Here is a 72,089-nt window from a genome sequence, read left to right on the forward strand (position 1 = left end):
TCTGAAATTATTATCAAACAGGTAAGGAATACAATTCATTGTCTTTCCACTCATCTCAAACATTATCAATCGCTGATACAGGAACTCACCTCCCACTTTTTGGCATTCAATATTTCTTTTATTCTCAGGTCTCAAAATTCGGCAGCTGAATTGCTAGCCATTGTTGCTTCCAAGCTCCTACCTTCCGAAGACTACAACCCAGATAGATTTTCAGTAGAATTACTTTTTAGGCCATCAATTCCTGACAATGTCACTAGTTGGAGAGTATTCAACCATGATGAAGACATTTTATAGTTCTTAACTTCCAAAAAGTCCTATGATGATCAAATCATCGAGGAAAACGAGCATGACCTTCAAATGAGAGGTAAACCCGAGGAAAATTCAATCCCTAAGCCTGTGGTGAAGCTTGAGGATCTTTATGATATTAAAGACAGGTTTAAACCTGTGACTAATGCAAAGCTCCAAAGTTCTACCCTAAGGTTTGAGTTGATAAACCTTGGCACTGAGCAAACTCCTCAAAACATTAATTTAGGATTAGGACTTTCCTTGGAAGAGAAGGAAGCATTCATTAGACTGTTAAGGAAAAATAAACAGGTTTTTGCTTGGAAATATGACGATTTAAAGACATATGATACATCCATCATCCAGCATACCATTCCAATGCTTCCTGAACAGAAGCCAATTCAGCAGAAGTTGAGAAAAATACATCCGAACTTAGAGAGTTAAATAAAATCTGAACTTAATAAACTCTTGAAAGCTAAGATTATTTTTCTCGTTCGGCACTCAAACTGGGTCTCCAATATGGTGCCAGTCAGAAAGAAAAATGGCGACATTAGGATTTGTATCGATTTCAGAAATGTGAACAAGGCGAGCTTAAAAGATAATTCCCATTACCTACCATGGAGCAGATACTCCAATCAGTAGCAGGCTCTGAGTTAATGTCCTTTCTCGATGGTTTCTCAGGATATAACCAAGTTTTGGTCCAACCGGATGACCATCTCAAAACCACATTCAGAACAAAATGGGGAACATATGCGTATCAGAAAATGCCTTTCGGACTTATTAATGCAGGAGCGACGTTCCAAAGAGTGATGGATATAGCTTTTAAAGGGTTGATTAATAGGACAGCAGTCGTCTACCTAGATGATATTACTGTATTTTCTAAGGAGAAGTCCAATCATTTGCATGATTTAAATCAAATCTTTCAACGCTGCAAAAGATATGGTATTTCTCTTAACCCTAAAAAATCTTTCTTCGCTCTTGACCAAGGAAAGCTCTTAGGCTTTATTGTGTCTAAAGATGGCATATATATTGATCCTGACAGGATCAAAGAAATCTCTGAAATCCCTTTCCCTCATAATAAAAAATCCATGCAGTCATTTTTAGGCCAAATCAATTTTGTCAAAATATTTGTTCCAGACTTTTCTCAAATCATTTTGCCACTTCAAACTATGATTAAGAAAAATTCAGTCTTTAAGTGGGGATCAGCAGAAAAGGAAGCGTTTGATTTAATCAAACAATCAATAATCAATGCCCCAACCTTAAATACTCCTAATTTTTCTAATCATTTCACACTGTATACTATCGCATCCAACTTGTCTTATGCAGCAGTACTCACACAACTTAATGATCACAATTTGGAAGCACACATTTCATTCTATAGTTCAAATCTTCAGGGTGCTGAATTGAATTACTCAGAAGTAGAAAAACAAGCCTTTGCTGTATATAAAGCTGTCAAACATTACAGGCCCTTCCTTTTAAAAGCCCACACAAAAGTTATAGTTCCTTTCCCTGTAGTAAGGCAACTATTAATCCAAATGGAAATAGGTGAAAAAAGGGCAAATTGGGTTACAACACTTCAAGAATATGACTTAAAAATTAAACCAGCAAAGATTGTTAGAGGCCAAGGTTTTTGCAGGTTATTGGCAAGAGCATCCAACATTCCAGAATCAGGTGATAGAGATCAAACCGAAGAAATCAATCGGATAAGTATTACTGATTCTGAGTCACAATATGCTAACTTAATCTTTTATTTGAAAAATCGATATGCACCTCCTAACCTGTCTTACAAAAACAAAAGGGCCATTAGATTAAAAGAAAAAAATTTCACAATTATTGATGATGTGATTTTTAGGCAAAATTATGATTCAATCTTATCAAGATGCCGAGAAAAACCTGAAGCACAAAAGGTGTTGCAGGAATTACATGATGGACCAGCAGGAGGACATTTTGGAGCTGACACAACAGCCCACAAAATCATTCATGTTTGATATTATTGGCCCACTCTATTTAGAGATGCTCATGAATATGTAAGGAAATGCCGAAATTGTCAAACTTCTAGTGGAAGGCAAAGAAAACCAGCTTTCGCTTTGCAACCGGTCAACATTGAACAGCCATTTGAGCAATGGGGATTGGATATCATTGGGGAAATTACTCCTCATTCTTCCAAACAGCATAAGTATATCCTTACTGCCACTGATTATTTTACTAAGTGGGTTGAAGCAATTCCTTTGAAGACAACAAATTCTGAGGCAATCATTGAATTCATAGATCAATTCATCATTACCAGGTTTGGTGTCCCAAATTCTCTTGTTTTTGATAATGCATCTTACTTCTCAGGCAATGCTATGTTTGATTTCACTATTAAAAGAGGATTTAAATTGAAATATTCTGCTAATTACTATCCCCAGGGTAATGGTTTAGCAGAATCTACAAATAAAAATCTGATTAAAATTATTAAGCGAACCATCGAACAGGATCATAAAAAATGGCACAAATCCTTAATATTTGCACTATGGGCTGATAGGATAACACAGAAGGCTTCCATAGGTTCCTCTCCGTTCAACCTTGTGTATGGAAAAGAAGCAGTGTTACCAACAAATCTTGTCCTTCCTTCCCTAGCCCTAGTTCAGTTTATTGAGGAAAGCCCTTCTTCTTCTATTCAACTTAGACATGACCAAATTCTAAAATTAGAAGAGGAAAGAGAAAAAGCCAAGGTTATTCATGCAAAACATCAGCAAATCATCAAGTCGTCCTTTGATTCAGTCTCATCTAGTTCAAAACAATTTCAAGTCGGTGATTTAGTTCTGAAATGGGACAAAGCCCATGAGGACAAGGGAAAACACACCAAGTTCCAGAGGATGTGGCTTGGGCCATTTCAGATCTGTGAGAAGATAGGCCATTCGACCTTCATATTACAAAATTTATTAGGTTTGAGAGATTCTCTCCCTATTAATGGCCTTATCTTAAAGAAATTCTTTAATTGAGGAGGTAACCCCTTCTCCTTTTTTAGTTTAATAGAATTTTGTAGTTTGTAGGACCATTAGAAAATAAAGTTGTAAGGTATCTTCCATTGACCTTTGCTGTACTTAAAAGTTGCTCAATAGAAGTAGTGATGATATTTACTTTTAAAATAATAGAAGTCTTAGACAAAAGGGATAATTTCTAGGAAACTAGGTATAATTGCATTCCAAAACCACTTTTCAATTTTTGTGAACCCTTCTCAAAGTTTAGAACTATTGTAAATCATTTTATGTTTTTGAGATTGGTCACAAAAAGGTTATCAACATCAAAACAGAAACTAATCCAACTTCAACATCTTTAACTCTTACCTTGTCATCCATTTACTCTTAAGGAGAAAATTGTCCATCCCATTCACCAAAGTTCATGGTTACTTAGAGTGTAATTCTAAAATATTTGATATAGGAGATAAGAGGTATTCTTTCAAGCCTGCTTACCATGTTCATAGGGAAATAGTTTAACCGACATTACCAATACTGCATACCAAAACAGGGTAATGGCTTAGAATTATAAGACAAGGGGTCTCATTACGAGCCAGCTTGTTCGGTTAGATTACTACCAGTGAATGGCATTGTCAATAGCTGGCCACCAAACCAGGACAATGGCTTTTTATCTTAGCAATAACAGAAAAAAGAAAGGAAATACAAAATATGAAAACATGTTTTAAATTCATTTTGTTAATCAAACTCTTAAATGGATGGGACAATGGAAAATAATATGGTTTAAAGGTATCCCTGCCAAAAATATGAACGTTTGCTGGCAGCAGAGGATCTACCTATGACAAAGGAGTCAATTTTAAAAGCTGATTTGGAAAGGTTTTCTGTTTTATCATTATAAACCAATAAAGGCCAATTTAAAACTTAGAATGTATCTAATTTTAAACAAGAGAGGAAATTAACAAAGATAGATTCATTTTATTTAGAATGCATATATACCTAGTTATATTAGAATTTTCCCATTTAATGAGAACTCTATTTTGAAAAAGTTTAAGTATTTCCATACTTTTCAGAGATAATTGTTTCTTCTAGCGAATCGCCAATTGTTCTGCTCTACAACAACCCCCCATTTCATATCATTTTTATTCACAAAAAACTATCATATGAAATGGGTCCCTTTTAGTTTTGATTGGTATCAACATTGTATTATTCAAAAAAGGTCCGAAAACAAAATGAAAACATTATAAAAAATAAAATAAAAAACCTTTTTGACAAACCAATTTTGGTCTTATAATATAAATAATCAATCTTTTATCATTGCGATAAAGCGATCGCAAGATCGCATATCGCAATGACATAGGAGGCATAATTTAAAGGCCCATTAGTTTTCTCCGACGCGACAACACGCAATAGGCTGTCAGATATCGGCAATAATAAAAGATGGCATAACAAAAGCCCTTTTACTCTCGATGCGATGCGATATCGCTATCGGCGATCGGCGATACACTATGCATGCATTTTAAGTGTCTTTCGATCCGATGCGATGCGATATCGCTATCGGCGATCGGTAATATACCATGCATGCTTTTTAAAGAGCCCATACTCCCAATGCGATGCGATGCGATATCGCTATCGGCGATCGGGGATTTCAAAAGGTGTCAATATAATGATTTAAGTTTTTCCCCGACGCCCGATTGCGATAAAGCCAAAAGCGCAAACTTCAAAAAACCATTAAAGCAGAGGGATATTACGATTTATTCATATTAAAGGCCTTATCTTTCGAACAATGATTTACCTGCGCTTAATCGCCAAAACATCCAAGGCATGCTTAAACAAATCATTCGGCCAATTAATGATATGATGGGCATTTAAAGGATTGGCAGGTTTTAACGGCCATTTAATGAAATAGTAAGTCTTAAAATCTTCTCATGGATTGTATCAGCGGCCACTTTAAAGTTAATCCCTCATCACGCATTGATCAATATATCTCACTCGTATTTGGTTTTCGCTACCAATTCTCTGTGTTACGCTTATTTTCACTCCTGTGCAGAATTCTTCTGAAGTAATAGATTCAAGCATAATGGGGAAGAAGTCTAAGAAAACCACAGTCGCTTCCACTGCACCAGCCACAGGACAAGTCGTCTCTGATCCAGCAAATAAAAAGAAAGGATTAATATCTGGTACTACATGCTTAGGACTCGCCAAGACCACTTGGACAAGTACCTATAATTTGATCGAAGCCGAAGAACCAAAGGTAATGGGAGTACAAGCTACAGCGAGTTCCAGTAGAAAATCTGATGGCACTTTGAAAGACTTGGCCGATTCTTTCCTTCATCGGATAGCGGCTTGGGAGCAAATTCTCCCATATATGGATGTAGTAAAGTGGGCAATTGAGGAAATACCAATTACAGATAGAACTTTCTGCACCAAAGATGGGAGAATCTTCGGTTCATTCAAGGCTGATGATTTAAGGCAAATGTATCATTTGCCTGAGCCAGAAAAGAAATACAGCAAGGCATTTCTGGAGAAATTCTGAAATGAGAACGAAACTGAATCCGAACCCATTCGGGATGGAGGCAAAATCCGGCGAAACACAAGCATGAAACTTCCAGTAAGTACTCTGTGGATTCTCTTTGTTCTCTGTATTGTTATGCTGGGATAATGATGTGTAGATTGTTGGGGTTGCATGATTCTGCTAATTTCACTATAGAAATGGTTCCCTTGATGGAAGCAGCATGTAATAGCGAGATAATGGATTGGGCAACCATACTGTCAGATAAGCTAGCGAAATCAGTTATTAGTTTTAGAACTAAAACTTCCATCTCAGAAAGGATTATTCCCCCATTCTACTACAGGGCCTATATTCTAGATACCCTGTGTTTTAATTCTGAGTTTCCTATACTCGGCTGGAGGTGGACTCCACAAGACCCCATGCCTATTCACATATACCACCAGAAATTTTGGAAGACTTCCTACAAGCACCATTTGTACCAAGTCTGTAACGGCTTCATGTTACCCATTCATTATTCTATTTTTAATAAACCTGCTCCCAAAATTTCTTACCAAGCAGGGATTGATTTAACATCAATAGGAAGATGGTTCAGAGAGGAGAAATTTACTTATGTAAGAATTTTCGGCAGCCAAGTCGAACCTCATGTCCTTCCTTTGTACATACCTGACAAACTGCTGGCAAGGGAAATAGCCTATCAGATCATTGTCGAGGGAGTTACACAGACTCTCAAGAAAAATAAGAAGCAGGTCTGGCCCTCCTTTCCTCTGAGATGTGGTGCCTACACTTTGAATGATTTCAAACATGTAGAAAAAGAAGCTGCAAAAATCAAATCATTAACTCTGGCAACTCTCTCAAGTAGGCGATTTGATCCCAACAAAGTCGCCTATAATGCACTTGAACAGGCCAAATTAACAAAGTTTGATCATGTAGAATACCAGTTTGACGGCCTATTCTCTTCAGCTGAATCGATGTATCAGGTTAGATCGCTGGCCATAATGCAATACAAAGATGAAGGGTTAACTGAATTCAACAGACTTAGAGAACAGAGGTTGCAAACTCTGCCTCTACATCTGTTAGCAACAACCCCAGCAACAAAACCAAGCGAGCCTGAACAGCAACATTCAAAGGAACCTTCGGTTACAACAAAAGAACAAGAGAAAGTGTAGGAGGAAACCCAGACTAAAGAGCAGGAGAAAGTGTGGGAGGAGAGCCAGACTAAAGAGCAGAAACAGAGCAAGAAAGAAGTAAATGTGGATACTCATATTGATCCAAAACTGCTCCAGGAATGGCAGCAATTTGATTCTATTATCAGTAGTCTGGAATGTTCAAAGGACACCGAAACTTTGAAAGCATCAGACACACAGGAAACCACTTCACAACAGGTTCCAAGTGGAACCAGCGACCTACCCAGTACAAAGGAAGTAGAAATCATACCAAAGGAGCCCTCCGATCAAATCATTTTGCAGGTAGAAGAGATTCCTCCTGTTAACACCCAGGTTGTTCCCTATGACTCCCAAGGGAATACGGCCGGGGTAACCACTAACCAATCTTTGGATCACAGTTTCTAGCCAAACTGTAATCAGAGAGGGCTCTCTCTTTATGATTTGTCTATGTTATGATGGTGTTTTAGGCTAGGTATTATTCTCAGATTTTGGTTTATGTTTTGGTTGAAGGATTTCTTTCAGGGCTTAAGATGTAGTGTTTAGAGAGTAATATATCATTGGGCAATGGAGTCTAGAGTTGTGAAATGCTTTGAAATGCAGGATTGGTGGTGTTCAAACTGTAGGGCCAATTGTGTATCTCAGATAAACAAATTTAACTTGAATGGTGAGGCATGTCAGCCAACAGAAAGCAATTAAGAATTCTCTATTAAGCTGGTGAGGTGAAAGTAAAACCCGTTGCACAGGAGCAAACTTGAATTCCTGTGACAAAGGTCACTGTGAAAGATGTATTCTGGAAGTGCAGCAATTAAGAGTTACACTTATCAAGATTACAGCTGAAGAAAACATTCATTAACAACACAGATTGAACTCAGGGTATTCCTTGAATAAATCCTGAAAGTTATTCTTTTTCCTTGTTGCTAAATATTCGAAATTAGAAACATATATGGATTTTAACAAATCAAGAATACATGACAGAGAGAGTTACAGAGACTTATTGTATTGTGTAATACACAGGAATCCAGCAGTTTTCAACAGACACCAGAACGCATTCAACACTTCAGAAATCCGAGAAATTCCATCACTTTCTTTATTAAACTTCTGAAAGGATTACAGCATAAGAACTTCCTCAGGAGAAATCAACAACAACCCTTGCAAACTCATGCGGAGGGGACTTTATAGGAATGCTTATACAAAATATCTCAGGTATTGAGTCATCTGAGAGAGAAAATATCTTCATAACTTCGTGCAGAAAGTAGAAAAGAAGTTATTACAACTTTGAATGCAGTATAAATGCTCTTTAAGTCTGTCAGAGGATAATTTGACCTTTGGAAGTCATTGAGTCGGTTGAACCGCTTTGCTTTAACGCTGGATAATGTGTCTTTACTTTTTGCTGCGCTGTATATTCTTGGCTCTGCCAGTTGTGGTTTCCTATTCTTGCTTTGTTGGCCAAAATCTTTGCTGAGTTGGCTCAGCTTTAATCTTTGATGCATGATGATTTTGTTTAAACTGTGCTTTGCATAACAACTGATATTTTTTTTTTATTTTTTTTTTAAACAAAATTTGGTGAATGGCTCACTGTTTATAAAAATTTTTGTATTGTATTTGTCCACCAGTCTTGTGTAGGGAGTTGATGCCTGAGAATTGCATCCATAGTCTCCTCTGCCTCTGTATACTTGTAAAAATTGGGTGCCACATCAAACAGGTGATTGATCTCATTCATTATAAAAAATAGATTTTCTACCTTGTTGTAGATAGTCTGTCCTGTAGCTGGCCCTATTTCTTCTGAGCTGCTGGGCTTCTCATTGATGTCATTTGTGGAAAATGCATTCACTCTTTTAGCATACTGCTCATGAATGAGCAGCCTCCCTGCGTTGTTCAGTAAGCTAGGGAGTCCCCTGTTTTGCAGCACCAGGAACTTATCCATGAATCTTTTTACCTCAGTCTGCATGTCTTGGGTTCTTCTCTCCAATGTCTGCACCAAATTTCTCAATGTGAGAACCCTTTTGATCAACTGAATGGCCTCAGTTCTATTGGGAATTCCCATGTTTGTCAGCTGAGTACTTGTTCTATTATTCAGCACATTGATCATCCTGGTGGCAACTTCAGGCATGTTGCCTAGAGCAGCCCTTGACTTGTGAATTTCAGCTTGTGCTTTTGGGATGAGCTCTACCTGCTCATGGATTGTCTCTATATACTGCCATTGGTCAGTAATAGACTGGCCAATGTTGGCCCATAGCATTGCCTTAAGCCCAGCTATAACCTTATCTAATTTGAGCTCATTTTCTAGCCCTTTTATCCTGTCTTTGAGGGCTTTCACCTCCCTGCCCTTCTCTGCCACCTCTTGCTTGGATTTGTCGTACCTATCATTCACCTTGGCCAATTTATCCCTGGTCTCATTTAACTCGGTCATTTGAGCTTCCAGGATTTGAATTTCATTCTTCAGCTTTTGCATATCCAGGCTTTGGGCCTGCTCTGTGGTTGTTGGTGCTGCTGAAGTAGATGTTGCTATCTGTTCAGTCTGTTGAGGAGGAGGAGTAGTGATAGGAGTAGTTTCCTCAAGATTGATGACCAGAGGAGGCTGAGAGGTCTGACCCTCTTCTCTTTGTTTCAGTGCTGTTTGCAATGCTGCTTGTGCGGCCTCTGATTCTCCCAACTTTTCTTGTGCTTGAATCAGCTGCTTATAAAGGGAAATCATCAAGGTTGTGGCATCCTGCTCATGTCTTTGCTAAGCTACTTCATTTGTTTGAGGGTGAATGGTAGCTGGGAGTTTGATCTTTTTCCTTAAGGCAGCCATGTCAGCATCCCTCAACTTCAATATCTCTTGTATTCCTTTGATGTCTTTGGGATCATGCCCAATCTCAATGATTATGTCTTCCAAGGACCTTATTCTGTTGTCCTTTGCTTGGGATGATTCCCTCTCCAACTCCAGTTGAGACGCTGTATTATTGAGGCTGTTTTCTAGCTTGTAATTTTCTAATGTTTTGTCTGCCAAGGCGGCATACACCATCTCACCAGTCTGTTTGTGCAGTTCAATTTTATCCATTGGGTGTATGTCCTTGGCCAGGACCTCCAGATTGGTTTTGAGGTAATCTGAGGTAGATTGGGACTGCAGTGCTGTTGGCATAAAATGGCTCATGATCATTTTGCCTTCCTATACATCAAATGCAGACATCAGTCTTTGTTGATTGGTGGGAGCCATTTTCAATAAATGGTTGTACAGCTGTATCTTGATAGGGTCACTCCTCCTTTTGATGTCTATAAACTGCTGCTTGATGCTCCTTTCTCCTTCTCTTTGCTGGTTGGAGGAGCTGACCTCTCCTCCCATAGTTCTGTCCTGTTCCTGCTGGAAGGAACTGGCTGAAGCTTCTCTACTGGGTGGGCCCATGCCCATTGCTTGCCTTATTGCTATGTCATCCTCAAAAAAGTCATTCAACCTTTGCCTTTTCTCTCCCTGGTTTATAGATGATGTCAGGGGAGTTTCTCTATCCCTTTTTCTGTTTATGTCCTCTTTCTGTGGAGTTTGGAGGACCGAGGCATCAAAGGTAGTTTCTGGCCTAGGAGGCACTATGTTTTGAGCCTGTTGCTCAGTGGAAGTTGGAGTATCAACTACTCTTTCTTGCTGTAAGGGATGCTATCCCTCATGTGGCCCTTCTTCTTGATGCAGTTCATGTTGTTGTTGTTGTTGCTCTACCTGCTCTTGAGTCACTAGAGGTGGTTGCTCCTTGCCATGGAGCGATTGTTCTATCTCCATTTCCTTTTCCTTGCCTTTGCCAGATATATTTTCAGTGGCCTTGGTAGTTTGATGTTTTGCAGTTGAGGATGATGCAGCTGCTCCCACTTGTGTGCTCGGAAGTGTGAATACCTGTGAACAAAGTTCAAGGTCAGCCATCTTCCTTAGATTCCTTACTGCCCTCTGATTTAGCTCTTCTTGTGACATGGGCTCTTCTAAGGTCCCTCTCCTCCATTTGTCTTGGTTTGCATATTTTTCAATGTGAGGGATACTATAATGATCATAGGCAGACAACTTATATTTGAGCCTCCTCATAGTTATGAAATGATTAGGGTCATAGGGTGTCCATAGGAAACTGGTTTGAAGGCCAAGGGACTGAAGCATTCTATCTGCTTCCTTCCATCCTTGCTCCCTCTCGTTATAGATAAAATGGCCAAGTTGGCTTTTCACCTTCAACTGTGCTTTTTTGCCTTTTCCTGAAAAGTGAAGCACATCAACCCGGCCAAATTGCCTAAAGTACTCTAGGGAAAATAGCCTCATAGGAACATACTTAGGTAATCTGAACGGAGGCAAATCACACCCATATATCCTGATGACGGTGTGGTTTTGGTAGAAGTACCAATCCCCAATGCTGTAAGCTTTGGATAGCTGAAGAATTCTCTGCATGTCATCAGTGAGTCTTGGAGGAGGTGAGCTCATCAGCATTGTGATAGCTGGATGGACGAACAGGTCTATGAATTCACAATAAGTGTATGGAGAATCAGGTGTAGTGTGGAAGACAGAGGACCAATAGACCACTGATCTGGGATTGTCTCGGGCATCCACTCTTTTGATTGAAAAATGAAATCTCTCATGTTGATGGTACAAGATCAAATGGTAAATGTAGGAGGTGTATCTGAACATCTTTTCTCTGGATAAATTCATTAGCTACTCATGCATTTTGTCGGAGATGTAGGTGGCATAATCATAGCAAACTGGAGGTCTGCCTGGAGTGAACATCAGCATCATTACCAGTACAGTTTGGTCTACCAATTCTATTGAGCTATAACCCAAAATCGGACTAATCATATCTACCAATTCCCTGCCCAACTGGTTAAGGTATACTTGATTCAGAGGAGGATATTGCACAGAATCAGAGTCAATGTATAACTGATTTAGCTTAGTGATTTGGGCATCTGTCAATCTATTCCCTTGTTTTATCAAGTCTACTAGTGACAAGGGGACCAATTTTCTCTGAGTTTTGAAGCAGGGCATGTTCCTGATGGCTTCAGGAGTGATGTAAAAGAGATAATAACCAGAAGGATCCAACACAGCCCTCTGAGTAGGGTCATAATATTCAGCACAAAGATGGATCAAATCAGGGAATTGATTGACTTGAGGCAACTTAAAAATAGGAAGAAAAGAATCCCATATACCCAACACATCTGCTCCAGTTTCATGTTTGGCCTTAAGTTCATTGAGCAGGTGGATATGGATCTTGGTTCTCATCAACATCTCTTCTGAAATCTGATAATCTTGTCTGCCAAGGCTTGCCATTCCAAGTTCTTTTGAGGGGCATTCAGAGGCTGAACATTTAGTACTACAAGTGTCTCCATTGCAAAAGAGGATTCGGAATTAAGTGTAAAGTGGTTTCAATTGAGTAGGACAGTATAGAAGAGTGTCTCTTTACCAGGGAGGTGAATTTATAAGGAACAGAGAGTAGTCCTAATAAACAACAATTGAAATACTGTTTAAAGTTTAAATAAGACCAATGCCTGGCCTCACTCTGTCTTTCTTAGCAGGTAAATTCAGTTTAAATGAGTCTTTCGCGAATGCGCGAACAGAGTATGGTTTTTAGTGAAAATGCGGGCAAACAAGGCTCAGCTGGTGATTTTCGAGTTCACAATTGTAAATGGGGCGAGGCGCAAGTATTTCTACCGGTCAATTATATGTTTTTTCACAAATTTAATCGTCCTTGGCAATTTACAGACAAAACTAGGCGAAGGAAGGATTTTCAAGGATAAATACCTGGTTTTCAGAGAGCAATGGAGAGGAATGCAGGTGAAAAATGGTGCGCTGGCGGCCTCCTGGTCGAGTTCTACAGGTTGGTGCACTGTTGGACGTCGAAAAATCATGCAGGAGCAACAAATGTTTTTGTAGAAAAGTGCCCAAAAAATGCGAATTTGGCTATAATATTGATTTTTCGGACTTTTTGGCGCGCTTTTCTGGTGACGTCAGCATGACGTCATCAGTGGGGTCAGGGCCGGGTGACGTCAGCATGACGTCATCGGTGAGGTGGCAGGCTCTGAGTGGTCCACGGGGATGATGAAGTGGCAAGACACATTGGCAGAAGGTCGGGCGCAGCAGTTGACACGATGGCAGGGTGGCAATGACGTGGGATGACGTGGGAGTGACGTTGGACAAGCGGGATGGCCGAAACCGGAGGCGGTTAGCGGTTTTATATCGCACCGCTTATGATACGGACGAGGTATTTGTCAGGCGTACCTCCGATGCGCTATGGGGAAGACGTGTGGCGACCGAATGACGTAACCCTTCTGACAGATATCGGAAGGTATCCGTCAGCCATCAAAGCCGCTCCGATATCAATGAGGGCCATCGGATCTCATGGGCCCGATCCGACGGTTGACGGGGGGGGTAGGTGCTCGACCGGTACGGGGTAATTGGCGGATGTCGAAGCCGCTCCGACATGGATGAGATCCGTTGGATTAGAGGCCCTCAATCGGACGGCTGTCGGATTAATGAAATGATCAGCCGATACAGAAGGGACGGGGTTATTTTAATATTCATTTCGGGATCTGTGCTCGGCGGAAAACCTTAGGGTATGGGTTTTTGTAAGGTTTTTCGGTGTATTTGGAAAATCACATATATGCGCCCGAACCATTGGATAATCACAAAAATGGGTTTTTGTGTATTATTTGGCAATTTAGAGCGGGTAAGGGTAAAGCAAGGTTTTTTACAAGGTTTATGTTTGCAAATGGGGTGTAATGGGTTAAAAAAGGATTCAGAAAGGGGGAGGAGGGTTAGAGTTAGGTTTATCAAGATGACCAGGTGTCATTTGATCCCTGATATAGAACTTATTGGCTATAATGCCAAGGGGAGGGGATATTTATACAAAATTTGGGGTTTATACACCATGGTGTTTATACTAGTAGGGGAAAGGTGACATAGGGGATTTATATAGTAAAGTTAGAGTTAGTATGGACGAAAGAAGTGGATTAGGGGAGACAAAGCTAAGTTTATTTGAGAAACACTTAGCTTAGGGAGTAGATCAAAATGAAAATATGTTTACACAAGAAATGTGGCTTTTGAAGGAACAAGAACCACCATGAAACCATAATCTTCTTCCATGAATCTCACCTGATGAGGGAGTGTTAGTAATGAAGATGAAAGGGGAAGAAGGGAGGTTAGACATGTTTCCTGCTTGCTGCAACTTGATGAAGAAGAACACCTTCTCAATTGATTGACTTTGCTTTGGTAAACAAAGTTAACACACCTGTAATGGTAAAGATAACCTTTCTACAACCCCAACTACTTACCCAGCTACTTGCCTAGCATTTTTTTATTTCTTCTTGGAGGGTGCACTTGGACTTGCAAACCCTTACCTGCCTTTTCTTTTCTCTGGCTTTTTCTCTTGTTTTTTCTATCTACTTCTACCCTTATTTCTTCCAAGGTCGCAGATTAAGCTGTTGGGAGCCTTTTCTTCTCTACTTGAACTATTTGTCTGCCAAGATTAAACAGTTTGGACAGACTCCTTTCTCTATTCTACAACTGAAAATTTAAACCATGGAATGATCCAGATTAGACTGTTGGAACATCCATCAAAATTTAAGTCCATACCAAGCTATAAGCACAGATTGGATTCTCTTGGAAATATGTGATCTTTGAATCATCAAAGCAGATCATATTTGGACCTTTCATAGCCAATCATTAAATATGAAACCTATTGGTATAGGTAGCTAACATCTCCCTTGGATGTCTTTTATAGTCCAAGGCATAAAGCTGTAGTAAAACGACAGAGGAAGAGAAGAAGGACTGATCAACCTTCCCTTTTCCCAGAACAGACGGTCACAGGCAATGTGGTTTGGAAGGAGGAATTTGACCCCTCTGATGACCTAACAAAACTATCACAATATGCTGGAGCCTATTCGGCAGCAACAATAGACAAAGCATTAGAGGTGAGTCTTTTATAAAAAACAAAAGACCGGGAAATCTTTTTATTGCAGGCACAACTAACAGAAGCACAGCAGAAAGCGGAGCAAGCAGAACAGCAATTGTTAACACAACAGCAAATAAATAATATATTAACTCAACAATTACAGGCAGAGAAACAAAGGATTGATCACAGTGTAATCCAGAAGTAGAAAGAGTTGTCTGAAGCCTTGGCACAACTGAGGGCAGCAAATGAACAAATGCTGAAAACAAAAGATGAGAAGATTGCTCAACTATCAGCACAACTTGAGAAGACAAAGGGCGTTCCACAGATAACTGAATTCAGAGTAGAGGCATTACAAATAAATAAGGCGTTAATAGCACAGATTAAGCTTTTATGTCAACAAATCGCCCAGGCGAAACAACTATGCGAATTGACGGCATCAATAAGTGAAAAAACAGAAAAGGCTAGAACAGAATTAGATCAAGCTGAAGAAACGATAGCTCAATTTCTTGACTAGCAAGTAACTGATTAAGGACAAGCGGTGAATTTACCAATAATTTTAGAGTCGCATAAAGATATATTGTTTACAGAATGGCAGTCCCAGTTAATGAAAGCAGAGAGGGAAATTTCAAGGTGCAAATCAACTACAAGTAATTTGGTTGAATTGGTTAATAATACTCTCTGCTTGTCAAACATGATTTCCCAATGCACTCTAGGTAAATTGACAACGATGAGAACATTGGAGCAGTCATGTTATCCAGATCTAGAGGAAAAGGGGAGATTAATTGCTGGAATTAACAGTCTAACATGGGACACGTATTGGTTTTTCTTGGAAAAACCACACAGTCAAAGAGCCGCCCTCAAATGCCTTACAGATGCAATCGGGTATATTATCCCCGATATTCAGGATGCCACCTATGCCACCCAGCTTAACTCTCGCCTCAACAGACCGCCCGAAGTGGAGCCGATGCTTGGGATAAGTCAGCTCAGGTTTAAAGGCAAACAGCCTACTTGATGATTCATGTCGCCGACTGCTAGGTTGCTGAGAAGAATATGTTCAAAATCAATTGATACCAATTAAGTAGGATTCCAGTTTCATAGATAGTTAGCTTAATTAAGTATTTATAGACCCTTTCGTTGTTTTGGAAGGGGTCGAAAAGTTTTGTACTTGACTTAGAACCTGAAGTTGCACTACTGTACTTCAGGCATATTCTTTTATAAAACTGGACCAATCATTCTAATTTTGGCAAAGAAGCTTTTATGCAAATGTGCACTACTGTCTTTGTTTGAAAGTATTTCTGCGTTAGAGGAAGAATTTCAAATAGCGATTGATGTTGGAGAGTGACTCGCAGCTCATATGGTACTATTATCTATGTCTGAATTCATTCTTTTCATATGAATTGTTATTTGATCGCCTTTTCTATTATCGAATATATGTATGTGTTTTAACAGCATTTCTTTATTCCCTCAACTATTGGATGTTTATGGGATGCTTTTATTTTGATCATATATGTATCGATGATATATAAGTGTAGCAATATTGCGCCAATCACTTTGTTTAACGATTTAAGCAAAGTAATCCTTGAATGAGTAAATGTCCATGTTTATTAGATGGAGTCATCTACATGCCTGTTAGTAAACATAGATCATCAAGCGCTACACTTCAAAGTACAATAGTTCCCGGGATTAGTGGAAGTTCTTTTTATTTCGCTAATAAATTAAGTAGTTCGCCTATCATTAGATTAGTCAATCAATTCATTCATTCTGTTTATTCATTTCTGGGAAACTGGTCCCATTATCCCCAGTCGGAGCCACCATTCCAAACGGAAAAGGAGTTATATTAAGGTCCGGACTGGGTGGTTATCCCCCAATGTTGATACAACGATTTTCGGGGCATCAACAGGCCCTATTTCAAGAATTCCACGACGTGTTTGCCTAGTCATATGAGGAAATGCCAAGAATTGACCCAGCAATTGTTGTTCATGAAATCAAAAATTAACCGGATGCTAAACCCGTTCGGCAACGTTTGCGTCAGATCCACCCGCGAAAAGTTGTTTCTATTAAAGTAGAAGTTGAAAAATTACTTAAAGTAGGTTTCATTTATCCAATTCCATTAACATATTGGGTATCGAATATTGTTCATGTTAACAAAAAGCAAGGAACAATAAGAATATGTATCGATTATAGAGATATTAATCGAGCCTGTCCAAAAGACAATTACCCAACTCCCTATATCAATCAAATCATTGATGATTGTGCCGGTAGTGAAATATTTTCCTTCATGGATGGTTTTTTCAGATACAATCAAATAAATATTCCACCTGCCGATCAACCAAAAACGGCTTTCATTTGTCCATGGGAGACATTTGCTTATTGCAAATTACCTTTTGGGCTCAAGAATGCCGGGGAAACTTTTCGAAGAGCCATGCCTTACGCGTTTCATGACATCAAGCACATTATGCAACCCTATCTCGATGATTTACCTACTCATTCATTACATCGAGCCGATCATCTCATCCATTTACGAGCAATCTTTATGAGGTGTAGGCATTATCGAATTAGGTTGAATCCACACAAGTTTGTTTTCTGTATAGAAACGGGTCGGTTACTGGGGTTTTTTGTTTCGAAAGCCGACATTCACATCGATCCCTCGAAGGTTGAAGCTATTGTCAAATTACCTCCTCCTTCGAGTCTTTGCCAACTCCAAAGTTTGCAAGGGAAAGCAAACTTTTTACGTCAATGCATTCCTATCTACGCTGAGATCACAAAGGGTTTTACCCGGTTGTTGAAGCAGAATACTTCGTTCTTTTGGGATGAGATAGCTGACAAATCTTTTGATGCATTAAAACACACGTTGACCCATGCACCGTTATTGCATCCTCCCAACTACAACCAGGACTACTTCTTATATCTCGTTGCCTCGCATTCCACCATTGGAATGGTGTTAGTTCAGGAAGATGAATTCGGTACTGAACATGTGATATATTACCTTAGTCGAACCTTAAATCCAACTGAGCTAAAATATTCACATGTGGAGAAATTGGCTCTGGCAGCTGTTCAAGTTGTCCAACATTTTCGTCATTACATTTTACTACGCAAAACTACAGTAATTTCCGATTGCAACCCTATGATCTATATTTTTACCAAACAATTGCTAGGGGGCAAGTACTCCAAATGGATTATGATCCTATAGGAGTTTGACTTGGAATTTGAAAAGTCTAAGTTAAAGAAATCTTTAGTTTTTGCAGAGTTGATGTGTGACTTCCCGCGTGCTGACATTGAAACTGTGGCAGAGGAGCCCATTGCGGATGAATCCTTGTTTCTAATCAGCACTTTAGATCCATGGTATGGAGATATCATCGTTTATCTCCAAACCCAATCCTTTCGGCTAGAAATTTCAAGATTAGAGCGTAGAAAAATACGATTCCAGTCCCAACAATTCAAAATTATTGGAGATACACTTTATCGTCATGGGGCGGACTCTGTTTTCTGACGTTGTTAAACTCATGAGGAAGATGAAAGGGTTCTAAATGACTGTCACTCTAGAGCGTGTGGTGGTCATATGTCTAGGTTTGCCATAGCCCAAAAGATATTGCGCGCTGGCTATTTCTGGCTGTCTTTGTTTAAAGACTGTATTAACGTGGTCCGAAAATGCCACAACTGCCAAATTTTTGATCGAAAGATGCATGCTCCACCTGCTCCTCTCCACCTTATAATTGTCGTCGGTCCTTTTGTGAAATGGGGTATCGATTTTATTACATGTAAACCTCACTTGACCGGGGGGCATGCATATATCATCCTTGCGGTAGATTATTTTACCAAGTGGGCCGAGGCGATGCCTACATTTGAGGTAGACGGAAAAACTACTGTGATTTTCGTGTTCAATCATATAATTGCGAGGTTTGGTGTTCCACAAGCGATTATCACTGATCATGGGCGTCATTTTCGAAATATTATGATGACTAAACTTACAGACCAACTTGGCTTGCGTCACGATAGTTCAACTCCATATTATCCATAGGCTAATGGTCTAGTTGAAGCCATCAACAAAGTTCTAGTCGTCATGATCCAACGAATAATTGGGATTCACAGGTCGAATTGGCATAACATGTTATTTTCAGCGCTTTGGGCGTATCGAACCTCAGTAAAAATGTCAACCGGTTTCACTCCTTTCCAACTAGTTTATGGTTTGGAACTTGTGTTACCCATTGAATGCGAAATCCCATCATTGCAAATGGACATAGAATTACTTCCAAATAGTTCCGAAGAGGAAAAATGTTTGTTTTACTCGGCTCAGCTAGATTAGAATCGACGTGATGCTGCACTAGCAATTGAAACTCATGCCAAACGTATTAAAGCTCAGTATGATCGAAATGTTACCCCTCGTAATTTTTCGGAAGGAGACCTAGTGTTATTGTACGATCAAGCAAATGATAAATTAGGTGCTGGAAAATTCGTACCCATGTGGCATGGTCCTTATGTTGTTAAGCAAAAGCTGGAAAAAGGGGCCTATGAATTGGTAGACTTTGACAGGGTCTCTTTAGGTAAACCCAGAAATGGTCTTTACCTGAAGAGATATTATGCTTAAATCTGGGTGTGGAGATTTTCAGTTAGGTTAGTTTTCTTTCTAGTTGGTGTGTTTTAGATTAAAAAGTGTGCTTAGATTAGAGAGTGTTTTTTGTCATTATTCCTGCTTATCTTGATTTTAGTCTTGATATTGCAGATGTTGACGTCTCTCCAAACATACATTGGTTTTGCTGATGGTGCTTGTTGTAATACACGGAACATTTCTTCCGCAGCTTGGGTTATCTATTCGCCCTTTGATGAGTTGGTATCTATGCATGGGGTAAGCCTCAGTCAAACAATGAACAACATTGCAGAGTATAGTGCAGTGATTGAGTTATTATCTGAATCCATCTCATTTTGGATTCGGAGTTTGATAGTGAGGTTAGATTTTGAACTCATTGTATTACATCTTAATAGAGTATATGCCATTAGAAATCTAGTATTATTGAGATTATTTTTGAGAGTTCGTCTCTTGGAACGTGAATTTGACTATATTGAATATCAACATATTCCATGATATTTAAATACATTAGCAGATGCAATTTCTTCTCGAATGTTAAGTAGACATTTGTAATAATCATACAAGTAAATTTAAAAAACATTCCATAACATGTTTTACAAGATAAGCCACTAATAGTCATATAGCATAGCATAGAAGTGTTTCAAATATACATCGTCTTCAATCATAGGTTGAAAAACACCTTATGATCGGCAAAAATGATAGTACAAAAAGAAAAAATATCATATGAGTCTACAACAGGCGATCATCCTATCACTGGTGATGATCACAATAAGAAACCACTGTATGGGCCACCCTACAAAGGAACCTCCTGAAAGGTCCTGGGACCCCAATCACATAGCTCTATAGCCTAAAAGGAATGTCATCTATGTTGGTCTCCAGAATGTATTCTGTCAAACACTCTAGATGGCTGTCCAATTCGTCCAAAGTCTCTGTAGATTCGTCTTGTGGGGCTGGTGTTGCTGTAGCTGGCTATTTCCTCTCATAAGGCCGGAGAGTGGCTAGTCACCGTGGAACTAAATCTGCATTTGAAACTTTTACTATCAGTTTTGGGACGATTTAAAAACAAAAAAAAAAATTAATTAGAAAATGTTGAAAATTATTTTACCTGAGTCATCCCATTGCTCTCTTGGTGGAAGAGCCATGTCGGGGTCACCACGATAATCTACCCCATCATAAGGGAAATCCTGAATAGAAAATACTTGGTTCTCCAACCAATGAAAATACTCAGGAGTAAATCAGACGACTTCTGTTCCCTCCTCAGGATGACGGGCCATAACTGCAACCCAACGCATCAGTTTGGGCTCTCGGGAAAGTCTAGCTCCAACGGTAAGATGTTGTGGGACCAACATTGGGACCCTCTCAAGACCAAATCTCACAACTAAAGCACCATATCCAAAGGTCTTCAGTTGTTCGTTCTTTGCTCTAGTCAGTTGGCCTTTTACATTAGCCAACACAGCCTCGCACCAGTTGAAGATGGTGCCTCGAAAGCAGTCTACTGCCATCCGCATTTGGGATTCAGTGGCCACATGTAGTGTTGTGCTTCCACAAAGCCTGGTAATAGTAAACACAATCACTTTTATTTCAGGAAGGGATATGGTTTTGATATCTATCCCTTTGTCTCTAGTTTGGTTGTTGCAGAACTCTAGCCGGAGGCTATCGACAAACTGGCCACCTCGCCTAGTCCCGAATAGAGTCAAATGTTCACGTCTCTTAGGCAAACCAGTCAGAAAGTAAATGTCTTCCAGCTCCATTTCGAGCTGGTGGCCACCAATAAAGAAACATTGGTCCTATATATTCCACCTGTCTACCAACCACTGCAAAAAGTCCACCTGGGCCCTCATGCCAGGTATGGCCCAGAATTTGTATAAACCGCATGACTTCAATGCATCAATCAGAAGTTGATGACTAATCGCAGCGAGATCCACATCCTCATGCTCCCATTCTTGCCAGTCAAGCATGATGTATACCCTACATTCAATGAAAAGGCGGATTAGAATATCTAAAATCAAAATTTTTGTGTGGAATTTGAAAAATTTAAGTTTGAAAACCTTTGCTGCGGGGACCGCACCCTCTGTGTTAGAGACTTTGCGTGGGTCCGCACTCTGCCTTAAGGGCAAGTGCGGGCCCCTGACTTTTTTCCCTTTACGAAAAAGTCAGGGTCCGCAGGTTTCCTATGCTATGCCTGCGAACCCCCATGCGTGGGTTTTTAACCTAAAAATTTCCTAAAAACAAAATAAAACCCTAAAAACAAATTTCAAATGGATGAAATTAAAGAGTATGATGAAGTGGATTACCTAGAGGTGACAGCGTTCGATTCCAACGGATGGATTTTCCACAATCTTCACGGGAAGTTTCTGACCAAAAGCTCTCTTTTCTCACTCTGAAGTCAAACGGTAAAAATAAATTTACAAAATCCCTTTTTATAAGCTTTTTTGAATAAATGAATTTTTAATTTGTTTATTTTTCATTTTAGAGAGGTAATTTTTGAAGCATTTTTATCTATTTTAAATAGGTATGAGTAATGTTTGAGTTTTTGTGCAGGATAACGGATGTTTCAGGCAAAATTGATCATTTTTGACAAAAAACATTAAAGTCACCTTTAAGCTCTTTTCTGACTCCTAAAATATGAAAAGATTGCTGAGTTTTTCTTTTTAATCTCATTAAAATGGAACTAAAAAGACAGTCCAGTTACAGCCCTTTTCTGACCGTAAAAACATGAAAAGATTGCAAGATTTTTGTCGTTTCAAATTCGATATTGGTTATAAAACGACGTGTCATTGGTCGCTTTTTAAATTTTTCGGATCAGAGGCACTAATTATGAAAAGTACTCCTTGGTCATAATGATCAAGCGGTTCTCTCAAGTATTATTTTATAATTTTTCGGGCTTGGGAGACACAAACTTATGAAAAAGGACAACCATGGAGTTTTCTTAAGTTTTTTCAGACTCTAAAATTGAAAAACGCCGAGTTTCTCCTATACTGGCCTCATTAAAATTTAACAGTAAAGGAGCTGTTCAATTACAAACAGGAACAGACCACTCCTTCTTAAGGTTCGAATTTAAACTAAGTTGGACTGATCCAAAGGATGAGCTTATAATCAAGCAAATGTTATCCTCCTCAAGCTTGTTAAAAATAAAGAGGTACTTGCCAGAAATGGTGGGGGAAAAGAGAGAAAAATGAGCCTGTTTTTCATACTTTGTGTCTCAGAAAACATTTAACCACTCTTGAACACGACACTTTTTATTCACCTGGGTTGGGAAATCCTTTGCCTAACAGTTGATCAAACCATATTGAAAGTCTTCAGCCGGTTTCTGGGTATTAACTTTGGGTCAATTGTCACCAAACCATCTATTGTGTCGTTATGTGTTCAAGAGGTCAGTGCAAATAAACCATTGATCTGCAAAATATCTGTCATCCATATTAACCATCCCTGAGTCAGTCCTTACAACTATATTTCTTCAAACTTGATCTATGATTTTGTGTTGTGGGCTTGCCTACGACAGATCGCTTTATATCGATTTTAGCTCATTATCTAGAAATATGATCTAGAAATCGTCAGTACCTTGGGATCTACATGCCTCAATGGCAGGTTTCTCGCCTTCGATGATAGGTTGCATCATTGACCTTTGATCAAAGGATTCTGTGATATGTTCGACATCAACACATCTATTCACATTTCATGGATTGTAATGAGTACTTTGAGAGCCATTTACATTAATGGTGGTTTCTCTCACACTTGTTAACAGTTTACATCATTGACTGGTAATCAAGTGGTTTCTACCATGTTCGAATTCGATATATTCATTCACATGGATAGAATCGTACTATTTCGGGAAGTAGAAATCAAGACCCTGGATCTAGTTTCCACCATCCACGCTGCAAGGAATTTTTTATTCATTATACAGTGGACTATTCATAAACAGATGGTTGCGTCCATACTGTGTCTACATGTGTCTATACTTGTGATGTATTACAAGATCATTCCTATATCAGAGCAGTAGTTAGTTTTCTAGTCAGTTTTGATCTGAGTATGGGAATGCCTACCTCAACGATGATATGATCTCATATATATATTTTGTATTGAATGTTTTTACAGGTTCCAACCAGGCTCTCCACAAGATGATCCTTGAAATGATAAAGTACTTCACTCTTTTTAGATAACAAATGAAATACTCATCTACTACAGACTTCGCACTTTAGGGGGCAATCTGTTACACAAAATATTGTCACCATGACTATTTGCAGTCAGTATGGGTTTATCATCATACATACTGTCCTCCTTAGCAAGTCTCAAACCTTAGCTCTTCATGCCAAGCTTTAAAAATGAGAGAAAGACCTTGAAAATCAATAAAGCTCTGGTTCCGCACTTTCTCTTACTGTTACCTACGGTCCCGCACCCCTTGTTCATGTTACCTGCGGACCTGCCCGCTCTGTCTCTAAAGGAGTGGGTGCGGACCCCTGTGAAAGTCAAAAAGGCGCAATTTTATTCTTAAAAACTCACTTTGGGTTAATTCTGGATGCTTCTAGAAGGAATCTTGACGTGGATGGTTCACTCCTAGGTGGTTCATGCATCCCAAAACTAAAGGAGCTAATCCCTTGACGAGAGGAGCTTATCCCTTTGAAGGAGGGCTTTATCCCTTTGAAGGTGGACCTAGTAACTTCCCTCCATTGCTCTATAAATTAAGGCATTGGGCTGGTTGCTAGGGAGTTTAGAAGCTGAATATTTTTTAGGGTAAATGCTGTTGGAATTGAGACTTCCTAGATAAGCTTGAGAGGAGAGATTACATACCTTTTGGCTTCATTGGGAAGAGAGTGAAACTTGTCAAAGTAGAGGAGATTCTTGCTGGACTCTGGGAGGAGCTTGTACAACATCAAGGCACCAAGGTTGTAAAGTTCTTCTTTGATTAAAGTCAATACAATCAGATTCATTTTTCTCAACAAATTGTCTTATATGGTTTGTTTCATGAATTCCTTGATCATCATGATAAATATGCTTTGTTATATTGGCTTTTCAGGTGCTATTTAATGTGTGTGCTTGTTTGTGTTTTCAGATTCTTTACAAGGGAGCTCATTTGGATCAACAGAGGGTGACTTCCACAAACTTGCACTGGACCCGAGGTAGATCTAAAACACTTGTTTGCCTTTATCTATAAATTGCATATTTAGAGAAAGATAGAATTTGTTTGGTTTACTTGTCGCTAGATATCATTAGATACTAGGGAGGCCGATCTTGTCTGCAAGAACGACTTATCCAGCCGACACTTAGTACCTGAAACTAATATACAAAAAACTACAGGCCATCCTCTTTCTGAAACATCTTACGGAATTTCAATCTGATGCCCAGAACAAAAGTTATGACGATTTTCCCCAGGTCACCTATTTGGAATGTAATTTGGGAGTCTGTAAAATCCCTAGCTTCCTCAGATCATATCTCCGAAAATATAGCGAGACAAGCTTTGAAATGCGGACCCGAAGTTTAGAACGATTTTGGCTCAAATGGGTTTTTTTAGCTTCTGAAATGTTTCAGAAAAGACGTTATAGCGAAACATCCACAATGACCTATTTGGAGCAGCGAAACCCTAGAATCCAAAGCTATGACACAAAATTTTAGGAAACCAGCTCACAAAAAGATAGAAAAGATAGATCAAAGCCTTAGAATTTAGCCTCTTTGAGGGAGAAACCTCCTTTACATTACACAAATGAATAATTCTTGGATGATACAAATGACTAAACCTCCCTTCTATATATATGAGTCTAAGGGGTCACAATATAATCAAGCCGACATAAGGGTAATAACATAAGGGAATAACAATAACAATAGTGGGTTTCTATGGGGCACACTAATGACAATATGGAGACAATAGGGTCAAAATAATAACAATAAGGGATACAATGATAATAGTATTATGGGAATCACTAGTATTATAGGGACCTGACAGATTTACAATTGACGAGACATCACATTACAGTGCACATGTAGTCATGTGAGACAATATGGATTGAGCAAGCCATGCAAGACATCACTGGCACTCAGTCCATTGTGATGAGACCAACTCTTTGACATGCTTATGATGGTGAAGGTGGTGAGATGATGCCAAGCTTGGTTGTTCGTGATGGTGTGCATGCACCCCATGGTGACATCTTGCTGAAGCGAATTGTTGCCTCTGTTGCATCCTGGTGCATTGGTACAGCTCCTCCATCCAAGTCGTCTGCTAACATGCACATGGTCTTCTTGGGTGTGGATGAACCAACAACTCACTGATGCATAGTGTTTGTGTTGATCCTCCAGTGAGAGTTGGTGGTCATGCACATCAACTGTCAACTACATGTTCAGCTCTAGTTGGATTTGCTTCTTGTCTTTGCCTTGGTGAGTGTGTTGAATGGGTGAGATCACAAGCATGTGCACAATGACATGCATGTCATTGCATTCCCTTGCATGAGATCAATAATACTACTCACCATGTCTATTTTGTGCCAGCTGTTGGGATGGATATTTATCTTGTACGACGTAGTTTCATCGATTAGTGCATGTTGCATCCATTGTTGTACCTGTTTTTGCTACAACTCATTCTCTTGTCTATGCAGCACATGTTCTTCCTTGAGTTGCTACTTCAGCACATGCAACTCCTTCTTTGTTCCATTCTCTATCTTTGTGCGATCTTCATGTCACGCTGTCACCTCATATCATGAGTCTCCAAATTCTCTTTCATCACTAGTGGATCCGCTTGAGCTTGCAACTTTGTTCCACCTTTGTGTTGTCAATAACCTTCCTCTTGCATTCGTCGCATTCGGTATGCTACCTTTAGCTACTGTTCATGATGCTGCTCATTGTGATGTTGCTCCCATCATATCTTGATGTCCTTGTCTATGAACAACTTGATGTCTTCGTGGGTAGGAAAGTCCATAGACACTTGATCAACTGCGTCCCCAAGTGTGCTCTAAGGGTGTCTTCGACTCTGCTCTCTTTGGAACCATTGTACCTGTACTGCTGAGAGGCAGACGAGCACCTATGATACCTGGATACATGGAAACACTCATGGTAAAAAATCTGTCAGTTGAAAACCAAAATGAACTTGAGAACTAACTTGCAACATACCTGTTTGACTGATCATGAAGGTTGCACAATTTCCACCAGGAGGTCGGGAGACTGACTGCCAAGACTGTGCAAGGCACAGTCTGGGCTGTTGGGAGGTTGATTAACTACTGGAACTGTGCAATGCACATTCTAGTTTGGTTGCTGACTATTGGAGTTACACAATGCGCAACATCAGCTGGAAATGGTTTCATGCTCAGTGACTGCATTACGCAATTTTATGGGCCAGCAATCACTGTCCCTCAAAATTTAGGAATGCAAGACTGGAGGACAATCACTAGGAAAAAATGTGCATTTCCTGAGAGGAAGATAGAGCCTTCCCTCTTAGGATTGCGTAATGTTGTATTGGTGAGGAAGAGTTCGGGCCAATGTTGCCCAGACTCGCCGACGGGAAACTAAAAGAGAATGTGAGTGTGTATGCATGGTGATATTTAGTGTGAGCATAATTGAATGATCATGCATGCAAACAATGAATGAAATATTCAAAAAAAAGAAACAACATGCATGTGGGTGAGGTGAGTCACTGAATCGGCGACCGTTCGTGGAAAAAAGTTTCATGCATGCTGCAGAAGTGAGATGTTAACGAAAACTGAAATAGTGCTAGTACAAGCTAGTATGTATCAAAACAAAAGCAAGCGCTCACTAAAATCAAGAAGAAAACACTCATACTAATCGAAACAATAAAAGCACCAGAAATGCAACACAAGACATGGAAAGCAGGCTTACCCCAAAAAAAACTAAGCTAAATGTGCCGACAGCTCCTAGATGTGTGGTGGGATGTCAGAGCTACAAGGTTGATGTGAGGAATGATCTCTGCAACGTCCGGTTGATGAGTTTTGAAAAAATATAGGTTGTGACATGCATGCCACAAATCTAGGGAAAGTGACATTTGCCAGGAGGTTTTTGAAATGTTCCTTGCATGTAACCTCCAACTACCAAAAATAGATCCTTGAAACAAGGGATGCCTTTGTATGCTGCCTTGGGAGAAGCAGCCCATGCATGCAAGCCTCTTTTGGTCGATCCCAGAGGGAACTGGTCAACTCAACTGCACATGCAAGAGGCTACTCAACTACGGGGAGAAAATGCGCATTTCTCATTGGGAGCTAACTTGGCTGCTCAGAAGATTTGTGCAGTTTCTAGGCAGAGCGGGTGACTGATATCCAGATTTGCACAAATTCTAGGCTACGTAGCCCATCTAGAAAGGATTGTGCAATTTTCAGGGTGAAGCTTCCTCAGGAAAATTGTACAATTTTCAGGGTGAAGCTTCCTCAGCAAAATTGTACAATTCTGGGGCCCAACAAGTTGCCAGTCAGGATTGTGCAATTTCTGGAGGGAAGGATGGTTTCCCTCCATATTTTCACAAATTCTTGAAGGAGTTGCTCAGTCTACTATGGGATCAAGTCCGAATGAGCAACCTATGAGGGGAAAGCATGAAGCTTTGATTGACAGGATATCTTTATGCAAGAAAATCGCTAGAGCTTGTGTACTTGACGTAGCAGGACATGCTATTGTGAAGGTTGTTAAGGAGCTGCAAAACAAATCTAAGGGAAACTTTTGGAGGGTGGTTTTAGCCGCTACAACACTTGGTGACACACTGGTAGAAATCTAGCTCTCTAAATGGATCTTTTTCAAGAAAAGCAAGTGTAACACCTTCGGAAGTATTGTTTAGTTCTCAGCTTGTCTTGGTTTCACACTAGCTTGATTGTAATATGTAGCATCCGCCAAGCTCTTGGTCGATTGACACACATTCCAAGCCAAGTCAACATAGTTGTTTCGATTGGGCTTGAGGGGTATATTGATGCACAATCATTATAGTCGTGAGAATCTTAGTTTCATATTTGGCGTTTCTTCGTTGCTAGCAGGCTTGGATAGTACCCCGGTGGAGTCACATAGGAACACAAGCATGGATTTGCTACCAGCGATCCTAGTCAGTACCCTGACAGAGTTACTTACATAACCTCTCTGCATAGGAAGTCTTTCTCTTGTTTTGCCTTATTCATTTTTAATTTTTTCAAACTTTTTTAATTTTTTTATTCTTGTAACTGTGCATAGCACTTATTCATTTCAGAGGTGGAAGAGGGATCCCAACTTATTGAGAGCAGAAGAGGTTTTTCTAGTAGAGAAGTAATTTATTATACCTCCGACGTGCCTGTTAAGGTTTTCCCCCTCACCTTACTCTGCTTGACTGAGCTGACAAGGGTTAACCCAAAAAAAACCGACTAGAGTAGGTGATACTAGTTAGCATGCAAGCATTGTGTTTTCGAAAAGGTTCACTTTGAACAATACGTATTTTCCATTGACTTATCATGGACTAAAAGTAGCAAGTTCTTCGTACAGAGGCAGGATGATAGATAACCAAGTAGTGAGAGCTAAACAAGGCCTCTTGTACTTTACCCATCTTGTTTCAAGAGTCATGCATGGTTTCATGCGAAACTAACCTACGAACAAAACAAGAAAACTAACAAACAACAAAGAAAATAAAGATCAGAACCAAAAGAGAAAGCGAAACGAGTAAGAAAACAAGAAAGTGAACAAACAAACAAACAAAGTAAGTAAGCGAACAAGCATGCAAGGAAACTGGCTGAAGGAAAATACTACTCCTACTCCTAAACTAATGGTGCATGGGCTTGATCACGTGAAGAGATATTTCGAATGCAACCACTAGTGCATTGGTTGACCCATGTTGGTGAAGGCTTGGTCCATGATCAACCTAGTTGTGTGAACCAGCAAGAAAGAAATATATAACAATGAGGACAAACACACTTCATGTTTCAAAGTGCCCATGGGACATAAGTGAGTGCAAGTGCATGACGAGAAGTCTGTAGACTTATCATGGTGCTGTGTGACACTGCATGCAGCTTTGAAGCATATGCACACTCTTGACTGTGACATGCAAGAAAATGAAAGAAACAAAGATATCTTGCGTCGCACATGTGTGCTAGCAATGTAAGACTTTGCGAATGCATGAACGATGGGATTGTACAGTTCAAGTGGAGGAAGCATGATCTGTGTGTGAGATTTATCTTCAATGCATACAGATGAGTTATGAGTAGCCTTGGGTGATTGAATAATTTCCTGATTGGAAGTGAAACCACCTTAGGACAGCAAGGGCCTCACATAACCATCAGCTCAGCCTAAAGTGCCTCAACCATCTTGGTTGTTTCAACTTCATCGTTAGATAGATCATCATAGATCAGTGGCTTCGAAAAATGAAATGCGATAGGATCATGATCATGATCAAATATGGAACTAAACGGATCACGACAACCATGATTAGAAAAATCAATGAATTCATCGGCATCCTCATGATATGATGAATCAAACATAGGGGTAGATCAAAAGTGAACAAATTTATCCTTTGTGTTTCAGGAAAAGGCAGACGAAAGATCAAGTGGATTTTCAATGAATAATTTATCCTCTCCACTATTGAATGATGGGCCAAAATTCGGTGTGTCCTGCGAGTGATCAAAAATGGGTGCATCATGAATGAAGATACACATGTGAAATCATGGATGGAAAGTCCACCAAAGATGTTAGGAAAGAATGGGGGAGGCTTGAACAGAAGGGAGTCTTCCTTCACCGAGTGTTGATGCTCAATCTCCCACTCATACTCTTCATGAATGACAGTGCATGTTGGTTTTGCAACACCAACTCCGTCAGTGGCTTGTTCCTCGTTCACAGCAAGTGTAGAGTCCAGAATGGAAGAACACAAGACAATATCATCTGGAGGAATAGTTGAGTGAAAAGGCGAAGGTTGTGGAACAAAATGCATATGACAACTTGATGGCTACACAAACAAATCTGCACAAAAATTGAGCGAAGTGATGTTGGGAGGATGTGAAAGATGAAAAAGTGTGTGAGCATGATCCTCAACATCACTCAGCAGTGGTGGAGCTATTTGATGAGGGGATGGAGGATAGTCAACCATGACAGCGTCCACATCTGGCTGAGATTGTGCAGCTCCCTCACTAAAGAGTGTTGAGCGAGGCTTGATTTCAAACTTATTCTTGGGATGATCAGATTTCTTAAGGCAATAATTGAATTGGTCCAAAAGATAGATAAATTTCATCTGCCTCCTCGAAGCTTGGAACTGCAAGTCACGGAAGCGCTGCCAAAAATCCATAATCGATTCATGAGGAGCCTTCCACTGCTGTAGGAATTTTTGGTCAATATTTTCTACATCAAAATGATAAAAAGTGTCTTCAGTGAGATCACAGAAGTGCTCAAGTGAGTGCACGCTGTCAGTCAGTAGGCCGAACAACCATCGAAGTGGAGATTCAAGAAGTGTGTATTAAGTAGCAAGCTGGTCTATTCATTAGAACACCCATCTTCCTCATGAAGCATGGAAAGAAATTCATTTAAGTACTCAGGCCAAACCACTTCACCTTCACCATCATATGTGTAAGTGGATAAGTGATCGAAAAGCTCCCTCGTGATGGTGACATCTTCATGGTTCAAAAAACATCACGGAGGGAGAATATTGCACGAATCCATGAAAGATATGCAAAGGTTAAAAACAGGATGAAAGGACACATCTTGTCATGTGGCCCTCCTTCTAGCACCAGAAATGTTGACGGTGCTGGAACTGCCAACATGTAAGGGGATCTCCTTGATAAGAAGTCCCAATTAGACCTCAGACCATTTGGTGTAGGAGTCCCAGCAGTGGGTTGTATGGTAATGCCTTGACCACGATTTCGCACGGAGGAAATTAACATAACTCTGTTGGTAGCAATGGTGTGACAGCTGCAGTAAAACAAGGAAGGTGCATGAGAGGTTCTAACACACTGAGGGTGAGGTGAGTGCAACCCTTGGAAACTTGTAATAGTACTTGGCTTGGAAGGGAACACACGAGCAAAGATGCATCACAAGCTGGAAAGAAAATTAGTGAGCAATACAAAGTGATGGTTAAACCAACATCATATTTCAGAAAGATTCATACATACATATATAGAGTAGTCCATACATGCATGCGTAAGAAAATAATACATATATCATTTAGAGTAAACCAGATAGCATAGAATACAATACAAAATATGCATGAAATGCGTTGTCTCTTGTTATATTAAGAAGTGTAAGTTCCAGTCATACAATACTTCCATGTCCAACCACTAGTTCCAATTGTGGAACGTTACAGCCACAACTGCCTGCTCCTCCAAAGAGATGTATTAGCTCTGCGCATTGGGGAAGCCAAGACTCGTTACAATACTTTCCAAACTCTCTCCAAGATAGTCTTATCGGAATATTGGATGACCAAAAGCCTCTACAAGGAGTTATGAGGGACTATTGATAGCAAAGGGTGGTGTGGCCCTTTATATTCCCCTTTGTGACAGTTCAACTACCCTCATGACTCTTCATCTACTCCATGACTGTTACATCCAACTATCGACACTTGAATTACACTTGACAAGACATCACATTACAATGCAAATGTACTCATGTGAGACAACATGGCTTGAGCAAGCCATGAAAGACATCAGTGACACTCAATCCATTGTGATGATACCAACTCTTTCACATGCTTCTGATGGTGAAGGTGGTGAGATGATTCCATGCTTGGTCGTCCATGATGGTGTGCATGCACCCCATGGTGACATTTTGTTGAAGTGAACTCTTGCATCTGTTGCATCCGCGTGCATTTGTATGGATCCTCCATCCAACTCATCTGCTAACATGCACATGGTCTTCTTAGGTGTGGACGAACTGACAACACGCTGATGCATGGTTGTAGGTTTTAACCCCGTACAAAAATTACCTGCATACAAATTCTAAAACACGGAAAATAAACAATGTGAGAGCATAACACATACACACAAAGATTTTCCCCTTGATCCCAAAACCAGGACTATCAGCTTGACTTCTCATTATGTTCCTTTCAATGTTACAATACATATTTATACATGTCAAAGCATCGGATACCGTGGACCGAAAACCATCGTGTCCAAAACCATGTGCGAAAATCATGCACAAAAACATAGGTAGGTCCAACCAACCTAATATAGGGTCCAAAAAAAAAATTATGGGGCGCTGCCCGACACCCCATAGAGGGGGGCTACCCACCCCCCTCAAACCCCCCGAACAGGGGGGGGGCTGCCACCCCCCCGTGACCCCCCCACTGTGCAATCACCGCAATGAAGGGGGGGCACCGCCCCCCCTCTAACCCACCGGTTCACTACATGGCTAGTTGTGGAAAGAGTAACACAACCCAACGTTCTCCCACTTGTTGTTTTCTTTCCACAACGATCCATAAGAGAGCTTAGTCATTTATCTAGCCCTGAAATTCCCATTGTTTCTCTACAACAAGACAACTTCTCAGAGCTCACAGATTTTGTCAATGCATTTGCAGTATTCTTCAACATGTCCACCTTTACCAACACCTTTTTGTCTTCTATCATATCCCTCACAAAGTGATACTAAATATCAATGTGCTTTGTCTTTGAATGGTAAGTAGTTTTCTTTGCCAAGAAAATTGCACTTTGGCTGTCACAGCCTATCCTTATAGCTCCCTATACTAACCCCATGTTATCACTCAGGTTGTCCCTTGGCTCCTTAAGGAATATGGCCAAGGTAACAACTAACCAATCTTTGGATTGCAGGTGCTAGCCCACCTACAATCAGAGAGGGCTCTCTCTTAATGATTTAGCTTTGTTGATGATGATTTTAGGCTAGTTATTGAGTTCAAGGGCTTTTGTTTAAGTTTTGGTGGGAAGGATGATGCTTTCAAGTAGAGAGGTAGGTATAGTATGAGAATTTCAAACCATTGGGCATGGAGTCAAGGAGTAGGACTACTAGTGTGTTTTCTTGGTCACAAGAGGAATATGGAGCAAGATAGCTACACATGAAACAACATTCAAGCTAAATGGAGATGGATTGAAGGCTAAGGAATGAGAGGCAATTAAGAATCTCTCGTTCAGCGTAACAGAGGGAAGGTGAATGAGCTCTATCTAGGAGCAGTAAAGAATCCCTAGATAACTATCAAACATGGGTGAATTAGGGGAAACATGAGCCAAAGGAAATTCATATTCATTACCAATTCAAATGAAAACATAAAGAAATAGCAGAAATTGAGCATAGAGGTTAAACAACGTCTAAGCTATTCATATTTCCTGCTATTTTAGACGGTGACATATGTATGACATGAACATATATCAATGGAAAAGAGAGGTAGAAAACACTTATTGAGTCATGTTGCAGCACAAGAATTCCATAATTCACTCTTCAAAACATTATAACACAGTAGAAAATCCATCTCCCAAACTTTCAGCAGTCCTTGATTAAAGAAATCATCAAACATACAGAGCGAGTCTCTAGTGGAGCGAATCAACCAACTAACCCTCTAAAAAGTAAATTATGGTGGTTTATATAGAGAAAAATTCCAAAAATATCTATTACAGTAGACCTTAAACAGGTCTGAGGGAAATGAGTTTTTTAACTTAATCTTGTCCTGAAATTAATGCAAGAAAATATCTTTGAGCTGCGTTGGAGGCAGTTGTATCAAAATGAGTTAATATGGTGTCCTTATGGCTCTATGCTATTCATTTAGCCATAACTGTGCTTTTGGTTTTGATCCCCTACTCTTGAGTGGTTTTGAGGTGCATTAACTGTGATTTGAGAGCTTTAAATGGCTTCACCACTTTCTTTGACTTTGCTTGGGGGCCTTTAATGTTCACCTACTTTGGTATTGTCGATCTGATACTCCTTTCCACTTCACTGATACTCTTTGATTTGATCAGGGCTTCCTCTTTCCTCTGATACTCTTTCACAGTCAAATCCAGCCGCTTTCTCTCCCTTGGTGTGTTTGAAATTGTCAAATCACCCCTTTTCTACCCTTTCAAGGAAAAAATGGTTGTTGCAAATGCTTTTCGTGGCCTCTGGAATGATATCGGCGCTGGATGATCTGAATATGAATATAGATGAAGAAATCTTGTCAAATTGCGAATTTTTGGGTTTTGTAGGTAACTGAGCCATAGGAGGCCCTCCATTTTGACCACTTTTTCTTAGTGATGCGTGATTAGCGCTAAGCGCTAATCTCGCATCGAAAACTGCCTCAGTTTTTCATTCCAGGCATCCTTTGCTGCGATTTTCGCCTTTCGCGCCTTTTAAGTGATGATGTCAGCATGACGTCAGCGGTGGGTCTCGGTACAGCAGGGTGACGTGGCAGTACGGCAGGGTGACGTGGCAGTGACACGTAACAGTGGGGGGGTCGACGCAGAGGTTACATGGCGGTGACGTGGAGAAGCGGCGGGGATGCGGGGGTGACATCACGAGGACGTGGCGGTGACATCACAGGTGGGGAGTGGTATCCGATTTTCTCCCGCACCACTTTTCCGTGTAGGTGGTATTGGGGGAGGGGCCTCCGAACACACCGAGAGGTTGACACGTGGTGGGGCTACGGCAGGGAAACCACCCATCCCCCGGACGTTAACCTCCGGTGGATCAGGGAGCAGGAATGACCGCCAACCCTTGGATCTGGAGCGCTGGGCATCGGATGGCTGGCGGGTTAATTGGGGTGGCGTGCAACTTTATAGCGGGGCCTGCGCATTATATTAAAATAATTACGCACCGAAGGGGGTATAAAACCTTAGGCTAATGCAGGTTTGGGGGTTTTATGGAGTGCTATGCGGGTATGAATTAATTTTAATGTTCAACCAAAACTATTAAACATTAAACATTGGGAAAATGACTGCGGAGGGGTAAAATTATAGGGTTTTGGTGAGTAGAGGAGTAGATATAGGTTATTAACTCAACCAGAGGTTGGATCAATTCCAGAGTTCAGGACGCGGATGGGTTGATAATGGTCCCAGGTGGACTATTATTTCCCAGAACTGTATGTACATAGCTATAGTGCTATAGGGTGGGATATGTAATATTTTTGGGATTTTATATAGTTTTTGTAGCAATTAGGGATGGGAAAGTAGCTAGGGAGCTATATAAATAGAATTAGAAGTTAATATGGGTTTGTGAGGTGAAAGTCTAGTAAAAAGGCTAAGTTTATGAAATGAAACTCAGACATCAGAATGGGAAGGGATGTGGAAGAGTGATTTTTATACAAGAAATGTGGCTTCTTTTCATTGAAGAAAGTCAAAGCTTGACTTAGTATTTTTACAAAAAATGAAGTGAAAACAGGACTTGTTGGGCAGATCCCAGGGTCCTCAAGGGGATGTTAGTGAGAGATTTTGAGGGGGAGGTGTAACGGAGTTAGAGGGGTTGCATAGTTCTACCATTAAACCACTGCTTTGACATTTCTATCATTGATGAGATGAGCTCTGATTGATAATGTCTGAGGTGGTGAACACCTTGCCTTTGCAACCTCAAGCTACCTACCCAGCTTAATACACCCAACATTTTTTCTTCCTTTTGAAATGGGTGCACTTAGACTTGCAAACCCTAATTATCCTCTTTTCTTTTGACTGCCCTCGTATCTAAATGTACACTTATCTCTTCCAAGGGCCCAGATTAAGCAGTTGGGCTCCTTCATTTCTCTACCTAGCTACTCATCTGCCAGCTTAAGCTATTTGGACAGACACTTTATTCTCTATCTCTAAAACAAGAAATTTAAATCTAGGGAAGCCAAGATTAAGTTGTTTGGCCTTCCCTTAACTGTGGAATCTTTCAAAAATGGAACTTTTGCAGCATGGAAAAGATGAAAATTTTTGGCACTTCCACTGTCAATCATGAAATATGAAACCTATTGGTATAGGAAGCTAACACCCCATACTTGAACACAATCTCTGCAACCAAACTACTTCCTTGCTTGCATGAGTGGTTGCCATGTATTCTGCCTCTGTAGTTGATAGTGCCAAATTGCTTCTTACTCATCCAACTGACTGCACCTCCAAATAGGTTAAACACATACCCACTTCTATATCTTCTTTGATCTAGACCTCCAGCCCAGTTCGCATGAACAAAGACATGGATATCCAAAACTCTATCCAATCCTGGTCTTCCTTGGTAGCACAAACCATAATCACTAGTGCCACGCAAATACCTGAAAACCCTCTTCACTGTTGTCCAATGCTCCTTCCCTGGTTTTGACATAAACCTGCTCAATACTCCCACTGCATGTGCAATGTCTAGTCTAGTACATACCATTGCATACATTAGGCTACCGACTGCACTTGCGTATGGAACACGGGACATATCCTCTTCCTCTTCTTGTTTTTTGGGACACTGTTCAATAGATAACTTTCCACCTACAGGAATGGGAACCTCCACTGGTTTACTATCATGCATATTAAACCTCTGTAATACTGTCTCGACATACTTCCTCTGGTTTAACCAGAGCTTCCTCTTTGCCCGATCTCTTTTAATTTCCATGCCCAAAATATAGTTTGCAACACCAAGATCTTTCATGTTGAATTTGGAGGACAATTGGGTCTTCAAATCCTGGATAATTTCTTTGTCATTTCCAACCAGCAACATATCATCCACATACAAGATTAGATAAATATCACAGTCACCAATCAATTTAAAATACTCATAGTTATCTGTTGTGCTTCTGGTGAAGCCAAGTCCCCGTATAAATGTATCAAATTTCTGATACCACATCCTTGGTGACTGTTTTAACCCATACAGAGACTTCTTTAACTTGCATACCAGTTCTTTCTTACCCCTTCACCACAAAGCCTTCAGGTTGCTTCATGTAGATCTCCTCTTCTAGATCCCCCTAAAGAAATGGTGTCTTCACATCCATCTGTTCTACCTCAAAATCAAAAGCAACAACAATAGATAAAAGTAATCTAATAGAAGCTACCTTGGTAACAAGAGAAAAAAAATATCATCAATATCAATTCCCGACACCTAGGAGTAACCTTTTGCTACCAACCAAGCTTTGTATTTCTTCACTTTTCCTTCTGCATTTTTCTTCTTCTTGAACACCCATTTGCTGCCAATGGGTTTCCTTCCAGCCAACAACTCCACCAGATCCCAAGCCTCATTTTTTTTCAAAGATGCCATTTCATTAACCATGGACTCTTTCCAGAGTTTTCCATCCTCTGAATCTACTCCTTCCTTCATAGTTCTGGGACCATCATTAGTAATTCATAAAGCAAAATTTGAATAGAAAACATATGGACTATACCTTTCTGGCTACCTTCTTTCTCGAACTGATCTTCTCATTCCCAGAGTTTGTGGCTCTTCATCTTCTAATTCCTCCTCTGCTGTAGAGTCTGATTCTTCCTCCTTTAGCTCAAACTCTATCTTCTCAGGTTCCTTTGGTTGGACTTCATGTTTAATAACATCTTCCACCTCTCTGAACACCATATCTCGGTTGTACACAACTTTCCTTTTTACTAGGTTCCAAAGCTTATAAGCCTTTAAACCACACTTATACCCAATAAAGATGCACTTTTCAGATTTACTATCCAACTTGGTTCATTTCTACTTTGGAACATGTACATATGCATCACATCCAAATACCCTTAGATACGAAAGAGAGGGTTTCTTACCAGTCCATAGCTCTTGTGGAGTCTTATCCTCCAATGTTGATGAAGGTGATATATTGACTATATTACGTGCTGTCTCCACCACCTCTGCCCAGAATTCCTGTCCTAACACGACACCACTAAGAATGCTTCATGCCCTTTCCATCAACGTCTTGTTCATTCTTTCTGCATCTCCATTTTGCTGAGGTGTACATGGAGTAGTCTTCGGCCGTGCTATACCACACTTCTTACATAATTCTTCAAATTCCTTATTGCAAAACTCTCCACCGTTATCTGTCCTCAACACCTTTATATTCTTCTCTGTCTGGTTTTCTACCAAAGCCTTAAATTCTTTAAACCTGTCAAAGACTTCAGATTTCTTCTTAAGAAAATATATCCATGTATTCCTTGAGAAGTCATCTATAAATGATACATAGTACACAGACTTACCCAGTGATGGAACCTTCACAGGTCCAAACACATCACTGTGCGTAAGCTCTAATAATTGTTTTGCCCTCTTACCACTAGAGATGAAACTCACCCGATTCTGCTTCCCATATACACAATTTTCATAGAAATAAAAATCTATAGAGCTATTAATCACACCTTCTACCATACCTTTACCATGAAGTATTCTAAGGCCCTTCTCTCCAATATGTCCAAGCCTTTAATGCCACACCATGGTCTTCTCTACAGAGACCACTAGGTTTTCTGCTCCACTTTTAGGAACCACAGAACTATTGCACCCATCAACAACAGTGCTACCTTGCAGCTTGTACAAAGTTCCAATCTGAACTCCCCACATCAATACCAGTGCTCCTCTAACCATCTTGTAGGTATCCTTCTCAAACACTATTTTTACACTTGCATCATCCAGCTTGCTTACATAAATCAGATTTCTGGCCAATGTAGGAATATGTAGAACACCCGGAAGTGTTCTAACCCTTCCAACTTGCAACTTCAACTTTACTTTTCCGCGACCAACAATTCTAGCCTTCCTATCATCCCCTAAGAAGACATCACCACCATCATATTTCTCATACTCACGGAACCACTCTCTATGGAGAGTGAAGTGAAAGGATGCACCTAAGTCAATCAACCATGCCTCATGATCTAAATCTGTACTTGAAGAAGCCAAGTACACATCCCTGCCTTCATCTGAGGTGGTTATCGCCTCTGTAGAATGAGCATCATCAAATCCATTTCCTTTGTCAGGAACTTTAGATTTATAGTCCCTTTTGTAGTTCCCTTCCTTTCTGCATTTCTAGCACACTACTTTTACAGGTTTTCTTGGAGATTTAGATCTCCCTCTAGATTTATATCTCCCACTTGATGACTTATTTTTGTTTCTGTTCTGGGACCGTCCTCATACAGACAAGGCATCACCATTCTGGCTTTCCATATTTTTTCATCTCATCTCCTCTGTTAGCAAGGATGAGACTATTTCATCAAACTGCAAGGCAGTTGCATTGCTACATATTACAATAAGCAGACTATCCCAAGAATCTGGTAGAGAACACAACAAACTAATGCACTTATCTTCATATGAAATTTTGATATCAATAGACGATAACTGACTTACCATAGTATTAAAGGCATTCACATGCTTTATTACTGAGTCTCCATCTTTCATCCTCAGGTTATACAGATTTTTCCGTAGGAACAGTTTATTCACCAGAGACTTAGATTGGTGCAAAGTCCCTAACTTCTCCCACAAAGCCTTTTTCGTAGCTTCCCCTGATACATTAAGCAATACTGAATCTGAGACATAAAATCGTATTTTCTCTTTTCCTTCTAATCCAACTTCTTCAATTCTTCATCAGACACTCTCGTTGGTTTAGTACCCAGATCTACCACGATCCACTGATCTTAATCCACCAACAGATCCTCCATCTTGAGATTCCACAACTCAGAACTCTGACCATTAAATTTCTTGATCTCTATCTTTCCACTATTCGCCATCTTCTTTCATCACCAGAATCGATCCTACAGATCTCCCACTGAATGGGGTCTACCATAGGCCTGATTGAAACCCCTCAGCAACAAAGGTGTCCCCTTGAAGCCAAAACAACCCTGATACTAAATGTAGGTTTTAACCCCATACATAAATTACCTACATATAAATTCTAAAACACAGAAAATAAACAATGCAAGAGCATAACACATAAAACACATATACATAGACATTTTCCCTTGGATCCCAAAACCAGGACTACCAGCTTCATTGTGTTCCTTTCAATGTTATAATTCATATTTATACATGTCGAAGCATCCAATACCATGGACTGAAAACCATTATGTCGAAAACTATGGATCGAAAACCATCCCGTCCAAAACCATGTGCGAAAATCATGCACAAAACCATAGGTAGTTCCGCCCAACCTAATATAGGGTCCAAAAAAAAAATCTCAGGGCGCTGCCCCACACCCCTAGAGGGGGGCTACCCGCCCCCCTCAAACCCCCCGGACAGGGGAGGCTACTGCCGCCTTGTGACCCCCCTACTGTGCAATCAACGCAATGAAGGGGGAGCACTGCCCCCCCTCTAACCCCTCGATTCACTACATGGGCTAGTCATAAAAAGAATAACACAACCCAACATTCTCCCACTTGTTGTTTTCTTTCCACAAGGGGCCACAAGAGAGCTTAGTCATTTATCCAGCCCTACAATTCCCATTGTTTCTCTACACCAAGATAACTTCTCAGAGCTCACAGATTTTGTCAATGCATCTGCAGTATTCTTCAAAGTGTCCACCTTTACCAGCAACACCTTTTTTTCTTCTATCATATCCCTCACAAAGTGATACTGAACATCAATGTGCCTTGTATTTGAATGGTAAGCAAGGTTCTTTGCCAAGAAAATTGCACTTTGGCTATCACAGTCTATCCTTATAGCTCCCTGTACTAACCCCATACTTGAACACAATCTCTGCAACCAAACTACTTCCTTGCTTGCATGAGTGGCTGCCATGTATTCTTCCTAAGTAGTTGATAGTGCCACTACAGATTGTTTCTTACTCATCCAACTGACTGCACCTCCAAATAGGTTAAACACATACCCACTTTTAAATCTTATCTGATCTAGATATCCAGCCCAGTCCACATCAACAAACCCATGGTTATCCAAAACTATGTCCAATCCTAGTCTTCCTTGGTAGCACAAACCATAATCACTAGTGCCATGCAAATACCTGAAAACTCACTTCATTATTGTCCAATGTTCCTTCCCTGGTTTTGACATAAACCTGCTCAATACTCCCACTGCATGTACAATGTCTGGTCTAGTACAAACCATTGCATACATCAGGCTACCGACTGCACTTGCAAATGGAACACGAGACATATCCTCTTCCTCTTCTTGTGTCTAGGGACACTGTTCATTAGATAACTTTACACCTACAAGAATAGGAACCTTCACTGATTTAATATCTTGCATATTAAACCTCTGCAATATTGTCTCGACATACTTCCTATGTTTTAACCAGAGCTTCCTCTTTGCTTGATCTCTTTTAATTTCCATGCCCAAAATATAGTTTACAGCACCAAGATATTTCATGTCGAATTTGGAGGACAATTGGGTCTTCAAATCCTGGATAATTTCTTTTTCATTTCCAACCAGCAACATATCATCCACATACAAGACTAGATAAATAACACGGTCACTAATTAATTTAAAATACACACAGTGATCTGCTTTGCTTCTGGTGAAGCCAAGTCCTCGTATAAATGTATCAAATTTCTGATACCACATCCTTGGTGACTTTTTTAACCCATACAGAGACTTCTTTAACGTTCATACCATTTCTTTCTTACCCTTCACTACAAAACCTTTAGGTTTCTTCATGTAGATTTCCTCTTCCAGATCCCCATGAAGAAATGTTATCTTCACATCCATCCGTTCTACCTCAAAATAAAAATCAATAACAACATATAAAATTAATCTAATAGAAGCTACCTTGGCAACAAGAGAAAAATATCACCAAAAGCAATTCCTTGCACCTGGGAATAGCCTTTTGCTACCAACTGAGATTTGTATTTATACACCTTTCCTTCTGTATTTGTCCTCTTCTTGAACACCCATTTGCTGCCAATGGGTTTCCTTCCAGCCGGCAACTCCACTAGATCCCAAGCCTCATTTTTGTGAAAAGATGCCATTTCATCAAGCATGGCCTCTTTCCAGAGTTTTCAATCCTCTGAATCTACTGCTTCCTTCACAGTTCTGGGATCATCATCAGTAATAGATAAATAAAAATTTTAACAAAAAGTAGATGGACTGTACCTTTCTTACTGCCTTCTTTCTCGAACTGATCTTCTCACACCTAGATTTTGTGGCTCTTCATCTTCTAATTCCTCCTCTGCTGTAGAGTTTGATTCTTCCTCCTTTAGCTCAAACTCTATCTTCTCAGGTTCCTTTAGTTGGACTTCATGTTTAATAACATCTTTCACCTCTCTAAACACCACATCTCGGCTACACACAACCTTCCTTGTTACTGGGTTCCAAAGCTTATAAGCCTTTAAACCACCCTTATACCCAATAAAGATGCACTTTTCAGATTTACTATCCAACTTGGTTCATTTCTCCTTTGGAACATGTACATACGCATCATATCCAAATACCCTCAGATGTGAAAGAGAGGGTTTCTTACCAGTCCATACCTCTTATGGAGTCTTATCCTCCAATGTTGATGAAGGTGATCTATTGACCAGGTAACATGTTGTCGCCACCGCCTTTGCCCAAAATTCCTATCCTAACCTGGCACCATTGAGCATGCTTCTTTCTCTTTCTATCAGCGTCTTGTTCATTCTTTATGCAACTCCATTTTGCTGAGGTGTATATGGAGTAGTCTTTTTCCATGCTATACCACACTTCTTACAGAATTCTTCAAATTCCTTATTGCAAAACTCTCCACCATTATCTGTCCTCGGCACCTTTATCTTCTTCTCTGTCTGGTTTTCCACCAGAGCCTTAAATTCTTTAAACCTGTCAAAGACTTAAAATTTCTTATTAAGGAAATATATCCATGTATTCCTTGAGAATTCATCTATAAATGATACATAGTACACAGACTTACCTAGTGATGGAACCTTCACGGGTCCATACACATCACTGTGCACAAGCTCTAATATTTGTTTCGCCCTCTTACCACCAGAGGGGAAACTCACCCAATTCTACTTCCCATATACACAATTTTCACAGAAATCAAAATCTAGAGAGCTAGTACTCATACCTTCTACCATACCTTTACCATGAAGTATTCGAAGGCCCTTCTCTCCAATATGTCCAAGCCTTTGATTCCACAGGATGGTCTTCTCTCCATAGACCACTAGATTTTCTTCTCCACTTTCAGGAACCGCAAAACTGTTGCACCCATCAACAACAATGATACCTTGTAGCTTGTACAGAGTTCCAATCTGAACTCCCCGCATCAATACCAGTGCTCCCCGAACTATTTTGCAAGTATCCTTCTCAAACACTATTTTACACCTGCATCATCCAAGTTGCTTACAGAAATCAGATTTCTAGCCAATGCAGGAATATGTAGAACACCCAGAAGTTTCCTAACCCTTCCACCTTGCAACTTCAACTTTAATTTTCCGTGACCAATCATTCTAGCCTTCCTATCATCCCTTAAGAAGACATCACCACCATCGTGTTTATCATACTCGTAGAACCACTCTCTATGGGGAGTGAAGTGAAAGGATTCACCTGAGTCAATCAACCATGCCTCATGGTCTACATGTGTACATGAAGAAGCCAAGTACACATCCCCACCTTCATCTAAGGTGGTTTTTGCCTCTACAAAAGGAGCATGATAATATCCCTTTCCTTTGTTAGGAGCTTTAGATTTATAGTCTCTTTTGTAGTGCCCTTCCTTTCCACATTTCCAGCACAACACGTTTATAGGTTTTCCTGGAGATTTAGATCTCCCTCTAGATTTAGATCTCCCACTCGATGACTTATTTTTGTTTCTGTTCTGGGACCGTCCTTGTACAGACAAGGCATCACCATTTTGGCTCTCCATATTTTTCCGTCTCATCTCCTCCATCATCAAGGATGAGACTATTTCATCAAACTACAAGGCAATTCCATTGCTTCCTATTGCAATAACTAGACTATCCCACGAATCTAGTAGAGAATGCAACAAACTAATGCACTTATCTTCATCTGAAATTTTGATATCAACATATGCTAACTGACTTACCATAGTATTAAACACATTCAGATGCTCTATCACCGAGTCTCCATCTTTCATCCTTAGGTTATATAGTTTTTTCTGTGGGAACAATTTATTCACCAGAGACTTAGATTGTTACAAAGTCCCTAACATGTCCCACAAAGCCTTCGTCGTAGCTTCCCCTGATACATTCAACAATACTGAATCTAAGACACACAATCGTATTGTGCTCTTTGCCTTCCGATCTAACTTCTTCCATTCTTACTTGGACAATCCGATTGGTTTATTACCTGGATCTACCATGAACCACTGATCTTTATCCACCAACAGATCCTCCATCTTGAGTTTCCACGACTCAAAACTCTGACCATTGAATTTATTGATCTTTATCTTTCCACTGCTCACCATCTTCTTTCACCACCAAAATCGATCCTGTAGATCTCCCACTGAACAGGGTCTACCATAGGCCCAAGCAAAACCCCTCAGCAACAAAGGCATCCCCTTGAAGCCAAAACATATCTGATACCTGTTATCACTCCAGGAAACTCTCCTAGGTTGCAGCTCAGAGATGCCTGGTAATATATAATCTTCAATATTGTTCTCTGAACTATTGGAATGGATGATAGTTTAGATCACATCAGATAACCATTTCAACTCTATTTTCACTCAAGACATGCATGAACACCCTAAAAAATACAAGGCTTTAGGCACTAATGCTCAATAGTTTATAGATTCAATGGATAGCTGGAGAATACTGACTGTACGAGTGGATACATACATAAACACATATGAATGGCTAGCTACAGGAAGTAAACAGAACTTGCAAATCTAATTTATCAATGCAGAGATAAGATGACAGTTATCTGGCATTAGACACAACAGAAAACATGAATAACCTATTCAATTTCAAGCATAGAATAACAGAGAAAATGGGAATTGAACATGTAACAACAAAAGAAGCTTATATCGCTGGAGTGAAGATGAGAAGCTAAAGGACTAGAGTCTCCATAGTCTCCAAAGGTTGAACCCTTATTACATCTTACTTTCAGATATTTATAGCTCTTTACAATGCTCTCGAGCCTTCTGAGGCTCAAGAGGTCTTAATCTATCCCTCTGTCTCTTCAACAACTTTGATGCCCTGACTAGGCAAGCATGGCTCGAAGGTTTCTTCTTCTGACATAAGAGTAACCACATTCGGGTCTGTTGCTATGCTGGCAGGGAGATCTCTCGTGCCAGAGATGCTCCATGACCATTCTGTTTGTTTGGATGGGCTGTGTTGTCTACGCCATGATTGATTCTGTTTTGGGCGAGCTGCGTCGTCTGCTCCATGATTATTTCTATTTCGAGTGAGTTGCACTATGATGGAAGGGCTATCAGGCCTCTGTTTTCCCTTTAAATTTTTATAATGACTATATTTCAGTTCACCTGTTGACTATTAAAAATACGAACCAAGCCAAACAAAGCTATCGGGTCCATTCCCGATTGCTGCCACTTGTTGCAAATAGCCTGTCCCTTTGTTTTTCAGAAATACATCAAAACATTGGAAATATATTAAAAATGGCTCATGATGGACTTCAAATATCCTCAAATACGGTCCATTTTCCTATTGGCTCCACCTTTGTAGTGATATCACATCTCCACCGTTGATCTGAGAGTTATAGATCCAACGGTTGTGATCCATTTCAGGGGCTCTTTTGTACTGGAGTTAACTGCCCGATGACGGTGGTTTTCTCTCTCCTCAGCCTGGACACATGGCATCCAATGTATGGGATTGAACGGAGCTTGGCCCAAACCACTTATCACCTTTGGCTCTCCCGAAATCCTACCGATTTTTTGATTTTCCCTTTATATAGGAAAATACATTAAAATGTGAAAATCCCGCTTTATCGTACCTGAAATGGTGTTCAATCGCCTTAATAAACCCTTTCGAGTCTGTAATGTTGCATCAGCGATGCTCCCATGTTCCCTTGGTCTTTCGCTAAATAATGAAAAACATTGAAAATGCATTAAAAATGGCCTTCCTTTGGACTTCAAATATTATATATTTCCCTTCCCAGACCCTTTCGGGTCCAGGTCTTATCGCATATCGCAAATCCAAGCTTCCCTTTGTATTTTATAAATACGTAAAAAACTACGAAAATGCATTGAAACTGGACTTTCTGCAGACCTCAAATATTATCAAATAATATTTAGAATACCGTCGGGTCCACATCATCGCATCACACATATGCCTGTATAAAGGCCCCACTCCTTCGCAATGTTCCGATGTGATATTGCGATGCGACTTGTCACAATCGCATATCGCCCAAGCCAAAGGTCTTTATATAACACGCCATATGTCCCCACCGACTACGATCTACCTATATTAGAGATTGCAATATCGCATTGGCCCATTTCTATCGCACGTCTGCCTTTAATCCACCATCTTGCCTCCACCGATTGTGACCTGCCAATCCAATCATCGGAGATCATTGATTGAGGGTGTCTTGCACCCATCCTTAAGTCATCCTCTCTGTTCGACCGATTGTGATTTGCCGCTTAGATCTGGGTCGTTGATCGGCCAAATCTAACGGTTGTTGTGCATTGCACTATCTAAGCCTGCGATTCATGGGTTTTAACTATTGTTTTTGTGTTTTAGCCTCCCAATAGTGTTTTTCCACCCTTCCAAGGCCTCTTGGTATGCGATTGTTTTGCTCTTTGAACGATCCTTAAGGAAATTTTGAAGACTTTGGGAGTGCTTTGGATCCATTTTTGGGCCAAATGCCAACAAGGTTAACACTGGCTCCTTCTAGGGATGAAATCCTCCCTGTGAGTTTTCAAGAATCTCAGACCGATTCCTTTCCTGTAACAAAAAAATCAAATCTTTCTCCCAGTGTTTCATTGGGCATGGAGTCTATTTTTCAATAAAAATAAAAACTAGGAAAAAAACATATTTACAATACCAAGGCTTTAAAGCCTTAAATGAAATAAAGTTTCAAGAACTGCCCATTTACTGGGCTACCAAAAACATCTCCTCCTTCCAGAATGTGCAGAATAAAGGTATTTTTCTGTTGAATTTGAGCGATGACAAATGGACCTATCCATAAGGAGTAAAACTTACCATGATTACCTTTCTTTTCCTTAAATGCATCCCATTTAAGAACCCAGTCACCAACTTGGAAATTGTCCACTTTTGCCTTCCTATTAAAGGTTTCTTTGATTTTCTTATGATGAGCTTTTGACTTCTCAACTAGCTGCTCTCTAATCTGCTGTAGTTCAACCAGGTTATTCATTCTTCTTACCATGTCATTCTCTTCGTCTTGCTCTTCTTGCAAGAATTTAGCCACAGGGAGAATTAGCTGGATAGGGAAAATAGCAACAGTGCCATAAACTAGATTAAATGAAGAATCCCCTATGGATTTTTTGATTGTAACTCTGTTGGCCCATAGTGTAAACTTCAACTTGGAATCCCAGCTCTTTTTGTTGTCCTCTAACAACTTTTTTACTACCCTCACCATAATCTTGTTAGATGATTCTACCAGGCCATTGCCTTGAGGATAATATGAGGTTGAATGCACCACTTTAATGCCCATGGATTCAGTCACGTCCACCATTTCTTTTTCCTTTGAAAGATGCTGCATTATCAATGACTAGTGTGGTTGGGCAACCAAATCTAGTGAAAATATTCTCATTCAAGAACTTTATGATAACTTGATGATTGGCATTCTTAGTGGGTATAGCCTCAATCCACTTGGTGAAATAATCAGTGGCTACCAAGATCAATTTGTGTTGGCCACTGGAATGTGGGTTGATCTCACCTATAAATTCTAAGCCCCATGGCTGGAAGGGACCATTGACATGTACAAGCTTCAAGGGTAGAGATTTTAGCTATTGTCTTCTTGCAAACCTCTGACACTTGTCACGAGATTTCACAAAAGAAAACACATTAGAGAACAGAGTAGGCCAATAATACCCAGCCCTTAGGATTTTGTGGGCTGTGGTTTTCCAATAATGATTCCCTCCACAGATGCTAGAATGGAACTGGTGTATGACTTCCACAGATTTTTCTTTATCTAGAAATCTTAAGAGGATTCCTGATGGGTCTTTCCAATAAAGCAGATTTTTATTAATGCAGAATTTGGCTGATCTGAGTTTAATGACCCGGGCTTGGCCTGATCTAAGCCTTGGAGGGACTTCTCACTTTTCAAAAAAATGAACTATGCTGGAATACCATTCACAGGTGGCTAGATTTTTAGCCAGAGACTAATTCTGCTTTTGCTCTTCTGCTACTCCTTCTGTCTGCTCATCATATGAATTTAGACCCATGCAATTTATGTCTAACAAGGTGCAATTTTCTTCAGCCATAAGTTTAGCCAAGCCCTAGCCTTTGACAAGCTTAGTGGGCTTCACCTCTATGTTAAACTCTATGAATTTTGAAATCCATTTAGCTCTCTTTCCATCAATATTTGGCTGAGTTAAGACATATTTTACTGAGGTTGAAGGTACATATGCAACTACTTTCGAATGCAGAATATAAATTCTGAATGCCTTTAAAGATTTTATGAGAGCATAAGCTTGTTTTTCAATAAGGTCATACCTTAGTTCAGCATCCCTTAGAGTTTTGCTGAAAAAGGCCACGGGGTGCTCTATTCCTTCTTCATTTTTCTGCAACAGAACTACTACAAGTGTATCCTAAGAGGCAAAAGAGAAGATACAAAACTCCTTAGTGTAATCTGGGTCGATAGAGCAGGAGTTTCCATGATAGCTCGCTTGATGGCTTCAAAAGATCTTCTTGCAGCATCCGTCCATTTTATTTATGATCCTTTCTTCAGCATGGAAGTGATGTGCTTTACTAGCTCTGCAAAGTCTGGAATGAACCTCCTTAAAAAGTTAATCTTACCCAAGAAGGATTGAATGTCCCTTTTTGACCTTGGGATGGACAATGCCTGAATTGATTGAACTCTTGCTGGATCAATCTTCACACCTTCGACAGAAACAATATGTCCCAAAAGTTTGGCTTCTTCTAGATCAAACTGTGACTTCTTTGGGTTAAACGAAATTCCAAACTATCTGCACTTTAGGAAGACCTTCCTCAAATGCTGCAAATGGTCCTTGTGGTTGCTGGAGAAGACTGTTACGTCATCAAGGTAAATAAGGACAAACTTGTCCTTCTCTCCCACGAAGGCTATGTCCATGGCCCTCTGAAAAGTAGCCCTAGCATTCATCAGTCCAAAAGGCATCTTGGAGTACATGGTTGTCTTATATGGGCCTAACCCAGGTTCAGAAGAGTTATTTAGCCAAAAAAATCCCGCAGCTACCGGCCCTTTTGGAAACACCCCGCGGAGCACGGACTGAGGTCTCACCCGAGGTAGCAGGGGAGGGTGCTGGAACTAGGTTTCTACACCCTTAGGATGTCTTGATGTGGTCTGGATGGTTCACACACCGTGCTGTGTCTTCGTGCCACTCTGCCTCGCATAGATTCGGATCCAAGAAAATCCTTACTACTTATTAGTGCGTTTTTTATAGATTAGATCTACTTTTGTGGTCTTTAAGCAAACATTTAATAGAAATAACTAGTTTGCGCACCCAGAAAAGATACAGATTCACATAGACTCATAACATAAGCATACGCACATAGATCAAACAGTTATCAACCATAAATTAGCCAGATTCGCAATAATTCAGATTTAACATAGAATTTCATAATCAACTTATCTTTATTCACTTCCTTCACCAATACATCTAGATCCACCCTACACACTTAGCTGCAGGGGTCCATGTACATAGTTGCAGACTCTACTAGGCCTCTTCGAGCACAGCTACAGAGCTTCTATTTATCTACCAACACCCTTGACTCGGACTTACACACACTTCAGGACTTCAGTCTTCAAAAACCCATTACATTCTAGATCCAAAAGTACATACCTAAAAAAAATACGTTCTACCCATAGAGCCTCGCTCTATTTATACATTCCCATGGTCCACGGACCATGGGAAACCCAAGTCACTTCCTATTGTTTTACATTATTTTTGGGCAGAAAACCCTTTGACTAGACTCATTTAAAATTCGTGCTCCGCGCACTTTGTGGAGTCCTTACCATACCTTTCCCAAAATTGCAGCCTTTGAGTCCCAACACTTGTTACACGAGCCCTCTGCTACCCAACAGTTCCCCAACACAATCATCGTGACTCGTCCCGAGTCACTCGTCGGTGTGGCGAAACGCGCTGCCTAGGCTCTGCAATTCACCTCCCCATAAGTGACGTCCTTCACTCTGCTGCTCTTCTTTGTCTCCTGCAATGCTTCTTCCAACTCTTGCTTCGTGGTTTGGTCTCACAACCAATAATGCTCATTCTGCTTTTCTCGGTTAACACAGAACACCCCCTCCTAGGATTTTAGCTCTAGCTGGGGTGCCGCATACGGTACCACCTTGTACCAATGCAGCCAATTTCTAAGTTCGTATCGTCTCTTCGTACTGTCTGCTGCAGCTTGTGTTGCAATTTTGCAAGACCATTGTTGCTGTCCGCGAGATCCCAATCTTCAAGATAAACCATAGACAACTTGTTAACTACACTTCCACCAATTGGGTCTATATGCACAGCTTTTCCTTTATCCTTTACGGTTCACCGAACGGCCCATGGGTAAGGCGACGGCTTCCGGACCAGTTTTGCTTCATGTCTATAAACTTTCGGCACATCTCCTCCTGTCGATGCTAAACTCTGCATGGTGCCTACAGATGTCCACATCGTATTCTTCAGAAAGCCGGACATCTTTGGTTATATCACAACATTCGGCCTTACTTCTTGAGCACAGATAATGAGGAGTTCCATAGTGGCGGGAAAGCACAATAGCTTAAATTTTTCAGAAGTGCAGCTTGTTTGGTGAAGGCCTCCCTGTAATTTATGTCTTTCGAAATTCAAATTTGTTGGCTCCCGCCTTTACTGGTGTCCTCCTGTTAAGCCTACGGCATATCTTCCAGTTCCAGTTCGTAACTTGTCTCCCAATTTCCCGCCACCGGCTCCCTTTTGCCATAACTCAGACATCTTGTCATGATTAGTGACAGCAATGGGAACCTCTCTACTTATCAATGCAGTAGCGCATCCCTTTCTGTGCAACCATGACCCTTGTGATGGAGCATACCCATGTGCACCCCGATGATCATGCAACGTCCCCCTAGATTGCTTTATCGTCCCATGCTCTCTTTCAACTGGTTGGAGCGGTGACATTGTCCTTCAGTCAGTTAGTTAGGCAGTTGACCCATCCATGTAGAGTTTCAGGTGACTACCATTTACTCTTCCCGGGAAGGGGTCTCCATTGAGCTTAACAAGCTGGACCGTGTCTTCATCTATAATTTCTTTGACTACATAGGGACCCAACCAATGCATTTGGAGCTTGCCAGGGAATTTCTCGAACTTGCTGTGATATAGTAATACTAGATCATTCTCCTCGAAAGTGCGCACCTTGATATGGTGATAATGCCACTCTTTCTCTCGTGGTTTATGTACTTGCTGATGGAATCTTGCCAAAAACCACTCCTCCTCAAGTTCCTCCAATTGCGCGAGTCGTTCCTCCAAAGCCCCGCGGTCGATCATGCATGTTATTTCCGCGATTCTCAAACCAGGTACAATATATTCCATGGGCATAACGACTTCCTTACCATAGACTAACCAGAAAGGTTTCTGGCCCATCAACTTCTTGCATGTGGTTCGGTAATGCCATAGCATTGATCCGGATTTAAACAGGAACGCAACAAATTACAGAGATAACCATAAATACAGAGATGAGATAACCATAAATACTGAGATGCAGCGGAAATAATACTTCATTTCATTACTGTAAAATACTGAAATATGCTTACAAACAGAAACGGGAAGAAACCAGCTAGGGCGATGGTAGCTTATCTCTGAGAAGAGATGTGGCAGCTACATGCCTCTGAACTGTTCCGAATTGTATTACAATGAGGCTCGAAGGCCTATTTATTGTTGAGAAACAATGGAAAACCCTTCACATCCCGAAACCTAGCCCTAGAAGATGAAACGCCAAATTGTGGGCCCCGTTTGGGTAAATTGGTACATCAATTTCCCGGGGTCGTAACTTTGGCATACGATCTCCGTTTGACGCGTACGATAGCTCGTTAGAAAGATCTATCCGAGTACTACCACTTTGGGATAAAACATCGGTCCATGGACCCATGTTGCCCCAGAATCCCAAAAAAACGTCGTTTAGGGCCTCAAAACGGCTCTGGAAGTTCAGGACCCGAAAAACTGCTAAAAATAGTAAACTGTGCTGCAATTTAGGAAACTGAAAAGACTGAAAGATACAGTTGTGGGGGTCCAAATGGGTTGGTGGGTGGCCACCAACATCCACCTAGATCGTTCCTCCCCCCTTAGGAAGCAATGGTCTCCATTGCGTTGAGTTCCTCCATCTGCTGAACTTGTCCTGCAATCTCTGATGTGTCCAGTGATGGTGGGAAGCATGGTCGATGATGGTCCACATTGAATACTCGGTGCAAGCGAAGGAATTGAGGAATGTTGTGCTTCAAAGCATTGTTGCCCATAGCCTTGGTACTGTTGTGAGGACCATGTCGAAGTGGTCGGAGCGTCTGATGGGCTCTTGTAAGGCGTTCTTTCTACAGATGTAACCAAACTTTGTCGCCCACCCGAAACTTGTGTGGTACCCCTGTGGGTGAGAAGTTGTTCCTGTGTTCTGTCATGACCGTATTCCTTTGCTGCTGCTGCTGCGTAGAGGAACCCTTTGCAGGGGTCATGGATGTAGCAACGATCTTCCCCTTACTTTGGGAGTGGACCAGACAGATGAATTTCCTGGTCTGTGATATGAGCTTGCTGCCTTTTTTGGTAGTGATCAAAGATGTGGTGGTAGGTGGGGCTACCTCTGGTATCCTGTATAATGAATTACTCAAAGAAATAATGACAGGACGAGGCCTTGACTCATACACAGCATGTCGCCTCCACAAGTATGGCTGGCCTAATAATACATCACAAACATCCAGAGGTGTAACATCACACAATACCTCGTCTGTGAAGGGCTTGATGCTGTATGGAAGGCGGCACTGCTGGCGAACTTTCAGATCTCGTCCTTCGTGAAGCCATCCAATGCTGTACGGCTGCGGGTGCGGTGTAGTCGGTAGGCCCAACCGCTTCACAACCTCTGTTGAAACCAGGTTCTTTTGGCTACCACTGTCGACAATGAATCGCAGCGGTGAACCCTTCACCCACATCTGTGAGTGGAAAAGACGCTCCCCCTCCTCTGGATCTGCGGGCTCATTTTTCTTGATCTTGGCAGTGTTAACAGTGGCGCTGGGATCCGCACCAATGATCTTCTTCCCTTTGCCATTCCCCTTGTTGGGTTCTGGCTCAGGATTGGAACATGCATCTGATTCGGAAGCCTTCAACTCAGCCACCAACGACTGCTTGGTCCGACACTCACTTGTGTTATGAGTGGGACTCTTGTGGAACTCACACCACTTCCCTGTGTCCTTCTTCGGCTTCATGGTGTTGTTCTTTTCTTTCGGCTTCGACGGGTTGTCTTGGGTCACCCCGCCTTGGCTTTGTCCTTTGGGCTTCGGATCTGCAGATCCAAAGTCTCGCTTCTTCTGTTTGAACTTTTGCTCGATTTTGACAGCGTATCGGTATGCTGTGCCGAGTGAGGGGATGTTCAAGAACCCCATCTCTTCCTGGATGTATCTGTGTAGACAGCCACGGTATTTGAGTACCAGATGCAGCTCAGAATCTTTGATACCCAACTGTGTGCGAAGGGTATGAAAAATGTTTGTGAACTCCGGCACATCTTGGTCTCGTCCCTGCCGCAATGTGGTCCATTTGATGTATTTGTCCTCATAGCTTCCGACAGGATAGTACTGCTCCTTGATGGCATCCCGGAAGTCATTCCAAGTGGGTGCGGATGAAAATAGTGAGCCTGTACTTTCATCCTTCTGCTCCTAGTAGGTTTCCCACCAGTCCTTGACGTGGGGGGCTGCTTTGAGAAGAGCGAAAACAATCTTTTCCCGACTTGAAAATTCATGAACAGAAAAATGCCCATCTAGCAGATTTAACCATTTATCTACCGCATCTGCGTCTATTTGACCCTCAAAGATGGGGATTTCAAAATTAACTTGTACCTTAAACGGCATGGCGTTTCCAGAGTCGCTGTTGGAAGCCGATGCGTCGCCTCTGGGTAGCCGCTGAAGGATCTGCGCAAAGCTATCCATCATCGCGTTCCTTTGCCGCTCGAGCGCTTCTTCGAGCAAGATTTTGATAGGATCTCCTGCCCCCTCATCTTTCTTCTCATCCGCCATGGGAGGCCGTCGGGATTTGCGAGGCTGGTCTTGTAAAGGTTCGACCAGTTCAAGCCCTAACTCCTTATATCCCGACCTAGTTGGGGACATGCAAAGAAAAACAGAGAAAAAGCAGACCGCTCTGATACCACTGATCCGGATTTAAACAGGAACGCAACAAATTACAGAGATAACCATAAATACAGATATTAGATAACCATAAATACTGAGATGCAGCAGAAATAATACTTCATTTCATTACTGTAAAATACTGAAATATGCTTACAAACAGAAACGAGAAGAAACCAGCTAGGGCGATGGTAGCTTATCTCTGAGAAGAGATGTGGCGGCTACATGCCTCTGAACTGTTCCGAACTGTATTACAATGAGGCTCGAAGGCCTATTTATTGTTGAGAAACAATGGAAAACCCTTCACATCCCGAAACCTAGCCCTAGAAGATGAAATGCCAAATTGTGGACCCCGTTTGGGTAAATTGGTACATCAATTTCCCGGGGTCGTAACTTTGGCATACGATCTCCGTTTGACGCGTACGATAGCTCGTTAGAAAGATCTATCCGAGTACTACCACTTTGGGAGGCAACATCGGTCCATGGACCCATGTTGCCCCAGAATCCCAAAAAAACGTCGTTTAGGGCCTCAAAACGGCTCCGGAAGTTCAGGACCCGAAAAACTGCTAAAAATAGTAAACTGTGCTGCAATTTAGGAAACTGAAAAGACTGAAAGAGACAGTTGTGGGGGTCCAAATGGGTTGGTGGGTGGCCACCAACATCCACCTGGATCAAGCATAGCAGGGATGCATAAGTCCCAATCGTTTTGCTACGCGTTACAGACCTTGGTCAATGCAGTCTCCAAACTTTTGTTGAACATTTTGACGATCCCATTCGCTTGCAGATGGTATGGCATACTCTGTTGATGGTATATCTGGAATTCCTCAGTGAATGCGCTAATCATTTCATTCAGAAAGTGCATTCCTGGGTCACTCATTTTGGGACATCCAAACCATGTCAACACATTTTCGAACAAAAATTTCGATGTTGTAGCAGTCGTGCAGTCCTTAACCGGCTATGCTTCTACCCACCGGATCAAATATTCTATCGCGGTGATGATATATTGCGCACCCGTCTTCCCTGGAGGTGCAATAGGTCCCATGAAGTCAGTTGCCCACTTCTCGAATGGTTGCAGCGTCATTTGTGGATTGAGTGCCATTTCATCCCTTCGCGATGGTTTCCCAGTCCGTTGACATATGTCGCAAGCCCGATAGTATGCTTTCGAGTCTTGATATAGAGTTGGCCACCATAGTCTTGCACGAAGAATCTTCTGTGTTGTGGTGCAACCCACATAATGTCCTCCAGCAACCCCTCCATGTGCTTCAACTAGGATCTGTCCTCGCTCGAATTCAGGTACATATCTGCATAATATTTCATTGTTGCCCATCTTGTAGAGGTGTCCTGCAATAATAGTAAAGTCTGCTATGCGTATCACTAATTCTTTCTTCTGCTGAATGGAATATCCTTGCGGCATGGTTCCTGTGGTTAAGAAGTGGATTATGTCCTCAAAATGGCCATTCGCGACATGCACTGCATACAACTGTGTATTCGATAACCCGTCCTCCAAGTTTATGGGCTCTTCGCCATTCTCAATTCAAGATAGGTGATCGGGGCCTGCGTTCAGATGTCCTAGCTTTACGATGACTTTGAAGTCATATTCTTGAAATAATAACAGCCACCTACAAATCCGCCCCCCCAACACAGGCTTATTCACTAGGTATTTTAGTGTTGAGTGGTCAGTATACATCTTAAAGTGTCCTCCAAGCAGATAGTGGCGGTATTTGTGGAGTGCGTATACCATATCCAATCATTCTTGCTCAGTAGTGGAGTAGTTCTTCTTAGCTTTTGACAATCGTCGACTTGCGAACGTGATCGGATGATCAATTCCCTCCGCTCCTTGAGTAAGTACCATGCCTAATGCGATACACGATGCGTCAACGTGTGTTGTTGGGAAAAGTATCTACTCAGAACACCCCTATCCCACTCTAAGGTGTGACAGTGCCTTAGCAACAAACAAGGAAAACTATTTTCGTATTCTTCTTTATGAAATGTAAACGAAGAGGAAGGATGAACTAACCTGTGTCTTGCGCTAGTTTGTCGATCCAATCGCTCTCCTCTTCGACAGCTTCCAGCTACCTACTCCCTTACTGGCCCAGCTTCACCAAGTTCCTGCAAGATCACAGAAGAGAGAAACTACACAAAGACATAGATTTACATTCATAAATAGCTTAGGATCAGATTTAAGCTAAACATGCAAATATAACAAAACATCACTGATACACAAGCATGTAGGAGAAACTCAAATTGTTGTATTGATATGATAAGAAGATCCAGGAGGAGATAAAACCAAGTGGGTCTCGATCCAGCATCTACCTCCCAGCAAAGGAATCCCTTCCTCACCTCCAACAAAGCATAAATCACCCAATGAACTAATCTCAATCTCAAAACCAACAGCAATTCTCTGCAAAGTACAAAATTCCAGCCTCCGGATCTCTGGGATGAGGGATCCATATATAGATGTAAGCAGAGAGGATGAGTCAGCTTATGTTTTGACTTGTGGCTTCTCTCTGTCAGTTCTTGCTTCCACTTGGAGGCTGAGAGCCTCTTACTCATCCTTGGTCGAACTCAGTGAGGCAAGTGTCATTGGAGAAGATTCTGGAAGCTTCCATTGTCTCTCCACCTCGTTGAATGACTCTGCCACTTGTCATTTCCTGCTCAACGCACCTGGGTAGTGCATTCAAGTGCGTTGCAACGCACCTAGCCAGTGTATTTGGGTGCTTTGCAACGCAATCAGCTAGTGGAGCATCTGAATTGATCCTGATTTGACTAGTTTTGAGCAGTTTCTGGTGGAGAACTTCTGGGAGAAGTTGTCATTGGTTGACCTTGTTTCTTTAGGAGCCGGAACAACATATTTAGGGACTTAGGATCCCTTGGTTTATGGACATTTCATGCTTATAGCTGTAAGGCACAAAAATTCTATAACAGTTGCCCCCTAAAGTATGAGGCCGTTTATTGGGTGAAATGCTTTATTAGGAGGATCCGAAGTTCTTTCAATGCTGGGAGGAGACCTGTAATAAGATACAATACAATACATTATTTTCATACTGTTTTCATGATCTAGCTGAGGCGGGCATTCCCATGTTCAGCCTTATAAATTCATTTTTATGTACACAGGACAGACAATCGTCTGATGGTAGACTGATGATTTTGATGAAGTCATCATCCTTTTGGTAGGATGATTATCTGTGCTGCAATGCTGTACATGTCAATGTCTTTATTTTCCTGAATATATATCGCAGCCCGGATGGATGAAACTAGATCCAGGGTCTTCAATCTCGTCCGATCTTCACTCGAAGTACAAGTCGATCCATGTGAGAAATGTTTTGAAGTCGAACATGGAAAGACATCGCTTGATTACCAGTCAATGATGTAAACTGTTAACAAGCACGAGAGGAATCACTGATAAGGATGATGACCCTCAAGGTACTGCAGTACAATTCACGTGGTGTGAATAAAGGACTTGGCGTCGAACACCACGCAAAATCTTTCAGTCGAAGGTCATTGATGTATACCTGTCGCCGGAAGTGAGAAACTTGCCATTGAGGCATGCAAGCTTCAAAGTACTGAATGGGGTGTTCCTAGATCAACTTCTTGGATAATGAGCTGATGTCGACAAGAAGCGATCTGTCAAAGGAGGGCATTGATGTATCCCACATCAATGACACGGAACGGAGCAAATGATTTTGATGGAGGTGAAAACAATCTAATGATACATGGTTCAGGATCGTGGTCATGAAGGAATGAAGTATAATGTATGGTAGTGGATGGGACACGGGTGACTTCTCTGGATGACTTCTCTTGAACATGTCGGCGACACTTATGTGATGGATCGGTAGCATTTACCCCAAATGTGGATGGTATGGCGAGACCATGGTGATGTGACCGGTGAATGAAACAACCCAACCCGACTCAGGCACGGAGTGGAAGTGTCATGTTCAAGAGCGACTTGCTACCAATAAAGATTCTTTGAGTTTCTTCCCAATTTTTCCCCAGTCATTGCTGACCAATACCTCTTTATTTTTGTCAAGCTTGAGGAGGATAACATATGCTTGTTCTATAATTTTCCCTTCGGGCAAACCCATCGCTATGTTTTAACGAGCCTAGCGATAGTGAAACTCGTTCGCGTCTAAAGACAAGTTTATCGCTATTAATGTTTTTAACGAGTTTAACGACAAAGATAACTCGGTCCTTTTCATTTTTAGAGAGTCTGAAAAGGTACGTAAAGGTGACTCTGAAATTCCTTTTTCGTCATCTAATCCCTTAAGCCCGAAAAAGTATAAAACAATACAGAAGGGATGAATTTTCGATAGTTTTAACGAGCCGAACAACACAAGCGCTCGATCTTTTTGTGCAATAATCCCTTAGGTCCAAAAAAATTAAAATCTAGAGGAGGGATAGCACTTCCAGTCGCTTAATGAGCTGGAAGGCCAAAACTCGGCAATCTTTTCATATTTTACGAGTCAGATGAAAGGAGCTTAAAGAAGATTCGTCTTTTGAGGAACGAGTGATAAAATAGGTAGCAGTTGATTCCAGGTAAGGGTTGGAATTTTCCAAGCACGGCAGTTTCACAAGGATGGCTAGTGAAATCACTCTTCGTAGCTGTTCCTCAAAATGGGTAAACAATCGAATGGAGGTGAATGATCGGCCAATGGAAAAGTGGAGGTGACGGTGCAAACACGACCAAGGCTTTAATGGCTGATAATGTTACATTCACGGTGGTTATTTACCGGAGGATAGTTCATTTTTTAACGAGCTTAAACGCGGATTGAAACACTTGCTCGGGCTTATGTTTATTTTTTAACGAGCATTAACTATGTGCTAAAACTGCTCGATTAATCCAGTCATATGATAAGAATGTCTCATATAAGATGCCATTTTTTATGGATCTTGCGCCTTACAAAGCTTTGCCCCGCATCCTTTCATTATGCAAGTTCGGAAACGACTAATCCTATGAGTTTAAAGGGTTAGCCTACAGGTTTAAAGGGGGGACCTAAAAATTTAAAAAAATAAATAGCCACCCCTTGCTTTCACTCCAAAAGGTTTGCATACCCCCAGGTATAAAACAGAGTTTCAAGGTTACCTCTACTTCTGTCCGCCAAAACAATTGTTTTACCAAGAGAGGCCTACCTCTTACAGGTCACCCAAAGATCGTTCTATTAATATTTCAAACAAAACACTTCTTCGGCGATGTCTACCGAGATAAAAAACGGTGAGTGACAACGAGCGCCACACACATAAATTTGACAAGAGAATCTTATTCTAGAATAACCCCTATCTCAATCACGGACGGGGTACAGACTAGTCATATTCTCCCGCGAAAACCTACCCTATACCCGAAGTTTTCCTGCCGAACCAGACCAGGATGCATGCCCCCTAGGTTCCAGTCATATCCCTCCAAATTACTCGCGCTCATCGGGAGGACGGACCGTAGGTTGAGAAATTTCTTGCATGAAGAGACCATTTAGGGATGGTATATGACTATTTGCGATGCGTGATCCGGGAAATGAAAGCTAGTCCACGAGCTTGACCACTCTTCCTTCGTGCGGAAAACACATTACTCTAAAGAGTGAGGAGACGATGGCTCCCATGCAATAAATATAGTCTCGTCCAAGGAGTAGGTTATAATCCAAGGGTCCTTGAACAACCATTATGTTCATTTGAACGGTCTTCCCTTTCAATGTTATGGGCACATTGGCGAGGATCCCTAAAGGTCGACTGGTTCCTTTATCAAAGCCTGTCAGATTTCTCATCTCAGGCAAAAGCGATGGCGAACCAAGCGCTTTCCAAGCAGTAGAGGAAAGGATACTCATAGAAGCCCCCTCATCTATGATGGTACCAACCATGACCATTCTATATATTTGGATGATAATTCTGAATGGTATGCTTGCCGGTAAACGGGGTTTGCCTAGTTGATTCCAGTCGAAGGAGACAACTAGGTTGCTTGGAGGTGGGACCGAGTAGACGGCCGGGTACGGGTCTGACAAACTTCCTTCCTGCGATAAAGGAATGGGTAGGTTGCCCCCGTGTTCATCGGAGTCTGTGTTGATGAAGAGAATTTGGATGGTGTCATCCTTATTCTCTCCAGTGACTGTGTCATTCGAAGATAAAACCTCTGAAGGCAAGACCGGGTCAACTGCCGCCTCGACCTTTTGACTTTCGTCAAGTATGGATTCAGCTGGTTCATCTTCAATGACAGGCGCTTCAGCTGACCACTTGAGTGGGCTAGCTGGATTCTCACCTAATGAAGGACTTGGCAAGAGTTTTTTATATCCAGGAGGAAGTCGTAACGGTGAAACCGGACGATCATCCAAAACTCTTTTAGCTTCGTCTAAGAAGGGAGAACTGTGGATGGCGTGATCGCCTTCGCACAGTTTACAGGGAGATCTAGCTCTCCCTTTTTGTCCTGGCACTTCACTTTCGCTAGTTGACGGTGTGCTTTCAACATGGCTATCAGAGGTTGACGCCATCAGATTGTGCAAACGGGGAGACCAATCCCTTAGTATCCGAGGGATGCAAGGACAATCTCTGTGAAAGTGGTCTCCCTTGCAAATGACACATGGCGATTTAGTCATGGTCAGTGCAGTGTGTGGATTTTTGTTAGACGACACTCGTTTGCCCCCATTCGCTTTTGGCTCCTTCTTCTTCTTCTCTTTCTTCTTCTTTTCCTTCTTCTCCTTAGGAACTTGACTTTTGGCTTTGCCAGCCCCATTAAGCGAAGAGGAAGGAGGAGAGGAAGTAGAAGCTTGGTGGGTAACTCTGGACTGGTCTAACTGCTAATTCGATTGTTCAGGAATAGTGGTGTTCTGAACGACATTGGTTGAGAAGAGCCAGACTGGCAAGCCAATTTTCAACCCTGGAAGCGACAATGTGGCCATATGGGGTGCACCAACATCTCCCCAAGAGGAGAAGGGACTAGGATTTCCACCAAGGGGAATTCTTTGGTTGGTAGACTCCATTTTCTCAACCTAAGATCAACGTAGGAAAAGGGTATGAATATTCCATTTAAAATAAATTTTACGACGCTTGGACACAACTTGTTTTTTCAATTTTAAAGAGTCGAGAAAAAACAAAATATGACTCTAGTCTCCTTCGATTTTTAATGAGCCTGAAGCAACAAGTGCTCAGATGGACCTTTTCCGTTAAGGAGTCTGGAAAGGAATGAAAGGGACTGCTCTGGAGATCTAGGTAGAGGGTGTGCCAAACCAATCACAAAACTGCAGAATATGTTTTACGGTACGGTAGTCAATCTTCCCGAATGCTGTGTTTGGTGCATTGCGATCAGTAGGGCGGCCGACACGGCTTCCTATCGATAAAAGGTTTTAAGCCTATAGGGGTCTCCCAATATATACTCGACGGTACGTGGGAGCACAATCCGTACTGGCACTTATCGTCTCACAGTGGAGGAATCACCCAACCATCAGTGAGGACAACATTTACCAGGCTTTACGACGCCGGAACACGTCTCTAGCCTAGACCTCTATGTTGTGCGTTAAGTTCCAAAGCGTTGTTAGATTCATTCAATTTATTTTAAGTTGATCTTTCTTAGAAGTTTTACTTTTTGGATCACCAAGAGATGTAGATGTAATTCCTAAATGCAATCTAAAGATGATAAGCAATCTTTTATCTCTTTTCAACAATGAAAATCCTAGCTACAAAGGGAAAAGAAAGACACAATCTTTTCTCAAAGAGCAAAGAGCACACTGTAAATTCACTTTTCCTAAATCAAACCATACAAACTATCAATATGCAAATGCACAAATGCATGTATTTTTTTTTCACTTTCTTAATATTGATGCCTAAAAAGAAAGTTGATGTACAAATTTGAATTTTCTATCAAGTGAAAAACACAAACAAGCTTCTTTTTCGAAATCAAAAAGGTAGAGAAGATTACGACACTCTATGATTTTGAAATAAACACTCGTTTCGACACTAGAAAGAGACAAATTCAAACCAAAGCAAAAGTAAAAAGTATAATCAACTGTCAATAGTAAAGAAACTTTCTCCTAAGATCAAAATCAACACTTACGACAGATCTAAATCTAAGGACGACAGTATGACTATTTTACTTTTCAATGGAAAACTGTAAATGATGTAACAAATACACAAAGAACACCTACAATATTTTTGTACAAAGGAGGTGGAATTAAGGCAAAGAAAAGGGGTTTTCAGACAGGTACACACACTGATAACAACCTGCAAAAATCAGAGATAAAACTGAACAAAATGAAGCAAAGAACCTCAGCTGCACAGGGCAAGGGCTGATCAGCGCACCTGTTGCACAGAGAAACTGAATTGTAGCACAGGTAGCCCTCTCGGGACCTGCATTGAAATGCAAAACCTCTTCACAGAGCCTGCGCTGGGGCAGAAACGAGACTTCTATCCGAGTTCTGGGTCACGGTTTGCAGTTTAATCTATGGATTTTGGCCGAGTAAAAGCAATCAATAAGGTACAATTAGAGGGATGATTTAAAGGAGGACTAAGAGCTATCACAAAGGGAAATTAGAGCATTTTTGGATCAGCTGTTCAAATCATAAACAAATCCAGTGGGTGGATTGAAGTAGCAGCTACTTTGCATTTGATAATGGCAAATGCAGTTCGATTGCTACTTCTGTGTTTATGAAGCAAACAACAAAAGAAACACAAACAAACTAACTAGACACAATCCCCAGTGGAGTCGCCATTTTGTTGTTGGGAAAAGTATCTACTTAGAACGCCCCTATCCCACTCTAAGGTGTGACAATGCCTTAGCAACAAACAAGGAAAACTATTTTCGTATTCTTCTTTATGAAATGTAAACGAAGAGGAAGGATGAACTAACCTGTGTCTTGCGCTAGTTTGTCGATCCAATCGCTCTCCTCTTTGATAGCTTCCAGCTACCTGCTCCCTTACTGGCCCAGCTTCACCAAGTTCCTGCAAGATCACAGAAGAGAGAAACTACACAAAGACATAGATTTACATTCATAAATAGCTTAGGATCATATTTAAGCTAAACATGCAAATATAACAAAACATCACTGATACACAAGCATGTAGGAGAAACTCAAATAGTTTTATTGATATGATAAGAAGATCCAGGAGGAGATACAACCAAGTGAGTCCCGATCCAGCATCTACCTCCCAGCAAAGGAATCCCTTCCTCACCTCCAACAAAGCATAAATCACCCAATGAACTAATCTCAATCTCAAAACCAACAACAATTCTCTGCAAAGTACAAAATTCCAGCCTCTGGATCTCTGGGATGAGGGATCCATATATAGATGTAAGCAGAGAGGATGAGTCAGCTTATGTTTTGACTTGTGGCTTCTCTCTGTCAGTTCTTTCTTCCACTTGGAGGCTGAGAGCCTCTTACTCATCCTTGGTCGAACTCAGTGAGGCAAGTGTCAATGGAGAAGATTCTGGAAGCTTCCATTGTCTCTCCACCTCGTTGAATGACTCTGCCACTTGTCATTTCCCACTCAACGCACCTGGGTAGTGCATTCAAGTGTGTTGCAACACACCTAGCCAGTGTATTTGGGTGCTTTTCAACGCAGTCAGCTAGTGGAGCATCTGAATTGATCCTGATTTGACTAGTTTTGAGCAGTTTTTGGTGGAGAACTTCTGGGAGAAGCTGTCATTGGTTGACCTTGTTTCTTTAGGAGCCGGAAAAACATCTTTAGGGACTTAGGATCCCTTGGTTTATGGAAATTTCATGCTTATAGTTGTAAGGCACAAAAATGTCTATAACAACATGCACATGAAATTCGATGTCCCATAAAGACCAATATAGGGGCTAATGCCATCTTTTCCTTAAGCGTTCCCAGGCTTCTGTTGCATTCCTCATTACAACAATAAGTAGCATACTTCTTCAGCAATTGTTCCATTGCTGCCATGATCTGTGCATAGCCTTTTATGAACTTCTGATAGTAACTAGTGTGTCCCAGGGTGGCGCACAGTTGTTTGACACTTCGTGGTGCTTGCAGATTGAGTATGATAGTGATCTTCACTGGATCCACCATCAGAACTTGCTTACAAACCACATGGTCAAGAAGGTTCCCGAAGGGGACAAGGAAAGTACACTTCTTCAGATTTAGCACAATCTGGTGCCGTCGGCAAGTATCCAGCATTAATTGTAATCTCGTGGTATGTTTCTTAACTAGCCCAAATACGGTCCAATCATCAAGATATACCTCTAGGAACTTGTGTATAGATTCCTTGAATGCAGCTACCACGACACGGGAGAATATCGCCAGATCATTCTTTAGTCGAAAGGGCATGACCGTATACTGAAAACATCCCCATTCGATGGAAAACGTCATCTTACTTCTGTCCTCTGGCGCGATCTTGATCTTGTGGTAACCCGAGAAACTGTCCGTGAAGGAGTAGGCTTCCTGTCCTACCACATTTTCCAGTACTTCATCTGTAAATGGCATTGGAAAGGGATCGTTGACACATGCATCATTGAGCTTTCTAAGATCAACATAGATGCGAATTTCATCCTTTTGTTTTTTCTCCTGCACAACCATAGGACTTACCCAGTCAGACTCTTCTACTGGTTCAGTTATTCCTGCTACAAGCATCTTTTCCAACTCTTCGCATACCTTCGCTTTGTATTTTGGATTCAACCGATAAGGCTACTACTTAACTAGCTTTGCATTTAGCTTCAGGGTTATCTTCATCATTCCCAGGTCATCGAGGATCCCTTTTAACTCTGTGATTTTTGTGGGGAATAGATCTTGATATTCTTGAAGCCACTTGACCACCTTTTCCACTGTGGCATCATCCCAATAGTCTCCCAGCGTTGCATACTTCGGCTCTTCCTCCAATCTGATGTTTACTTGTTTTGTTTTCAATGGCGGGGAGATGTCTGGATCCTTGATTGCTAGTCCACGCACCTCACGGCTCCCCTCTGTTTCTGGAATATTGATGTTTCTAGGGTCGTCTTCACCATCTTCTACCTGCATATTGTAACATTCCAGGGCCCGGATCAACTGTTGCGACCAGTCTAGCTGCACGATTTCTTCTGGTTTCGATGGTATTTTAAAAATAGTGGCCTTTACCACCTGCAATGTGTCGTCCACAGTATCCATCCATTGATCCTCAAAGTGGAATGTTGACAGAAACCCTTCACGTAAAATATCCCATTCTCCCGTGCCATGTCGGAGCTCTATTTCAGTATACCAATTCCTCGGGATGACATCCAAGGTATGATAAAATAAGTGTACCCACTCCTGTTGCAGCTCTTCTCCATAGGCTTGGAACCATCTAGTTAGGTGCATGTGTAGATCATCACGTCCATCGTATTTCTCTGTTATGCGTAGTTCCAGCCTCCCAAATCTTATCTGCATCATGCGCCTACAGTCGTGCCAATTCTCAAAGGTTCCCTCATGTGTGCCCCACCAAAGCATAGGCATCGCACACAATGCCCATTTCAGCGCATTGAACCACTAGTGCTCTAGTACCGTGCTTTCAAATTTGATCAAGAATTCATCTACTACTGTTAGCCCATGATACATCGGTAGTTCACGATCCTGATCTTTAATGCAACACAGCGATTTAGTCACCATATTGCAGTTTAACATGGTTACCTCATTCAGTCGGTTATGCCATCACTCATCTTCTTCCTCTAAATCTTCGATGCAGGAGTCTGCATGCTCCCATGATATTCTTCCTTCCACCATCGGATTGTCCCCCACTTGATGTCGTGCAGTGATTTTGTAAATACAATCTAATTCATCCTCACTTCCTTCGTTGTGGATGGGTTCAATGTAATGTTGTCCTTCAGCTAGGTCTAATGGAATGACTACGCAGAGCGACTTCTTCTCAAAGATCATTTTCTGCTTCTTTAAATTAATAACTCCATTCATGTCAGTGGCCCAGTCTATTCCTAATAACACAGGGTAAGGGCTACTTTCATCCACAATTTCGATTACCTCAAAGTCCGTTCGGGTGCTCGCACCTTCTATACCTACTGTAATCCCTTACAGTCTTCCCATTGGCAAGATCTTCTATTGATTTGCCATCCTCAATTGAATAGGAGACCATTGCAGTGTGGGCTTGCCCATGCATTCCCACATCTGTCTAGGTAGTACATTTGCATCTGAGCCCAGGTCTAGAATGATTTGATCCATATCATAGTCACCAATCTATGTTGTTAGCCGCATTTCCCGCCCAGTCCGCGACATATGTTTTCCCAATTTTCAGATCATGCGAGGTTCACTTGACCCTGTGCACCTATTTATCAATTCTTGCAAGCCTTTAACCACTCTATTATTGCCAAGCAATTTCATGCATGTCTCAAAAAAGGTAGTCAGCATCAAGGGATCCCTTAGCTCAGATTGATCCCTAATACGTGGCGTAGAGATCACTGCAAAGCTCTCCCTAGATTCCAAATCTATATCCTTGCAAATTCTTGCATCCTCCTTGGTTGGTTTCCCCTTATCCTCTCCTATGATTGTGCCACTTCTGAGCACCATATTTAGGTTGGGATCTTCTTCACGTGGTTCGGACCACATCATCTGGATGTTATGTGTCATCGTAGGTTGTCATGTCTTTTTCTCACGAATCTATGCTATCAGTGTGGGCCAATCTATCAGTTCACGGTCGAATTGTTCACAGTAAGAGCATGATATTCTGGTCGGATTAGTACAACCCCGCACATAGTGACCTGGTCCTCCACAGTTGTAACAGATGAGCTAGCCGTGACCCCTTCCTAGCCCCATTCCTCCCTGTTGGAGAGGTAAATCCCCTCTACGGGTAGAGGCGATCCCTACTATCCCAGCAGGGGTCTAGCAACAATCACACAATGCTGCTACGCATATTCCTAATTGCAATTAAACAAGAGGTAAAGAGCACCTACTTGGATTCCTGCGCTGTCGTTTGACGAAGGGATTTTGCCTTCGCTCCTTCGCTTCAGCTGGTCACAATCTTCCGCGATCCCCGCGAATGGATACCTGCACACACGAAGAGGTAACAAATGCAAGCGTGAAATCTAATAAAAGCAACCATACATCAGTCAGAAAAGATGTAATTCACGTTTAACCATTGCATAAACAAGTAAGAATGGAACAATAATAGCAGTCATCTATTATTAATCAGAAAAGAGAAGAGTACAACCAAATGTTCTGACGTCGGTAACCTTCTCAGGAAGGGCCAGTCAGCATGTATCTCAAGCATTCACCTTTGAGGATGATTCTCCCAAGACAAACAATTCTCTCTCTCACACAAAAGTCACAAACAACCTTCCCTAAGCAATCAATCACTTCCACACCTAGCACACCAAACCTATAGCAGCAATCTAAGCACTACAAGCTCTGTACAATCCAAGCTATTCCAAGCTAAGTCTAACTAGCTGCTCATGGTAATGGTGAGAGTTTATATAGGAGAAGGAGTCTCCTAAAAGGGTGGAAGGATGAGCTTATCTTCAAGGGAAGTTGTTGGAAAGGGTCGAACAGACATGCCATAGAAGGGAGTCGACATTCACAAAGCTAACAACCAGGCCTGGGGGGATCTGGAAGGCAGGTTGTTTGAACAAATTCGCCTAAACTGGATCAGCGCGGATTATAAGGAAACTGCCGCGCTGTCGGCGCATCTCAATAACTGAAGAAGTCATGTCAGCGCGGAAACACACGGAAAAGGCGCGTTGTCGACCATCGCGGAAAAGTGATGTTCTTCCGCGCTGGCAGCGCACAGCATACACTGGAAGGCGCCTGTCATCACGGTTATTTTAGGAACAGATGCGCTGATGAACAAAACTTTGGAAAAATGGGTTTTTAAGCCAATTCAGGGAGCAAGCACTTAGTGATTGTGAATTCTGGGCACAGCAGGGTGACTGACAGGAAGGCAGTGATAAATTACTGTGTAACAGATGCCCCCTAAAGCATGAAGACCGAGAGAGTGGGAGGGGTGAAATGCTTTACAACACACGCCGAACTGGAACACCACCGAGAAGGACCGAAAAATCTCTGACAATCAAGTACATGCAGTCTAGGCATGGGCGCAGCCATCCAAAAGACATGCGAGAATGGTCTGTGGAATGGACGCAGCCACCCAGTCAAAGAGACCAAAAAACTGATAAGGTATGGTCGCATCCATCCATGAAGACTCAGGTATGGGTGGCTGCGCCCATACCTGAGTCTTCATGGATGGCTGCGACCATACCTTATCAGTTTTTTGGTCTCTTTGACTGGGTGGCTGCGTCCATTCCACAGACCATTCTCGCATGTCTTTTGGATGGCTGCGCCCATGCCTAGACTGCATGTACTTGATTGTCAGAGATTTTCGGTCCTTCTCGGTGGTGTTCCAGTTCGGCGTGTGTTGTAAAGCATTTCACCCCTCCCACTCTCTCGGTCTTCATGCTTTAGGGGGCATCTGTTACACAGTAATTTATCACTGCCTTCCTGTCAGTCACCCTGCTGTGCCCAGAATTCACAATCACTAAGTGCTTGCTCCCTGAACTGGCTTAAAAACCCATTTTTCCAAAGTTTTGTTCATCAGCGCGTCTGTTCCTAAAATAACCGCGATGACAGGCGCCTTCCAGTGTATGCTGTGCGCTGCCAGCGCGGAAGAACATCACTTTTCCGCGATGGTCGACAACGCGCCTTTTCCGTGTGCTTCCGCGCTGACATGACTTCTTCAGTTATTGAGATGCGCCGACAGCGCGGCAGTTTCCTTATAATCCGCGCTGATCCAGTTTAGGCGAATTTGTTCAAACAACCTGCCTTCCAGATCCCTCCAGGCTTGGTTGTTAGCTTTGTGAATGTCGACTCCCTTCTATGGCATGTCTGTTCGACCCTTTCCAACAACTTCCCTTGAAGATAAGCTCATCCTTCCACCCTTTTAGGAGACTCCTTCTCCTATATAAACTCTCACCATTACCATGAGCAGCTAGTTAGACTTAGCTTGGAATAGCTTGGATTGTACAGAGCTTGTAGTGCTCAGATTGCTGCTATAGGTTTGGTGTGCTAGGTGTGGAAGTGATTGATTGCTTAGGGAAGGTTGTTTGTGACTTTTGTGTGAGAGAGAGAGTTGTTTGTCTTGGGAGAATCATCCTCAAAGGTGAATGCTTGAGATACATGCTGACTGGCCCCTCCTGAGAAGGTTACCGACGTCAGAACATTTGGTTGTACTCTTCTCTTTTCTGATTAATAATAGATGACTGCTATTATTGTTCCATTCTTACTTGTTTATGCAATGGTTAAACGTGAATTACATCTTTTCTGACTGATGTATGGTTGCTTTTATTAGATTTCACGCTTGCGTTTGTTACCTCTTCGTGTGTGCAGGTATCTATTCGCGGGGATCGCGGAGGATTGTGACCAGCTGAAGCGAAGGAGCGAAGGCAACATCCCTTCGTCAAACGACAGCGCAGGAATCCAAGTAGGTGCTCTTTACCTCTTGTTTAATTGCAATTAGGAATATGCGTAGCAGCATTGTGTGATTGTTGCTAGACCCCTGCTGGGCTAGTAGGGATCGCCTCTACCCGTAGAGGGGATTTACCTCTCCAACAATTTGGCGACTCCGCTGGGGATCAGCCTTTTTGTCTCTTGAGTCCACTTTTGTGTTTGGCTTTGATTGACCTCTCTCTGAGTTTTTGGGATTGTCTCTGTTGCTTATGAACTTTCTGGGTGTTTCTGGGAAACATTTTTATTGTTGAAAAGCTCCTGCCTTTGGTTTTGGAAGTTTTTATTTTGGCTTTCCTTGTTTTTTGCTCTCAGCGCGTTTTAATTCCGAACAGTCGCGCTGACATCGCGACCCTGTTCTTTGGTTTTCTCTTCATCGCGCCTGTACGTCTACCAGTCGCGCTGACCTCGTTTTCCAGGGCAGCGCGTTTTATTCGTGTCCTTCCGTGCTGACATTGCGCCCCCGCTTCTTTGTGGTTTTCGTCATCGCGTCTGTGTGTTTTATTTCCGCGCCGACCTCGTTTTTCTGAGACAGCGCACTTTATCCCTATTCTTCCGCGCTGACATCGCAAAGTTGCTACAGGCCTCCCCCTGTCAGCGCCGAGTTGCTGAAGGCTACCCGCGCTGAGCCTGAAAAATTCATTTTTGACCAAATTGGCCTCCTAAACCTCTTGCTGTGACTTTCCCTTCTTCTCTCCACCTGTCTAATGACGTGTTTTTCACTGTCTGAACTTTGAACTGCTTGATTACGGAGCTTGGCTTCATAGGGTTTCGTTTTTGCTCAGTTCTTGAGTTTGCAAATACCTTCCCTTCATTTGCTTTCGCTGCTTGGTTCATGTTTCCATCCTTACTTTTGCAATTGTTGGATTGTGTTGAGTCTCTAATTGACTGGTCGTGACTCTCGTCCGTCGGGTGTTTGCTTTTTTCTATTGATTTCGCACTCTAGCCCTAGGACATCTAGAGGCCGTGTGTGTGTCAAGCCTACCGTAGGATTTCTGTTTGCTTGCTTGACCAGCTAGTTCTAGACTTGTTCACATTTTTTCAGTGATTGTTAGAGTGTTTTGGATTGTGTTTCCAAGTGGTCTCTTTTCGCTTCCTCCTTGCTTGCAATCCTTGCTTGTCTTGCGGAGCTTAGATTACATAGCTTGTGCATTACTTTGTCTTCCGTTGATTTGGAAACTTTGGTTGAGTGTTTCGGGAACTTTGTGTGCTCTCATTAAGTAGTTTACTTGGTGTTCAGGTTCCTCCAAATTCCGTTAGGTGCTTTATGTCGTTGAAAAGAAATCAAACTAGTGGCTTGCTTTAAAAATTTGAAAAGGAAAAGAACATTTCGTTGGCTTGCATCTTCAAAAGAAAAGTTTCCTTTCCTCACTTTAGTTGCATTTAGCTGCTTGCTTGTTTGTATTCGTTTGGTTTGATTTAAAATTCTTTGCTCTCTCATAGCTAGAATTCATCGAACAAAACAGAATTCTTTGGCATATAGATTGCATCTAAGTAATTGTGAGCGAACATACGATAGAGCTTGAAATCGAAACTTAATCTCAAGATCAACTGTAAAATGAACCAAATGAATCTAAAAACGCATTGGAACTAAATGCAAATATCTAGATGTCTAGGTTAGAGACGTGTTCCGGCGTCTTAAAACATAGTCACTGTTGTTTCACATTAGGTTGGGTGATTCCTCCTTCTGTGACTCAATAGTGGTCTAACACGGACTGCGCTCCCACGTACCGTCGCGTATATAGGGAGACCCCACTAGGCTTTTATCCTTTATCCATAGGAAGCCGAGTCGGCCGCCCTACGATTCGCAATGCAGTGAACACAGCATTCACGAAGATTGACCACCCGTACCCTAAAAAGTATTCTGTGGTTTTGCGAAAAGTTTGGCACACCCTCTACCTAGAGTTCCAGAGCAGTCGCTTTTGATCCTTTTCGGACTCCCTAAACGAAAAGGTGCCTGTGAGCGTCTTGTCACTTCGTGCTCATTAAACATTCGAAGGAGACTGGAGTCATCTTTTTGTCCTTTTCTCGACTCCTGAAACATGAAAAGGTCAAGTTTGGTTCTTGCGTCTTAAAATTAATTTGGCCACGATAACATTACCCTTTTTAGATCTTGTGTGCGATAGTTTTGAGTAGGGTTTTATCGGTAGTTTCCTTTAGGAGTTCTAAGGGGTCTGGTCATCCTGGCTGACCCATCAACCCCCGGTCTAAGTGATCAAGGTTCTCCGTCCTCTGTTGCTCCCG

This window comes from Pinus tabuliformis, chromosome 6, assembly GCF_031772625.1.
Source record: "Pinus tabuliformis cultivar Carrire ecotype Pingquan chromosome 6, CPIR1, whole genome shotgun sequence".
NCBI lineage: Eukaryota > Viridiplantae > Streptophyta > Pinopsida > Pinales > Pinaceae > Pinus > Pinus tabuliformis.